This window comes from Epinephelus moara, chromosome 20 (genome assembly GCF_006386435.1).
Source record: "Epinephelus moara isolate mb chromosome 20, YSFRI_EMoa_1.0, whole genome shotgun sequence".
Lineage (NCBI taxonomy): Eukaryota > Metazoa > Chordata > Actinopteri > Perciformes > Serranidae > Epinephelus > Epinephelus moara.
The window spans coordinates 17,456,037-17,528,125 of record NC_065525.1 but is presented as its reverse complement, the minus strand read 5'-3'; the positions used below and the strand labels follow the sequence as shown (position 1 = coordinate 17,528,125).

General features: G+C 41.3%; 3 protein-coding genes across 6 annotated transcripts in view; 2 read left to right on the top strand and 1 right to left on the bottom strand.

Moving 5' to 3' along the window:
• The window catches only part of th (tyrosine hydroxylase), an 8,354-nt gene extending 3,460 nt beyond the window's left edge, over positions 1-4,894 (bottom strand). The window contains exons 1-8 of the mRNA XM_050073146.1: positions 4,727-4,894; positions 4,063-4,266; positions 3,016-3,190; positions 2,823-2,911; positions 2,636-2,703; positions 2,482-2,532; positions 1,685-1,830; positions 1,389-1,524 (exon numbers count right to left, since the gene is read on the bottom strand). Coding sequence (XP_049929103.1) covers positions 1,389-1,524; positions 1,685-1,830; positions 2,482-2,532; positions 2,636-2,703; positions 2,823-2,911; positions 3,016-3,190; positions 4,063-4,266; positions 4,727-4,810 — 953 coding nt within the window. The 5' untranslated portion in view covers positions 4,811-4,894. The remainder of the gene's footprint in view (positions 1-1,388; positions 1,525-1,684; positions 1,831-2,481; positions 2,533-2,635; positions 2,704-2,822; positions 2,912-3,015; positions 3,191-4,062; positions 4,267-4,726) is intronic.
• A 22,526-nt stretch (positions 4,895-27,420) lies between these two features.
• On the top strand, positions 27,421-39,899 carry nap1l4a (nucleosome assembly protein 1-like 4a). 4 transcript variants are annotated; one of them, XM_050073103.1, is made up of 15 exons: positions 27,421-27,520; positions 28,529-28,566; positions 28,909-28,981; positions 30,405-30,549; positions 31,120-31,206; positions 31,858-31,992; positions 32,080-32,151; positions 32,241-32,380; positions 32,621-32,766; positions 34,869-34,888; positions 35,011-35,130; positions 35,313-35,348; positions 35,524-35,577; positions 37,692-37,726; positions 38,117-39,899. In XM_050073103.1, exons 2-14 carry the CDS (start codon positions 28,551-28,553, stop codon positions 37,695-37,697), a joined length of 1,050 nt encoding a protein of 349 aa, XP_049929060.1. In that variant the 5' UTR covers positions 27,421-27,520; positions 28,529-28,550; the 3' UTR covers positions 37,698-37,726; positions 38,117-39,899. The 4 variants fall into 4 exon arrangements, with proteins under 4 accessions (XP_049929060.1, XP_049929056.1, XP_049929058.1 ...); XM_050073099.1 differs by lacking the exon at positions 37,692-37,726; XM_050073101.1 differs by lacking the exon at positions 37,692-37,726 and having other exon boundaries at positions 27,463-27,541.
• An 18,910-nt stretch (positions 39,900-58,809) lies between these two features.
• Positions 58,810-59,864, top strand: phlda2 (pleckstrin homology-like domain, family A, member 2). Its single transcript, XM_050074136.1, has 2 exons — positions 58,810-59,394; positions 59,509-59,864. Exon 1 carries the CDS (start codon positions 58,937-58,939, stop codon positions 59,351-59,353), a length of 417 nt encoding a protein of 138 aa, XP_049930093.1. The 5' UTR covers positions 58,810-58,936; the 3' UTR covers positions 59,354-59,394; positions 59,509-59,864.
• Positions 59,865-72,089: the final 12,225 nt, after the last annotated feature.

Sequence of the window (72,089 nt, the reverse complement as noted above, 5' to 3'; positions counted from 1 at the left end):
AGGAGAGAGAGGGTAAGACAGATTCGACTGGGAACCATGTTTGATCCAAATTTGAAAAACCCTACACAGATAAATTTAACTAAATACAGACTTTGAGTTCCCAAACTGGCAATTCATTCTGGTCGCATTACAAAACAGTGGTTTCAGAGTGAAAAACAATTCTGTGCCCAGTGTGACACAAGGGAAGTGAAGACAAGACGTTTGTTGCAGACTGAAAAACAAACTTTAATTTGTCCCATACATCCAGCATTTGCTTTTATTCCTCAATAAGTGACCTTATATAAACTGAAAACAATTTTTTCCAGTTTAATTCATATTTATTTTTCTCACTTTTACACATTGAAACAGAGGGTTTTTCTCTTTCATTTTTTTTCAGAATCAAAGAGTAGTGTTAACTTGATGTACATGTCTTATTACTGACTCAATTTATTCTGTGTTTTGGATTTTTGCTTTTCCCCCCAGTGAATTCATTGCACACTGTAAAAAATAATCCACTGGTTCAACCTTAAAAAATATATTTTTTTTAGATAGTCTCAACTCTGGCATTATTGTGAAAATCCCATGAGTCTTTTATTATTTGATAAACTCAATTAATGTGGTACAACCAACATGATTTGCTTTGATGTCAAAAAACTTAATTTAGTTGAACCAACTAAATATTTATGTAAAGGTTGTGTTGGTATTTAGTGGTCAAACTGTTTTATTTAAGATGTTGTAACTTTTTTTTATAATTCTATCCTCCTGGAAAATGTCAAAATGTTTCTGATTTTGACCACCGTCTTAAAATAAGTTGTCATCTGACTAAAACACTTATGCTGGAAAATGTTGTTACCTCCGCCAAGGAGGTTATGTTTTCGCTGGCGTTGGTCTTTTTTTTTCTGTTTGTTTGTTTGTTTGTCTGCAAAATAACTCAAAAAGTTCTGAACGGATTTTGCTGAAATTTTCATCAAGGTTGATAATGGCACAAGGAACAGGTGATAAAATGTTGGTGGTGATCGGTTGAAGCGAAGTGGATAAAATAACAAAATGGCGGGAAATCCGAGCTGCTTGGCGGAGGTCTGCGCTCTCCGAGTGCTTTTTTAGTTATTTTAAGTATCATCTTTTAACCTCAATAATCATTTTTTATTTGTTTGCTTTCTTTCCTTTTTTTTCTATCAAAATGACATTGCAGTATAGTTTCATTAAGCTGAATTACACGTAAGAGTCAGAGTGAAGGACAGACTAATAAGGAACAAACACCAGTGACTGAAGGATGGGAGGCTTATGGAGATTTAGTCACCATTATTGCTGAGACATTGATATCACATACATTTTGATGGCAGTAGCCTGAAATATGTGATGGGATTTAACATTGTGAGCAAAGCGAGAGGAGTCACAGTCGTACTCACGGCTCTGGGGAGTGCATAGGGGAGGAGGCGTGTCGGATGTACTGGGTGCACTGGAACACCCGGAATGCCAAACTGGTCAGGAAATCTCTGGCTGAGAGCAGACCTGCCACTGGACGCAGCAGGAACCCTGTACGCTCTGTGTGCGTATGTGTGTGTGTGTGTGTGTGTGTGTGTGTGTGTGTTTGTGTGGGTTCAAGAGGTGGGAGATAAAGAGACACAAGGAGAGAATCAAACCCTCGGTTGATGGAGAGTGTGTTCACCAAACATTTGTTCATTGTCTCTTATCCCGTCATTACCTTTGAGGAAGTGTGACACGTCTTCCAGCTGGGGAATGTTGTCTGGACTGTACCCACAATGCCTTTCCAGCAGATGGAAGGCCTCGAGGTATTCACTGCAGGCATGGGTGCTGTACAAGTCCCTCAGAGTTGAGTAGACTTCTCTCCTAATTACAGATTACAATAATTACAATACAGTAGCAGTTACATAATAATTGAGATTTTCAAACAAAAGCATAAAACAGTATAAAGACCCTGTCAAAGGTCATCTTAAACATAAACTTGGGACTGTTCATTTATACCTTGTTCTGCACTGTGATTTTTATTCTCTTGTTTTGTTTACATGCAGCTTATCTATATTTTCTATAAATGTCTTTTGACTCTTTTGTAAAGCACTGAGTCATACATCTTTGGAGATTACTTTTCTTTTGGCCAAAACTGTCCAAGCAAAATTAATGATACAAGTGAAATCCCACCAACTTGTAAACTATTCCTGTCAAATCATTTGTTTCCCCTTCTCTGATAAATTTTGTGCTCAGACGAGCTCAAGCCGGCACATCTAGAACTGCCTCCATCTGTAACTAATTCACGCAAAATACCCATCAGAGACAAATCGTGTCCGACTGTCTCAGAAAGGAGATGAAGCTGCCTCAGTGGGTGGTGAACGGACACAACGATGCTTTGATATTCAAACAGCAGGAAGGTCAAACTGCTCGTTTGAAAAACAAGCGATGATTTGTATTCAGTGTAAACTTTGATTTCATGCTTGGTGGTGTAGATTTTCACATTAAGTGCATTTTAAACGAGCGTGCCCTTACCACGTGCCAATCTCCTCCTCCGTGTACTCCACTCTGGGAATCGACTGCCCACTGAGGACAAACAGAGATGCATCAGGAATAATCAAGTATCATTTTTTTGTCTCTTTTTGTTATGGATGTCTGTGAAGCATTTAGGACAAGGACTGTATCTCACTGTCTGTATCTGAAGGCGATGTCTCCAATCATCTTCCTCCTCTGTCTGTAAACAGGGTCTGTGTAGCCCTGTTCAAATCAAATATATCAAACTCTGATCACATTTTCTGTGTAATGACATATTGGTCCAACAACATAACCGGCCTAACAATAACAATTCTCATCATACTGGAAAAGTGGTTACTCACAGGATGGTCCTGGTCCAAGTCTGGATCAAATTTTGTGACCAGATGATGACATCTGTCTAAATCTGCTATTTTCTTTGGGAACCAATGAACTAGAAGAGAGAAAACAGATGGCCACATTAAGTTCACTACTGTTTTTTTTTTTTTATTACCTCTCAAATTTTGTCTTATAAAAGCAGAAAACAGGGGGTGTTACATTTGACTTCTTTGGTGGTTTTAACATCCTCTGCGTTCCTCTTGAGGGAGCTGATAAGAGTACCGACGTCTGAGAGATGCACCTCACAGCGAACAAAGTACTCCAGGCCTTCCAGGTTGTCCTTGAGCTTCCGGCATGGTCGGGTCTCCAAATGATGAATCTTAGCTTCAAATGTCTGAAATACAGTCAACACAGTGAAATGTGACTCCCGCAGCTGTGCTGGATTACATTCAAAGTATGACAAGGGTGGGATGCAGTTTTGGCCATAGTATCTGAGACAAGCACACCCATATAAAATGTGGAACAGTCTCTAAAATGAAATGTGTCTGGAGGTCCTTCTAACATGGTTTTTAGCTGAATGACAAGGACAAATGTGCATAATCTTGTATAATATCAGGCTAAACATTGCAAGATTGTTTTAACTCTACATTAACAGTAGTACTTAAATATCTATGAAATGGAGAGGAGTTGAAAATGACATCAGTTTGGCTATGCTTCCTCGTCACCACCCCCCAAGAGAGGTTTTTTTTAATTTTAAAAAGACCATATTGCCATCCAAGCTAAATCTGACTGAGCCTTAGAGATCATTTTGTCCAACAGATGATCAGATATCAGTGTTCAGTAAATACGATGCACTTGCCTATAGTATATCTCTCAGTAAATGACACAGCATATAGGATATAATATGCCTTAAAGCATGTTTATCCTCCGAAACCTGTTTAGGTAACACTTTCTAGTAAGGGATCCTTTGAAAAAGAAGAGACTAAGAGACTAATTATCTAATGGAAAAAAAGGCTGCAGGCAATTTGTGCCAAAATCCACTCAACTTAACATTTATTAGTACAGAATTGGTGGCTTTCAGAGAGCGAGAAAGTCATGAGCATATTAATATATAAATATACGTTTATGACCGCATTCTTTCCAAGTGGACAGAAAATACAAAAACAGGTTTTTAGAAATTATCTCATTCTTTACAACTTTTCATTTTTCAACTGGACATTTTCTCCCCAATTTTTGCATCTCAAATACACTTTTTTTGTAACATACCTCAAACACTTTGAGTGTCCGCGACAGTGCAGGCGACTTGGAGCTTCTTAAAGTGAAGAAGAGGTTGAGCAGTGCTTTCCCATTGTCCTCCTCAAACACTATCTGCTCACTGGCCTCTGCAGCCTCTGCCGCTGCAGCGGCGGCTTCCCTCTCCTTGCGCGCGTCCTCGATCAAGCTTTGCCGCCTGCCGAGGAATCTTGGAGACTGTTTCAAAAGAGAAACCAAAGTGTGTGCTGCACATGTTTTTGATTTAACTATCAGAGCAGACACATCATAACAGCGGGGAAACTGTTGCTTTCTCACCTGTTGGATATCTCTTTGGGTATTTGATGGGAGCGTCTTACATCTCCAAATGCGCATTAGAACAGCAATGCAGTCAAGGTAAACCTATGACACAGCTAAATCTGAGTAGCTGTCACAGCACACATTTTAGCTGTTGTTAGCTGTTAACTGCTATATGTTTTTCGCTATGTAAATATAGTGCGCATCAGGCACCGCAGCTGCGTAATGGCCACCTCGCCACCGCTCTGCGCGCAATCCAACAGATTTTTTATGACCTTTTGGTTAGAATTTCGACATATCACTAGTAACACAGTTATAAATTGCTGATTATAACGAAATCTTTTTTTTTAATGGCTGGTTTGAACGTGTCTGTATGCCTTACCGTGATGGAGTCGGACCTCTCCAACTCGGATGCTGCTCTGCGGATGCTCTTTGTGGAGGACGTGGAGCTGCTTGAAAGGGGCATCTTCAGGCGCAGAAGTCTTCTGTGTTGTCTTTGTATGCGTGTTGAAGTGTGACTGAAGTGACAGAGACCTCTCAAGCTGTGCTGTGCGCCGGGAGCTTTTCCTTTTTTTTTTTCTCCCACACAGGTTCCCTCTTTTTATGGGGTAATTTGTTTGCAGTTTCTGACGTCAAACACGCTAATCCCGCTGTAATCAATCAATGCGCAGAGGCCACATCCCAACTTGGAGCCTATATACAGTAAATATGACCTTTTGTGAAGCCTACCCACGCGTACACACACACACACACACACACACACACACACAGAATTTAAGTTGAAACAGGGAAGATTCTTCTCATGTTTCACACATTTTCAGTGATCTTCAAAAATGCAATCTGCAACATTTTGAATTAATACATTTAGGAACATTTCAATACTAGTCATGATTTATATAAACATGCACAAGTTCTTGATATTGTTTAGTGTCTTTCCAACACAATAAATATATGGAATTATATTTTTAAAAGTTTCTGTCGTAATACAAATTTAGGCCTATTTGATTAACAGTTGTGTGGTTAAAAGCACCAGCTGAATACACTTGTCATCTTTAAAGAATAATCAAAGCTTTTACCTCAGGGTTTTACATAAAGGTTAGACAAGAGAAAAGTCAACTGTGGAAAATTAAGTCACTTTATCAGCTCAATCCAATCTGCACAGCTCTGCACAAATTAGATTTGACTGTGGGAACACACACACACACACACACACACACACACATACAACAAGGAAAGAGAGAACAACACGTTGTTTTCCTGTTTAGGCCACTCTGTCTGTTTCTCTACCTCAGCAACAACCACATCAAGTGAATTTGTAGCGCTTTTGGCTGAGGACTTTGGTGGTTAACATGATTGTGAAGTGATGTACGGTGCCCACCAGCGAGCAGAGATAAAAGGATTATCTGTGGATCTCTGGCCACATGCTGCCACAGCAGCAACCTTGCATGGGTGCAGAGAAGGCAAATGGGCCCCAGTGTGACTCTTCCCCCAGCCTGAACACACAGGCTGGAAATGCTAAAGAGCACTGATGTAGCCCCGGGCACAGACAACGGCGGTTCCGTCCTTTATTAGGGGCCGACAGAGTAAGTATGAAGAGAGGAAGATAAAGCAAACAGACAATGAGATAGAAACCACCTTTCCACCTTGTTTAAGCCTGTTTTCTGCATGGAAACAGAGTAAATTGGTGTATCTTTAGAAATAAAGCCATGTTGTGTGTTTTTTCTCTTTATCTTGGCCTTTTATGAAAGTGGTGTGACATAAAAGACTGAACAACAGGCAGAAACCTGACATTTATTCAGAGACAGAAACAATTATCAGTTTTATAGTTGCCTCAATCCATGTCTCTCAAGCAATTATTATATATTATATTATTTCAAAGCACTCAGAAAACCTAAAAAACGACTCCTCTGGTTGATGTAAAGGATAAGAAAATTCAGATGACTTGTTGCTTAATAAGACACAAATAACTGAGATGTCAAAACAGCCAGAAACACAGACTATACAAAATGACATAAATTTGTTAAAAAATTGAGTATCTGTACTAAGTGAGTCCAAGAAAAAAAAGAATACACATAAAAAACAATTGTATTCCAAACCACAAGAGACTTACTGATTGTGCTGCAGCACAGGTTTATTCAACTTCAACCAGATTTTGTGTGTCTGAGGAAGGACAGCAGAGCTACAGGCTGAATCACGATCAAGATAAACTGACTCTTCCTCCTCCCTCCAAATGTCTGCTTTCCTGTGTCAGCTCAGTTTATCAAAACCATATAGCCTGTTACTGGTTAGTGGAAATCACCCGGAGAGAAAGCTTCCCAGATCTTCCCTGCCACTTTTTATGCGAAAAAAGGCTGAGATATACAATATGTAGAATTTCAAACCCTTATGATAAAAGGCAGAGGTGTAGTCTGGTGCTGTGCAAGTTAATAAAACATGCCGAATGATTATTAAAAGGAAAGCTTTCTAAAGTTTATGAGACACCTGTCAAGCTGCAGATCACTAGTTGAAACCAACAAAAAACAAAACTGGTTGTTTTTTTTAGCCAGTCATTGCTGTGTTTCCAGTGGCTTTTTAGGCTCCAAACATGGATATATTGTTGCAACCTGGCAACGGGGCTAGTGCCACATTTGTTTTTTACCAAGACATTGCTGTGTTTCCTGCCGGGATTGTGACCCCAAAACTGGGATTTTAAACCAAAACACAATCACCACAGCGTTAATGAAGCATAAAGTTTTAACATATCCACTGCACAATAACATAAATCTAAGAGTCAGTGGTTACATATGGTGCCAACATTGGTTTCTGGTGATTGGGTTGATGTTTTTTGACTGTTAGGATGGTCACTGTGTCAGATTAGGCGATAATAGCGTCATATATTGTTGTCGTGACGCTGCAGAGAGAGATGACAGACTACACATTGGCTCCTGACCAATCACAGCATCTTTCACAACCTGCATGATGTCATGGGAAAGGAGGCGCTAGGGACTGACTTCCAGGAGCAAGGATGTAACCGAATGATGGGGAGTGTACCCTATGATACTGTCTGCACTTGTATTTGGAAAAGACTTGATGGTGAAAGAAGAAATGCCTTTGACTTTTCTTTTGTTTCATAGTTCCACCTAGCAGCACCAACAACATCATTCCTCTTTCACTTCACCATGTTTACAGGCCTATTTACAGCCCTCCTATTGGTCAGTGATGCAGATTGTCATGCTTGGTATTTGGTATGTCTTTGGTAATAAAATTGGTCCTATTTTCAAATGCCAAAGTTTGGGTACCCCTGGTCAAAATTGTGTTTATTGTGAGTAGTTAAGTAAGTAGAATATGAACTGATTTCCAAAAGGCATGAAGTTAAAGATGACACATTTCTTAAGTATTTTAGGCAAGATTAGCTTTTAATTTCAATCTTTTACACTTTCAAAGTAACAGAAAAGGAAAAGGCATGAAGCAAAAGTTTGGGCACCCTGCATGGTCAGTACTCAGTAGCGCCCTCCTAGTATCACAGCTTCTAAACGCTTTTTGTATCCAGCTAAGAGTCTTTCGGTTCGTGTTTTGGGGGTTTTCACCCACTCTTCCTGCAAAAGGCTTCTGGCTCTGTGAGATTCTTGGGCTGTCTTCCATGCACTGCAGTTTGAGGTCTATCCACAGATTTATAATGATGTTTAGATCGGGGGACTGTGAGGGCCATGGCAAGACCTTCAGCTCGCTCCTCTTGCGGTAGTCCATTGTGGATTTAGAGGTGTGTTTAGGATAACTGTCCTGATATGAAACCATCCTTTCTTCATCCTCAACTTTTGTACAGATGCTGTGATGTTTGCCTCCAGAATTTGCTGGAATTTAGTTGAATCCGTTCTTCCCTCTACCTGTGAAATGTTCCCCGTGCCACTGGTTGTAACACAAGCCCAAAGCATGATTGATCCACCCTTCGTGTTTAACAGTTGGAAAGGTGTCACTTAATGAAGTTCTGCATCCTTTTTTCTCCAAACTTAACTTTGCTCATTGCGTCCAGTAAGTTCTATTTTATCTTTATGACTCAATATGACTTCCAAAAAGCATCAGGCTTGTTTAGATGTTCCTTTGCAAACTTCTGATGCTGAATTTTGTGGTGAGGACACAGGACAGATTTTCTTCTGATGACTCTTCCATGAAGGTCATATTTGTACAGGTGTCACTGCACAGTAGAACAGTGCATCACCACTCCAGAGTCTGCTAAATCTTCTTGCAGGTCTTTTGAAGTCACATGGGGGTTTTGATTTGCCTTTATAACAATCCTACGAGCAGCTCTCTTGGAAAGTTTTCTTGGTCTTCCAGACCTCAACTTGACCTCCACAGTTCCTGTTAACTGCCATTTCTTAATTACATTACAAACTGAGGAAAAAACAGCAACCTGAAAAGGCTTTGCTATCTTCTTTTAGTCTTCTCCTGCTTTGAGGGCTTCAGTTATTTTAGTTTTCAGAGTGCCAAGCAGCTGTTTAGAAGAGCCCATGGCTGCTGATTGACTGGACAAGGTTTCAGGAGTCAAGATATAAAGCTTTATAAAGCTTTGAAATTTGCATCATCTGGCCTTTCCTCAAGATGACCCGGGGTGCCCAGACTTTTGCATGCCACTGTATCGGTGATATATTTACAGGATGTTGGCTCCTTCTCCAGCATTGAGTTAGCTCAATGGCCTGTCATGTCACACTAAATAGAGGTAAACAGGAAAAGAAAAAGTTAAATTCTTTTGCCCTAATTTCACATTTAAACTTTATATCATTGTGAATTAAAGATAAAGTCAATTTTTTTAGGGGCCATACCGAGAATCCTTTCTGGATGTGAATTACCTTCATCAGCAATCTGATTTTAGGGTTTAGCCCATTGTGACATGCACCCTCTCCCACTCCACTCTTGTGGTGTAGTGTACAGTAGCTTGGCTACAGAGGGCTTGTGAAGTCTGCCCTGGCCATATGCAGTCAGGCTGACTCATCGTCACCACCGAATCGACCCCCATCATTGCCCATACGAGGTATCGAGGCAACCTTTTGTTAAAAATGTTGCACTTGAAGAGGCGATATCTCTCTGCCATTCATCCCTCTGTGTTTATCCAATTCCATCTTCTTTTCTGCAAGTGTCGGACGTGTCCACAAATGACACCAGGATGATAATTATAACAATTATGTATTGATTCAGCGGCGGCATTGTGAGTGCCAGCTTTTCCCTGCATAATTGTGGGACTTTAGAAGGGCTAATTGCAGCCAACGCGACCAGCTGGGCTATTATTCATCATCCTCCACATTTCTTTTTTCTCTCCCTCTGCTGAACAATGCTGGTCACCTTTGTGGGGGTCATTAGACTCATCCAGTTGATGAAGAGAAGAGGAAACAGAAAATAAATGTCCTATTAATCGCAATAATGTTGGGTAAACAGCCTCAAAATGAGCATATCAGCTTATAGTGCTTGGTGCGTGATAAGTATATCCTCATGAACTTGTGTGTGTGTGTGCATGTCTGTTACACATGCAAAAGATTAATGCTATAGAAATGGATACAGCGGTGATGCTTGACCCATCCGTATGATGTTTGATTAAGGGTGATTGATTGTCTCTTGTGATTAAGATCAAATCAAACTGTGCTCTTAGATTTGTATCTCAGCCAACACACATGTGCATCTGGAGTAAGACTGATACATTTCTTGTTCGCTCTGCAGGTCAGAATTATGGCTGTTGGTTTATTTGCACTGTTTGAAAATAATGTATCTATGATGAAAGCTCAATCAAATGGAAACAAAATGTCACATATGTTGAATTCATTTTCATTCTCATATAACATATTTTAAGACATTTTTTTAACATTATGACACATTAATATTCATGTTTACATACAAGCAGTCTTCTTCCTTGATGCTTTCATGCATCTCTTCTTGCATTACAGCACCTGTTGACCAGTGGAATAGTGTGAAGCCATTGGCAAGAATGTGTATTGTGTAGCCCTTGCATGAAGATGAACCTTTATTTGTTGTACTTTAGTTCAATCAGGACCGGTTTAGTCAAAGAAAACTTTATTTCCATTTGTAGTATTATATTTAGCGATATGGCTCTGTTCTGGGGGCCTCTCTGCTTTTCCTAGGCCTACACAGAAAGCCTAAGGCGGAGAGAGAGCGCACCTGTCTGCCCTTCCACACACCTATTTGGAAAGCCTTAAGGCAGAGAGAGCACACCTATCTGCCCTTCCATGCGCAAACAAGGAAAGCCTTAAGGCAGAGAGACCAACCTCCCTGCCCTTCCATGTGCCTACATGGAAAACCTAAGGCAGACAGAGCAGCAGCAGAGACCCCCAAGGAACAGAACAGAGCAAGTATCAGTGACAAACAGAAATGACACAGCATGAAAAGGAGGAGCTGGGGTGGAGGCAGGTTGCAAAGCAGCTTGCAGAGATAGTAGCAACAGTAGGCAGGCAAAATCAGTTTAAATAGGGCACCTGAATGAGATTTGCCAATTGGTTGCATAGAAAGGAATCATGTGATCTATCAGCTGACTCCCTTCCATCAGTCAGGTGCTCCATCAGTTGATTGGGCTGTTTGAGATCAGCTGATGTAGCTGGGATGTGAGCTGAGCTTGACATCTTGTCCTGCCTGAACGAACACTATGCTCAATTAAATGAAAAATACAGACAATTGAACATCAGTGACTTTAGAGATTTTAGACATGTTAGACAACTATCTCACATAGTCTTCGCTCTCTACTGGACTCAATGGGTAGTACTCTCCTCCAGTCACGAGTACACATTCGCCCACTGATATTTGCATAAATATCAGGGTATCAGGGCATTCCCACCAGAATACATGTGGAGCCCACAGTATATATGAGGCATAAGACAGTGTCACACATTCCTTTTCTATTAAGAGATGATGATTTGCATCCTGATCGGCTTGCTGATCAGTAGTGTGGCTGGGTTGCTGTTATGTAGCAACAGGATGTTGATTCATCGGGCTCCACCCACTGTACCAATAGAGTCTAGTAAAGGAATGGCCTGTGTTAGATAGAACAAAGGTTACAACATTGTAACCCCAGTTCTATAAGCACAGGCGAAACCCCTCTACTTAGGGGCCCTGATACGCCTCCGCCTTTCGCAGAAAAGGGGGTTGGATGCTGGGGCCATCATGCGGCTCCTATTTATACTGTAGACTCCTCGTATTAATAGGCACGTCCTGTTTGGCTCAGCTAATAGAACAAGGGTTACAATATCGTAACCTTTATTCTTCAAGCCATCATCAACACATCCACAAAGAAGGGAATATCTTTTGGAAGAATGGTTTTCATTCTTCCAGTAGAGTTTAAGAACAGCATTGAAGCTGTTTGAAGGTTTGTAGTGTCCCCACACCTTACTGAGGCCATTTATGTTGGTTATTCTTTTAATTTACCACCCATCTGTTGCTGTTTCAGTGTTTGTAAAACCAAAAATATGCAGTATTTATGGCTCCAAGTTCATAATGTGTTCAAATGTGAACTCCATTTTGTATAATTACAAGTATGAGTGGTCCTCGCTAGAAAAATTTTATTCAGTGATGAAGACTTGAATCTTAAAGTGCTCAAACACAGTATGACATGATTGTTTTAGGTGTTTTATTCCATGTTCTCTCTCCCTCTCTCTCTTTTTGACAGAGCATCTGAGCATCTGTGACTGGCGATGACTGTGATTGTTTTTGCATGTGTCAAAATACAGCTGCCGAGTGGAATGACTAATCACACAGAGTGCTCCTCCAATGCTTCTGTCTACATGTGTAATTTGACAGCGGTGGCATAAAGTGTTCCTGGGGTGGGCGAGTGATTGAGGGACTGATGCTCAATGGTCCGTGCTGACTGCCGTCATCACGCCACTGCCACGGTGGCCGGTAACAGTGGCTGTAACACGACGGCAACACATTACCAACATTACCAGCGGGCTGCTGCGACCCCATCCTGCTTCAGACTGTAAACAATGGGACCCAAAATAGAGTCATTCATACTTTAAATCAGTTTTTTAATCGCTCAGGCATGGGTGTACGTATACAGAGAGGTGCAAACATTGGCACAATTTGCAAATGTAATTTAACGTGATCCCATTTTGACTGAACGGGGAAAGTTGATTAAAGATTTCTAAATCGAGCACTAAACTGATCATCTTCTCCTCTTGAGAGAAACAAATCACTCCATGTCAAGTGCTTCCCATTTAGGAAAGGAACAGTGGGTTATGATGATAAAGAAACATGGGTGTTTAGGAAAAAGACAGTTGTGACATCAAATGGAAAAGGGATGATGAATCTAAATTTTCCACCAGTTAAAGGAAAGCAGAGGCTTTAACTTTTTAGGCAACTGATTGATGCTTCCCTGCTGTATATATTAATTGCTACAGGCTGTATGTGTTGCTCCTCTCTCTTGCTCTTTGTTTCTCCAGCAGCCTGTGCTTTTCTAACTGTCATATCTGATTGTGGACCGGATACATCCACATATCCACTGTGTGTGTGTGTCATGTCGGATTTGCCCAGCAGGATAAAAAATTCACATCAGGAGTTATAAGTCATTCAACAATGATTTCCATCAATCACTATAAGTAGTATGAGAACTAACTGGTCACAAATAGCATAAATACGTTTATTTCTGGCTTACGGGTTACAGGGAATGATAGGAAAAAAATTCAGATTTGATGTCAGGATCTATTCAAAAATGAAACTATTCATATCTTTGCTTTGACAACACCCACTACCCCCATACACATACACACATGCTGTACACACTTTATTTGTTAAACAGACTTTCCGGAAAGATGCCACACAACCAGTGAAGCATCTCTTACAACTCAACACTTCTGACCTGCTGGAGACTCTAGAGACATAAACCTGCTCGTATACGAGTAGTCTAAGCAACATGTTTAAGTCTTATCCAACCATTTTCCCTGTGCCGGGGTCACAGAGGCAGCTTAATGACTTTGTGACATCGCCCATTCCCCCTCCAGCAGTGGCACACAGCTCTGTGGCTGAAGAGACTTCTAATTAGATTTACCTTTGCTTAATGGGCCCCTGTCATCCAGCAGCCTGGAGGGCCAAGCTACTGCAGCTCATGACGAAAATCAAGCAGCTTGAACCACAGATAAACCTCGCCTGTAGTGTTGCTACTGCTTGTTCTGCCATATAACTGCATATCTGCTTGTTTAAAACACTTACACGTGGTCAGAAACTGACAACTGTTCGTAATGATAATGTTTACATGATTACACAGAGCGAGTATGTCTGGTGTTGGCTGCTCAGGATTAAACAGACCACATCCAAAAGACCCATTTGTCCGTTTTTCACCTTATCATGTGAGCTGAAAAGGACAAAAAATGGTCGTGCCTAATATGTTGTAGCGCTACAAAATATTGTCTTCATGCCAACACTAAATGAGAGGCCCTTCAATGGGGTAACAACATGCATTGCTGTCAAAACTGTCATCAAAATCTGCACATAAAGCATTTACATAGGCTGCAAAATTAGTGCAGACAGATGTGGTCGATGTGGTTGGGCTATCTGGAGACTGTCCTCCCGCCAAAAACAGCTCCATAGGTTGTTTGTACAAGCATGACTCATATTTCCGTTCATTGTTAAATGATGTGTTTAATGGTCGTAGTAATTATGACTGGAGCAAAGAAGGAACTCAGACAAAGTAGTATAAAGAGTGACATAGTCCGTGTAGGGAGGAAGTCAAACAAACATAGGATTTTGATGCAGGAGACAGCTGTTCTTTTGCCGTGTGAAACCAAACATCAGCTTTGAGTTATTTCAAGTCAACATGTGAGTTATCTACTTAACTTTCAAAATGTAATTTACATCATGCGCCTAACATCGTTAACTTACGCCATAACAAATGTCCTTATTTTAACCCAAACCATGATCTTTTCCTCAACCAAATCAATTAGCTTTGCTGCCTAAACCTAACTGCGACTGTTAATGGTCCTTTATGTCATTTTTGTGTTGATCTCCTTTTGTTTGTAGGGATGTTAATTTAGGACACACTCCTGTGGGTCGTATTTGAGGGCAGGGACAAAAAAAAATCATAGAGGTTGAATGGGCTGAAGTACTTGTTAGTGATTTTTAGCTGAAAGCGTGGAGTGACATACAAGAAAGAGTTTTACGCTTCTACACACAAACTAATCTTAACTTAAAGTCTGCTTACTTGTTTTTTTTCTGCGTATTATTTTTGATAATAGTCTTTAGTGTTTTTAATTTTTGCTTAAATTGTTGATATTCTCAGTTTAAGAATGGAGTTTGCAGATTTGAAGACAGTGTGATGCAGGTGGAAGCGTTGAATAAACCTGAACCTTGTGTTGAGATTACTTTGTCAAATATGTCCAAGGTCCAAGAATGAAGATTACGATGAACATTTTTACACTTGTTTCTTAACCCTGTTCTGACCTAATCAATCAACACAAAGTCCAGCAGTAGCTGAAAATGTACAGCTGACTTTAACAGGAAAAAAGCTTTTCATCCAAAGCCTTTTCGCATGAAGGCCACAAATTGGTTTGGAAGCATAAATTCAACCGTCTCCTAACGGAGGCACTAGAAGCAGATCTCAGCCTGCCCACATGACAAAATGTTTGGTAGTGTCCATCTAATGCAACTCTATGAAAGCAACATGAAAGCATGTGCCAGTCATGATGCAGAACTTGTAGTGATCCTTCAGCAATGGTAAATGAGGCCCATTAAATGGACTGTTTTCTCTGACATTTTATGTTTTGCAGTATAAAGCCCCCAAAAGTCCAAAATATTATGTTTCTTATATTGTGGAAAGCAAAAGAATACATTAAAGTGCATTCAAGTTCGGGACGGTCACAGAGTACTTCTAAATAAAAGAACCCTGATAAGTTTCAGGTTTCTATTAAACAGATAGATTTGTCACTTTTGTACTGTCCTATGTGAAATTGTTGCTCTGTGCTCAGGATATAGTTACTCTAATATGACTGTTTTCTTGGCACATCCATCTGAGGATATGCATCTTCCTGGACTGCACAGCTGTTCACAGATGAAGTCTTTGTCACAATGTAATGTAACTCTGTGTTGTCCCTCCTATGGCTATTGGGCTTTAACACATGCAGCATATAATTGCTACTGTTAACAGTCCTGTGTTATTGTGCTAAATCAGCAAGAATTTCATTATATGACACTCAAAGGTGAAAATAAAACTTGATTAAGTCTCCATTTTTAGGTGACTGAAACAGGTGAGCTGCTGGGTAGAAAAGTGTTTGAAATGATAGCAACACTGATAACAGCTTGTGTTCCCAATACTAGATCTTGTCAGGACTTCAGGCCTTGTTAAAACAGTGACCAACCGCTGGTGCATAAATTTAGCAGGGAGGAAATTTAAAGCACATACAATTGTATGACTCCTACTGTGTTGTTACAGTACAACATACATGTTTTCCTACAAAAAGTAATGCACCTGAATTTGTACCTATCCCACGTATTTTGAAGGCCTGCAGTCATGTGACTTACTGAAAGGAGTAAATGAGGAAGCAGTGTGGAGCGGTCTGTGGATGGGTCACAAAAACTAGGACTTTCCCCCTGGAGCTTTCCCCAAGAGATGCCCGTTTGGAACCTGGTAAACTTTGAGTCATTTTAAGGTACGTCCTCACCATGTTTCTTTTCCTATACCTAACCACAGTACCTTTAATTGCCTAAACCTAACCTCTGTAACTTTACATTAATTACATAACTGCAAGGACGTAGCGCCATTCGTGAGGTGTTTATTCATAAGATATGAATTGTTGTATGAGAATACATTGTATAGTTAGGTATGGACCACGGCTGACCCCACCCATTAAGGCATATATGCAGCTGCTAATAGTTTTCCAGACCAGTGATCCAAACTAACTACTGATTTACAGTTTTGGTTCCTGTTAAAATGTTTATATTTTACATGCTAACAGAATTTTTCCCTTTTTTTAGCCAATGTACATTTTATTCAAACAGTGCTTCTTTTGTCTTTCATTCTCTTTTGATCAGTGTACCAGACTTTGCACAATATTATTAGATATTTGTAATAAAAGTATGTTCCTCACCATATGTTTGCCTTTTTGGTCATATCATATCCTTTCAACATTCGGGCATCTTACACGTGAAGACAGGTGCAATTGAGCCTTTTCTAATAAGACTATAACACTAAAATATGCATCAAAGAATAACCAGATCAAGCAGAAGGCCCCAAGAAGGACTGTTCACAGGGTTGGGGGGTAATAGACAAATATTGTATTTACTGTGGTATATCTGAAGATAGTGTTGCTGCTGCTAGGTCTTTAGGCTTAACATGCTTTTTGTACATTTTGTGTACTTAAACTAATATTTTCAACACACAAGTTGATTCAGTGTCACAGGAAGTGGCAACACTTTACAATGAAGGGGGCCCCAAAACCAAATCTTACTCAAGGCCCCTTAAAAGTTTGGGGCCAGCCCTGGTATGGACACAAAACCTAATGGAACCAATTAAAAAAAACAAAAAAACAGTACATCTGCACACTAATTCTGTTGTTAGTGAAAGTGATGGAAGTATGTGTGTCCTTGACAGAAAATCCTTAACTGTCAGAATCTGAATAAACACTGCTTTGTTGTCAAAATGATGCTAAAATTGTTGGAAAAAAACAGGCACTAGTCAATTACATTTTGTCAACACTCAGACTTTCATTGTGTGTGTCTGTGCGTGTGATAGTAGGTGATATGTTTATATATTTTTTGTGGCTTAAAAGGTTTATCTGTCTTTGCAGAATCACAATGATGGAGACCGCAGAGGACAACAAACAGAAAAAAACAAACAAACAAGATGTCATGATTGAAATTGCTTATCGGTGCAGATGAAAGTAAATTGCACTCAAATCGCGTAAAGCGTGAGCAGAGAACTCAGCCTGCCATAAGCTGGATCGATGGCTCTGCCGCATTTGCTACGCATGCAGGGCCTTCTGACGCAACCACCTCAGAGGAGATGTAGTAGTTCCGCTTTCCATTTTTCAGCCCTTACCCCCCACCCAAGACCTCCTCCTGTGAATAATGACCGCAGCTGTGTCAGTGTGGCTGCTAGCTGTGTGTGCGCATGTTTGTGTGTCTTATTTTGATGGCTTTTTACAGTCAGTGTGTATGTGTGTGTCTGTCTGATTATGGTGCACAGATAGGCCATTACCCATGCGTTAGGAGGAGAGGGGCTTAATGGACGACAGAGGATGCAGGGGCAGGATGGCTCGTAAATGCTGCCCTGTCCTCCCGGTCATATCAATACTGCCATCTGGGAGTTTGGCCACTTCATTCACAAAACCAATACCCCAGTGGGATGAGATGGGCCAACGTAGACACTATTGCTCCGTGTTCAATCAGCGGAAAAAGACCACGGCTCTCATGACATCCACTTTCAGGTGGATGTCAATTCTTTTCTTCTCTTTCTGTGTGTGGGCAAGTGAGACGAGTGAGAACAATGGCAAAAAAGAAAGACAGAGAACAATAGATTGGGTCATTGACTAGACCACCTCGACATCCAGACCACTATTATTGCAGACCATTACCAAAACAGGCAGCAAAATGTGTACTTTTTTCAAAGGTAAAAAAAATATTGATTAGAGAGCTTTAAAATGATAAACAGATAATTCTCCAGATCTGTCTGCACCGTACATTTCCACATTCAACAGATCAATGCTGAGGAATTGACTGATCAATGTATGAAAATGTGAAGACAATTACATAGAAAGGTTAAATTTTGCTCACATATTTCCATTCATAGTCACGGGGGCTGAGGCCCATCAACAGTATGTTCATATTTGCAACCTATGTTTACTTTTCCACAGTTCGTTGAGCATGTTGGTGGTTTTTATTATAATAAATAGCATACTTTTTTGATTCGGATTTGATGATTTTGGTGTGTTTTTGGGCCCAATATGTTAATAAACTAGGTTAAAGTGAAAAAATAATTGTCAGATCATATAGGTGCAGCTGTGCTGAAAAAAAAAAATCAAAAGTATTAAAATAGGTTCAGACTACTTGAATCCACAAGCTTTTCAGCAAGAAAAAAACTCAACAAGGACATTTCCAAGACATATGGGTGATATATACACAGAGAAGATTATATTAGAGTAAATGTTAAGGAGCAGGAGCACGAAACAACTTGCATACATCCTGTTTGATCACTGGGTGTGTACTGTAACTGTGGCGTAGTTACTAAACTGGAAGAAGAGAATGAGAAAGACATATGAAAGAAGGATAAAGTGAGACAGAGCAGACAGTCTGTACTACTCTTTGTTACAGATAACATGCATTTGACCCATACAGGTTTGTGTCAGGGAGAAGGCACATTTGCCTTTGGGCTACACTTATTATTACATCAAGCCAGCGGAGTCACAGAAGCTCTGACCTCTGTTGGGATGTTTTCTCTGATTCTTTCAGTTTCCATGCATCTGCTATTCAAGACATTTCACTTTTTAACATCCATTCTTTATTGCTCCTTCACTGGCCTGTTATCAGTTATGTAAGTGTGACAAGACTTCATGTCACATCGTCTGCACGGGCAGCGCAAACACGTGCACTATCACATATAAAATGTGTGTACACAAAGCTGGGCGCGGGCCAACCAGTGGAGATGCACCAGGGTACATAAGATTTGAAAAGCCAGGTGTGTGTTTCTGCCCACAAAAAGACTGAGAGGGGGTGTCATCAGAGAGTTGGGGACTCACTGATGGGCTGAAGCTGTAAAGTACAGCTCTGTGTGAGAGCTGCAGGTGTTACTATTGTCTTAATAATATCACAGTCACTTCAACGTCTCACAAAAGTATCAAAGGCTTTAAATGACTGCATTTAAAATCATTCTTGTTCTTTGATTAATTAGCAACAGCTCAAAGAGCCACATTACACTGAGGTAACAGTGCATACTGAACGACTCTGGACATTTAACCATCGTTTCTATTTAAAAACATTCACCCTACATTTACAAAATTAGCGATTACTGTACACTTGTTTCTATATCCGTGGCTCGCCCTAAATGCTACACAATCACATTTGATTTCTTCTGCGTGTACAGACCCTGCTGGTAAATGTCACACTGTGACAGGCACAAAGCCTGGTCACCACAATCGTACCCTGAGGGGCCCCGGTTCTGTCACTTCCTCTCAAGTGAGTAGACTACGCAGTTGTTGATAGCAAACAGAAAGAAGGCTGGATTTTAGTGGTTTTATGTCTGTAACCTAATGTTTCTATTTCTGCAAAAAGCACATTTCCGGAAGAGAAAAAAAGTCACGGCGGATCAGTGGGGTGACCAGATGATCACTACAGATTTAGTCTGTGACGTGTACGTGCACCATATTTCTAAATATATTGCTTGAAAAAGATTTGCTAATTTGAGATGATATTTCTTATGACTAGAGACAGAAATTGACTCAAAGCTAGTACCACCTCCCACCTTCAAACCTCTCTGTCACACATGGTTCCAATCAAAACACTGATGTTATCTGACAAAACAGGTAGCTGATAGCTCTTGTACTACTGCCTCGTTTATGCAAGGACTAACGACCAGCACTGGTTGATTTTTTGACTTTTCTCAAATATGGCTACTGGTTTAATGATGATTCACAGTGTTGCTTCACAGCACAGAAACATTCTTGCCCTATCCTGCTTTAAAAATAAGTAACATCTGCCATCTGCTATCTGCCATCTACAATAATCATCAGCAGCTTCACATTAACACAGCAACACTTACTCTGGACTAGAAGTAGATCCATGCTGCCACAATCATCTGTTGCTTGTTACTGAAGCAAACTAAGATGCTGTTGGGGTTATATTTGTCACTTCTTCAGGAGACAAGGAAGAATATTTTGTCAGACCTGTCAGACCATCTCCTACAGTTATGTTAATACAGAAACAGCAAGGTCAACACAGCCAAAAGCGCTTTTTTTTTTTGTTCCCTATTTTAATTTCTAAAATTCTCCAGACTTTAGACAAAACATCTTCAGGGTTTGTTAACTATGTCTGTAAGAGTATGGGTGTGGTGAAAATACTATACATGAAAAACACTGAAGTACACACACTCGCTAGAAACAAACGCGCCTCACCTGTTGACTTATACAATATGAGAGCCTCTTTCAGTGTACAGACACTGTAGAGTCATGGTCTCCCATGAAGCACGGGTATATGAAGCCCTCTTGTGGTCTAACCATAATCTTACTGACTCTCAAGTCTTTGCACAGAAGTGTCTGCAAAATGAGCAAATGAGTCATCCTAAATCTCACAATGCTTATAAGATGAACTTGTGATTGTCGTACTTAAGACTTCTGAATTCTCAGGGAGTTTTTAGATTCAGAAATAAATACTTGTATGTCCATTTTAATTTAATAAAGCCGTATTGTGTCTAAAATGTGGCTTTCACTATTTAGAATTCAGCAGATGGAGATTGCAGTGGTGTGTGCAGGGGTGTGCACGGGCTCCTGCTAGTGTTTTCTGTGTGTACATGCAGACGTGGTCAAAAACTGTCTAGACAATGGCACTTGGTTGTAAGGGTCACATTAGCCAACTAGAGGGTCACTTGGGAAGACCAAATAGGCACTTGAGCAGCACTTGGCTGACCTCTGTTGAGACATTGGGGCAGATAAGTAAGCATTTTAAATGTTCCCTCTGTTTTATGGGAGAGAGTGAGATGGCCCAAGGTTTGGCCCTCCCTTCGTTTATCTTTTCTGGTTGGCTTTGCTCTTCCTCTCCAAGGAAGTCAGAGGGTGTAGCTGAGAGCCTGTCAGTGATACAGTACACCTGAACAGGTTCTCACCCTCTTCCTCTTCCTCCTCTAAAACTGAAACATTCACCTTAAACCTCTGCTGGAAACATCCACTGACACCTACACCTGGATATTCTTGCAGATAGCTACAGCTCAATTTCGCCACCCACAACTTCTACCTGCAGCCTCTGCCAGCAATCCAAACCCCACCTCGGCCTGCAGATTCTGACAGATGCCTGAAGCCTTAACCTCCTGCTACATCCTTGTCTCCCTCTTCAAGTTCATGCAGGCCAGTCAGCAAATTCCAGGCCACACTCCACTTACGATTTCTCAAAGATACCTGCAGCCCCACCTTCCATCAGCCTCTGCCCGTTACACTTGCAAAGATTTAACAATTTATTTAGTTCACCTTTTGTCTTTTTAATTATGTATTTAGTAATAATGTGACTTTATTTTGCTCATGTAAAGTGAAAAAGTGATAAAACAGTGGCAAGGAACAAATCTAAACTGTATGTGAGGGGCATAATACCATATTTCAGCCATTTAATTGTGTATGTTTTGTATCATCTCAGGCATCAGCTGGTTGATCATTGTTGTTTCCATAGGCATGATCAAATGTCTTGTATACATAAGGTGTCAATATTTTATTACCAAGGAAAAGTCAGTGCACAGTCAGTGGCCACAAGGGAGTCACAGTGTACAGACACAGGTCTTCATCTCACCAATGCCAGTAATGCTAATAATTCAAAAATACATTCATGAAACTGTCAAATTTAAATTTTACTTTATTGGCTAAAGTTCTTAGATGTGCATCTGATTTCATACATTCTGGCATTTAGCTTCATGGGAAATAGACTGAGGCTTTGACTGTATATGGTTCAAGCTGCATTTGAATTTAATTGTTGTCTAAATATTATTTAGTATACTTCACTGAAATGATGTTTGTATGCCCACTTTTTTTTTTTAATAAACACTCACAATCTAGTTTGTTTTTCTACTGAAGATAATTAATTATTAATTATATATTAAGCAGCCTAGCATAAAATGGGAAAACTCAGATAATAATTTCTCCCAACAGAGTGTTGGATAAGGCATCATCATCATCATCATCATCATCATCATCATCATCATCATCCTATACATGCTAGTATCATATCCAAATATTTACAAATTTCACAGAAGCCTAAATTGACTTTGTTCTAAAGGGGGGCATCTTCCCCAGCTTACAAGTACAGAAGTATTATCAGCAGAATATTATTAAAGTAGGCCTATAGAAAGCAGAGGTGGCCCCAGTCAGAGCTATATGCTATTATATCTGCCACAATTATTAATACTGATGCATAAACTTGACAGCAGTAGCCTATTTTCAGGAGGATGACACTTATATTATACAGTGTAGCTTGCCGTTGTTATAAAATCAACAGTTGAGATAGTTGCGTGTGTAAAAATTGTGTGTAAAAAGTATCTTGCAAATGAAACTTTTAAATAAATGTAATGTAGAAAAGGTATAATATTTGCCTCTGAAATATGATGGAATTAAAATATAAAGCGGCACAAAATGTTACTCCCCATTACAGTGTCTCCAAACCAACTTCCTGTGAAAGTGTGTGACAGGAGTCTTTTAACCACCAGATAGAATCAGACAGAGCAGATCTTCTGGAGTTCAGTGACAACAAGCTGTACAGAAACAGCACTCAAAACATCTCTGCCACCAAAATGGATGTCTGCAGAGTTACAATGTCCCATATGGGAGATGGAGAGGGGGGAGCTGTTTTCCACTTTCTCTGCGGCCATTAATAAGGCAGATGCGTCCAACAGTCCACCTTCACCTCTTCCTCCTTTCCCTGCTGGGCTGGAATTCAACACCCGCCCTCAGCCAGTAGAAAGTCAGGGTGGAGTGTATGGTGTGTGTGTGTGTGTGTGTCCCTGGGATCACATCCTAACATGTTTGATCAGCTAGGTCCATTAATGGCTGCTCCCACCATCTTTGATGGACGTCTACATCAAAGAGACATCATGCAGCCAGGTCACCTGCACAGTCAGGCAGGTGCCTATAGCCAGGGACAAGTAAGATACTAAGTATAGGTATCAATAGGGGTAGATCAATACCTGTATCGATAATGTCAGTCATGGATGCCTTATGCCAAAGCAAATACAGAGAAAGGCAAAGCTCACTCTCCTGTCACCTCACATGTGTTCACTGTGAGGCTCTGCTGATCAATAAACTTAATAACTTGTAATTAGTCATGATTATAAATGATAATTCAAGACATGACTGTAACTTTGTTCTGGTTCAAATAGATTTCCAGTGTTTGTTGTATGTGTGTTCTATGTTACACTAAAGACTGTGTGGTTACATGAATGAAATTGACACTGTTTTTGAAATGGTTTACTGAGTGTGTGTATTATGACTGGTTAACCTTTCCTCTTTCTCCATAGCACACGCCATATCAGTGGCCTGTAGATAACGTCCCAAGCGCAGCAGCCGTTGCTTGTTGCTGCTCCTCCTCCACAGACAGCAGCAGCAGTCAGTCATCCTGCTGCCTGCTGCCTGCTGCCCTTCCTCCACACAGAGTAAGACCCTGGTTAACCACACACACACACACACACACACACACACATACACACACACAATCTGAACATCTTTATCATTTGGTTGCAGCAGGTTTAGAAGCATCGCTACAGGAGAAGCATATCCATGCATGAATAATGAGAGCTGTGCAGGACAACTGTGCATACAGTCTGAACTTTGTCCTGCAGCTCTAGTTCAAAACTCCAATAGTGTGTGTCAGGGTTTCTGGAGTCAGGCCGAGCTCTAGTATATCTTACAATTAAACTGAATTGCATGGTATAATGAGTGTGTGTGTTATGGCTGGTGAACTTTCTCTCTCTACAATTTACCTGCCGAATCAGTGGCCTGTAGATGATATCCCCACGGTAACCAACATCAGTCATCCTGGTGCTGCTCTTCCTCCACACCCAGTAAGACCCTGCTTAACCACACACACTGTGACTGTGAATCAGATCCACTTATAGCATGTTGCAGAATTTTACTTTCCTATGCTTCCCACTTCCTCTTAATGCCTTGAAGATATGATTTAGCACAAAGCCATAAATAAGGCCCTTGTTTAGTTTTGCAGATCACCTGACCTTCACATGAATACACACTCCTGATCCCTGAGATGCTCAACAGCAACCTGTGTGTTGTAGATTCTCCAGATGTAACTTTTACTCCACAGATGTTATTCAAATTTAAAGGGAGGTAAAACCCTGACACCTGGTGGTCAGATGACACCATTGCATCTTGTCTCATCACCTTTTCTCTGAGTGTTTGTGTCTCCAGGATATCAATGTGCCAATGGTGAGGCTCTGTATACACAGCTATTGGGCTTCTGATTGTATCGTCACACACACTCTGTCTTTATCTTATGTGTTTATCTGTCTCTTTATCTTTGTCTTTGTATATCTGTGTACAAATGGAGATATGTTGTACAAGGTCACAGCAGAAGATTTCAGTCCTCCTGTCTCTACTGCTCCTCCACTGAACACCTCCAATTCAAAGTACCTTTTTTTAACCAGCTCATGATCTGTGTCCATAATAAGCCAGAGTCATTGTCAAATGACAATCATCATATGTAATTTCTAGCAGCTGTTGTTTAATTTGTTTGAAGTGTCTTTTATTTGTGTACCAAAATGCCGACATGGGTTAATCAGTCTCTTTTAATGGGATTTAATTTGAAAACACAGCACAGACAGGGTAACCTCTTGTATTATTCTGTTTATGATATATTAATGTTTCTTTAAAATGCTTTTGTCCTCAGTTTTACACTAACATTATCATGCTGTTTTTTCTTGTAGAAATAGAAAGCATGAAAGCCAGCAGGAAAATGGCCAGCTATATGTGAAGAAGACTCCAAATGCTTCCATGCTCTTCATGAAGGAGCAGAGGGCAACTGTTGAGGCTAAAGGCAGAAGGTAAATGTGTTCAGTATGTTTGAGACACCACAAAAAAATAGTTCCATACGGTAAAGCTTGTAAATGTCCCTCTAATTCTAAATCTTCACATCTATACAGGAGTTGTGAAGCCTGTAGTTGTTTGTCAGTGTGTGTATGCGCTAACAGTGTGTTGTCTATCCTCAGTGGAAGTCACTGACGAAGGAGGAACAGGCCAAATATTCCGATCTGGCCACAAAAGGAAGTCTGCTCCATGCCTGGCAACACCCTGAATGGTCCAACAGAGATAACTATGTTAGTGCACTCTGCTTACACACAGCTCACACATGTTCCAATACACACTCACCACATTAGAGCTGATGAAACACTGTCACTGTTTTTTTTTATCAGCTGAGATCAGATGGAGAGTCAAATGTGTTAGTTTTTATTATTAAATGTCATTGAATTCAGTGTTAGTATTTAAATGTTTAATGCAGGTTTCAAGAGCAGCAAGTTAAGTGTTTTTATAGTTTTAGAGGACTGATCTTTTTTGTTTGTCAGTTTGCTCGTGTTGCAGCGTCTGAATCTGACCCTGAGGAGACTCAACAGTGACACCACTGCAGACAGCAATGATGAAGCCTTCTGCCTCACTGCCAGCTGTGATGGAGGATCCTCACATGCAGACAGGCGTCTCAAACACAGACAGTCATGGTGCACCTGCCAAACAAAGAGACAGGTGTGATGGAGCCACATCACCTCACCATAGCACCAGGGGGCACCATAAATAAAACTGGAGATATGTATAAAAAGAAAGGAGGAAATGGCATAAATAAACATATAAAGAGTTCAATAAATCCCCAAAAATATAATATTACGATACGTAGTACCTTTAAATGGCCTTATGTCTCATTTCTTTTGAGCCTTGATAGCTTAGCTTTGTGACTCAAATATAATCATAATAATATATAAGAGGCACCAACTGTGGCTATGAAGCACCCTTATTCTCGCTATAAGTAATAAAAGCATGTTTACCATTAAAATATACCAAACAGTAGATGTATGCTAGTGTTACATTTGTGCAAAAACTTACGTTAGATGCCTGCAGTGTATACATAAAAAAAACAGTCATAACAAATTGTGTCAGCAAAGGATTTGATGAGTATTTTCCATCAGCTGCAAGAGAGCATAAATAGGAAGTCTGCAATCTATGATTATTTTCTCTGAAACAACATCAATGAACTGATCTGATGTCAAACTGACATTTGAAAGTGTTGCTGACCTGAAAGGGATTCTAGATGAGAACATGAACATTAGTCTCCACCTGCAGATTCCTGTAGACGGCTGAAGTTAAAACCTCCACCTCATTTGTGCGTTCATATATTTATTCACACGTGTGTATGGTCTGTGTTATCTCTGCACTATGGCAGTCAGAGGGAGATGGACATAATAGAAACCGCGAAATGAGTTTCTGTTTAAATTATAGAGACGAACTAGGAAGTCACATTGAGATTATATCTCTTCTAAAAGTGAGACTCAACCAAGAAAGGGTCAAATAACAGCATCAAACAGGACAATCACATCAATTCACAGTGACAATAGGTATGTCAGTATAGACCTACATAATACAGTGCAGCAATATTTAGTCTAGACTTTGTTAGTTAAGTGAAGCAGCTGCAGCTAGCCGTGACCACTTCCTTTATTTTAAGTTTCAAATCATTTAAAGAGATAAAGGTTTCGAGTTAGAGCTTGACCTGCAGATCATTCAGGACAGGGTTGGAAATTAACTTTGTTGTCCACCTGCCACTGTGGCTGGTGGATTTCAAAATCTACCATACCATTGTTTGGTTGGCTGGTGAGGAATCTAGCAGCCACTTGTGTATTTTACCAGCATATAGATGGCAACTGCTGTTAATTTCCAACCTTGCTCCAGGACCAGGGACCACAGTAGAACAGCAGCCTCTGTGCTTGTAAAAGGTGCTTTAAACCTAAGTATATGGTGCGATCATTTGCAAAGATAAAAACCTCTGGCTCAGATAGGTTGGAAATGTTCCTGAGATCTTATAGACAAGAGTGTGCCCATGCTGTAACCTATGCCAAGGAAAGTATGACCATGCTATCATGCTGTATAAGATACAAAGATGGGTCCTGTTTCAGTGCAGTGAGTGTGAATGTTGTAAAATGAAGTTGTAAATGACTCACATTACTGAGATATATTCAACAACAGTGACTTTCTCCTGTGTGGATGTTTTACGAGACTGCTGCAGGGGCTTTAAGGATCCAGTTAGATTTGATTTGTGTACACACTGACTGTTTACACTTCATTTGCCTGCTAATTTAAGAGCACAGATAATTGAGTGATGATTAAGATTTTCGCAGCGCAGCACTTGAATGCAGCACCATGCCCTCCTTCACCAGCTGTCCAATAAGAACCCAGGATGCTGCAGCGCGTGTGTTGCTCGCGCGTGGGGGTTGAAGCGGAGACGCGTGAGCGAAGCGACCAGCTAGAATTCCGCTCAGCTAGAGGTAATACTGCTAAAACTGCCAGTAAGCACAGACCGTTAATTAATACGAGTATTAGGTACCATGTTAGAATATTGATCAGTAACGTTACGAGTTATCTGACTAATGTGACAGGCTGCTGCTGAACTGTCCTCGAGACACTTTGCTCTGACTCTGGTGCTTTGATTAACCCGCGAGCTAATGGTAGCTAGCTGATATTAGCTTGTCAGTGCGGCTAGCATCAGGCTAGTAGCTGTAACGGTACGGTCAGTTTTATGTACATAATAGAAAACCATAGCGTTGTTGCTTCGGCAACTCATCAGCTTACATTATCCTGATTGATTTTGTCAACGAATGGGGGAGAAAGATTAATGCAAACTGTTGGTCTCAGCACTTGCTTTTAGCTAAAGCATTGTTCATAGCACGTTGGCTCGTAGTTCCTTGCTAGCTAGCTAGCTAGCCTGGTTAGGCTGTCAGATCTTTGGCACCGCCCATACCAAGTAAGGTTAGTTATGTGTATGTGCTTGTTTGTAAGCCGATGTAAGGGTGTAGATTCATTTGATATGGTTGTATCAGTTGTTCTCTGTGACTGTCAGACGCAGCCGGTAGTCATTTTGCTTATTGTGAGTGGAGAGATGCTAACTTTGGTTGTCATAGCCTATCCCAGCTTCCATTAGCATGTCAATGCGTCATCGGCCTGCGCTTGCTCAACACCAGTGTTGCTGTTGATCAGCCGAAGTTAGCTCAGCTGGTCTGTCTGTCTGTCTGTCTGTCGCCCTGATTTCCTGGCAGACGATTGTTTAAGTTTGAACCTCTCATACATACTGATGATGTTGTGTCCATGTGATGATGAAAAATGTCTCACATGCAGAAGAATTATTAAATGTCAGGTGCAAACTGTGCTAGCCGGTAAAATACAGTCGGCGTTTTTTTTCCTGTTCACTCTGTTGCTGGTTCTGTCAGTAGTTAGTCAATCACTGTCCGTGACTCATGATGAATATATGTCTAATACAATTGGTCTGTTTTTATTAGAGGAAGGACTTGCCACACGGTAATGGACGCCAATAAAGGTAAAGACAAACGTGTTTGAATATAACCTACCACACAATTAGAATGAAATATTCAGTGTGAGAAAAGTTGGTCAGTTTGTTTTGACAAATGGGTTCACATAAGCACATGTAGTTTCATGTCTGTACATGTAATCCATCACAAAATTGAGTTCAGTCAACAACTGTAACACAGTCTAAACAAAAGAAATCTAAGCAAGTTTGCACGTTATTTGCTTTTGTGCTACTGTGGTATATTGTGTAATATTTTTAAGTGAATTGTGAAAAAACCCTTATGAATGTAAAGAAGGCCACAACCCTCATTCTCATCATTTTGAAAAGCAATGTTCTTTGTTGGTTTGGCAGGTAAAGGGGAACAAGGGATGCAAAATCCAGCTGGGCAGGCGGACAGACCTCCCAACTATCACTTCTTGGAAAGGTCAGTGCAGCTGCTTTATACAGTGTTTGTGTCATGTGAGATAGAAGGAAAAATGGGAAGATTCTCATGGTTACAACATGCTGTTGTTCACATCACTCGCAAAATGGCAACTGCTTTTGCTTCTCATCCAATATGGCGATGTAACTGTTTTTATAGACCTTACCTTATCCTATATGAAAATTATCTAAAACAGTAATTGCAAGCATAAAGTATTCATGTTTGTATGTACCTTGGACACTTTGATATTATTTACTGCCTGTGCCAATAGATCAGCTATTTGAAAATGCCAAAGATTTTGTCACAATTGCTAGTTGCATATTAATGCAACTGGCATTTACAGTAACCTCCGTATGACTTAAACACGGTGTTGTTTTAACCAAGGTGATATTGTGGCGAGGTGTACTGATGATCTGATTGTTAATGTAAACATGAAGGATTGTGACCTTGATGTAAGCAGACAGGATAGTTTTTGTGTGAACTTATTTGAAATACTTAATACTTGCAGTAAGTATATGGTTGTAAAATCATGTTTAGTTATCACATTAAAGATCTGCTGTTGTGCATAACATCAGACAAAACTCGTCAAGCTTGTAAAACAAAACTTGTTTTTCAGAAAAGTGACTTATTACTTTCTCCGATCAGCAGAGAAAGTTGATGAATGAGTTATTAAATTATTGTTTGTAATGGACACAGTGTCACACTACCACACCCACACACAAACAAAATCATCTTCTGAGCTCATAAAACCACCTTGAGACCTTTGGTTTCCCAGCCTTTAGGCTGAGGACTCACCAGCTTAACGGGTTAAAGATTATGTAAGAATTAGTTCAGGGTAACCGTTTGGGTTGGGCCAGTGTAAAAAGCTTTAAACCGGTTTGATAATGAGCCACACACTGGACTAGTATACCAAATTTATTTAGCTGACCAGAAACTTTCAGCTCTCTGGCACTCTCCCTACGGCCAGCTGCCAGAGTATTTTTGTTTTTTGCAGTGAAATAAAGTATAGTGAAAACAATTCCTCATTTCAACTTCATCAATCAGACGTTCCTTATCCATTGTGGCGCTTTCAAAGAAAGTGACAGGAATAACTAGAAACAAGGCATGAGGCAAAAGTTCAGCTCACAACAGCAGCACTGTGTCGCCTGCGGTTAGTAAGGACACCTCTTTTGTAGGCTTTGAATACAAAATGTTGCCATACTGTTGCAGTTTTTGTTTTCTTGATGGACTAGCTTTGCCATGTCTCCTCATCACCGCAAAAAACAGATCAGCACAGATTGCTTATTTAGACGTCTATGAAATTTGCCAGAACATGTTGTAGCCCAACTCTAGTAACAGTTTTACTTCTAAAACATGGATCATAATATTACGTTTGCCATAAATTATTATAACCCATACCAGTGTTCATGTTTCTCTTTTCTCATAGCATGCTCCCTAAGGTAGTGAAGAGGCGAGTGCATGCCTTGAAACGGCTACAGGTGCAGTGTGCCAACATAGAGGCTAAATTCTACGAGGAAGTCCATGAGCTAGAGAGGAAGTATGCTGCCCTCTATCAGCCACTGTTTGACAAGGTACACAAGATAACGTTTTTTTATAACAGCACTTTAATTTTATTTAATTTAACTGTAACTGCTAATGTATAGAATTTTCTGTAATCTTTTTGTGTGCAAAAAGAACAAAGAGTTGGGGGGGGCGGACAAATAAGGTCTCTTATTTGTTAAGAGACGAAATATGTAAGAATCATCTGTGTTGTTCCTGCACTAATGGGTGGTGACGTGTGTGTCTCTGGCCTGATCTGAGGTCAGTGAGGATGCATCCTTGGTGCTAAATTGAAAACTACTACAACGAGTAGTCTACTGTTCTTTTGTCAGTCAAGGCTATTTCCAGAGCTAGTGACAACGACTCAGCCATTCTTAGTCGCTCTGAAGACTGGCAGCTGTAATCCTACTGCACCTGTTTATCGTGTATGTGTGTGTGTGTGTGTGTGCGTGTGTCTCTGGTGTTGATTTCACTGTGCTAGCTGAAAATAATTCAGCCTTATGGAATGAATGCTTGTTCATATACAGATATTTCACGCTAATATTCCTAAATCCCTCTCTAAAACGATTAACTTTGTGTGTGTGTGTGTGTGTGTGTCACAGAGACGAGAAATTGTCACAGGAACAGTGGAACCCACAGACGAAGACTGTGAGTGGCATAGTGACAGAGAGGAAGAGGAGGAGCTAGCTGTAAGTACAGATTTTATTTGTTTGTTAAGAGTCTAATCACCCTGCCAAATCCTATTTCTTCTGGTTTTCCACAGCAAAGAAAGAGATTTTTCATGCAGCCGCACACGCTGCTTGAATCTAATGATTGATATAAAGTGTCTGCTGAAATTGTCTCCCTTAGAGTAACAATATGGATTTATATAAGGTTATCATATAACACTAATGGCATTACAGAGTAAAATAGCAGTACTTTAATTGTAACAGACTGATGAGACCATTGTAAAGTATGTTTGCACTTGCTGTCAGACTGTGTTTGATTTTGCAGAAAATCATTACTTAATTAAAACAAAAAGTGTTTTCAGCAGAAAGCTTTTCTCTCCTAAATTAAGGGATGATTGCAAGTCTACAGGGAAAATCTTTTTCAGCATCTATCTCCCCTTCAGTAAACAAACACATTTGGACAAATAGGCTAATGGAGTTGTGTTCATCAGGAAACAACAGGACTGTGCGGAAATGTGGTTGAAGTGAGAATCGCAAGTACTCACAAACTGATGACTGTGTTTTTGCTGTAATCTTGTTTGTATCGGATTTCTTTGTACACACAAGATCTGTGTCTTGTAAAATGAGACTTGTCGAAAGCTTGACAAGCTAAATTGCTTGGGTTGCCCGTAGGAGGAGGTAAAGGAAAAAGCTGCTATTGAGGATGCAAAGAAAGAGGAAGCCACACCTGAGGAAGACCCAAAAGGCATCCCTGAGTTCTGGCTCACCATATTCAAGAGTGTGGACATGCTCAGTGACATGCTACAGGTACGTTTAAATGACTGATTTCTCACTTGTGCCTTACAGATATAGCAGCATCATTTGTCTCTTATCTGACTGTTTATGTACCACCAGGAACATGATGAGCCCATCCTAAAGCACCTGAAAGATATTCAAGTCAAATTTTCTGAGCCAGGACAACCAATGGTCAGTATCATCATGTTATTATCATGAAATGGTATCACACAATCTAAACAGAGTTAAAATGCTGAGTGGCGTCTTGGTGTTTCTTCCAGAGTTTCACATTAGAGTTCCACTTTGAGCCCAATGGCTACTTCAACAACGCAGTCCTCACTAAAGTCTACAAGATGAAGTCAGAGCCTGATGCCTCAGACCCTTTCTCATTCGAGGGGCCAGAGATCATTGACTGTGAAGGGTGAGAGAGAGCAAATGCAAAAGTGCTTGTTAAACTATGGCTTTGACACATATGATGTTGAATGTGTGGTTTGTAAAACATTTCTGTTCACTCTTTCTATATTAATCTCTCTTGACTTTACATCCCACATATCCACCTCCTCTTGGCACTTCTTCCAACTTTTACCTTTTTTGCATCCTTGCTTTCTGCCGCCTCTCACTTTTTTTTTTTTTTTTTTTTGTGCACATTTCCTCTCTCTAGCTGTCAGATAGACTGGCACAAGGGGAAGGATGTGACTGTGAAAACTATTAAGAAGAAGCAGAAGCATAAAGGCCGTGGCACTGTCCGCACTGTTACCAAACAGGTCCCCAACGACTCTTTCTTCAACTTCTTTAACCCCGTCAAAGGTGAGAGCACACACAGAAATAGATGTGGTCGGTTTCTCTGGGAGTCTTAATGTAATATTCACAGCAAACAACATCAGTAACAATTACTTTTTAAAAGCTTTGCTCTGTTAGCTGTGTTTACATGTTGTACACAGACTCCTTGAACAAGCCCTGAATCACTGAAAGCTCACACAAACACACAGGCACACGTGCAGACATGTGGCAACATGTCAGCATGCAAGTAATGTGGTTTTATTACTGGCCACTGCATTAAGCTGAATACAACAGCAGGTGGCAGCAGACTCCTGAAATGTGTCAGACGAGGAGTCGCTCTGCTGTGTGTGTGTGTGTAGGAGGAACAGTCAGCATGTCTGTTGCTCACTGATGTTGGACCTTGTACGTGACGTTGTGCTCACTAGACCGTCAGACTTTTACATCAACTTTGGCTTTGCCATTATTTTCCAGCTAAATCAGTTGAGGAGCTTTTGTGGCGCTAAACAGTCAGTAAATGACTGACTCAGAATTTGAGGCAAAGCTGTGAGAGCACTGAAACTATTATTATAAACTATTAATTATTTTTTGTTTGATTACTTTTGTTTAGTTGCATGAATAATATAGAGTAGGGCTGTCCAATACATGACTAGATGGGTCCATGTCATTGGTCCGACAGCCCATTGGTTCAACATCCCATTAGTCCGACTGTCCGCGGTGCTGAACGGCTCACGGCGGGCGTATGGTGCGCCGCGACCGGCTTGAGATGGAGCAGGCTCACGGCTTATCTGTTTGTCACTTTCTTTTTCATTTTAACTCATACCATGATCTTTTCCTGACCCTAACCAAGTGGTTTTTGTGCCTAAACCTAACCAGGCCTTCACCACAGGGCATCATGATGATTTCGGAACGGACTTCGGAACAATGAGTTTAATATGGTCGGAACAATGGGATGTCGAACCAATGGGCAGTTCCCGACTAGATAACACCTTAGATTTTGGATATCGTGATATTGTACGTGTTGTGTTTTCCAGCTGTTTAATTATTTGCCTCAACCATGTAGTCATTGTATTCACATCATTGTAAATGTTTTGTGAAAGCACCAGTAGTCAAACCTACAATATTGATATTGAGGTAACAGTTTTGTGATATTTGATTTTCTCCATATTGCCCAGCCCTAATATAGTGACACATCCTGTAAGTCAGGTGTCTTGAGATGAGTCACTCTCTCTCAAAGGATCAGTAATAGGCAGAATACACCTTTATTTAATTACTGTAACGTTTTTCCTGTGCTGTCAGCCGAGTTGTCAGACATGCCCGGACTCATTCTGACTTTGAGAAGTTGACCCGATCACTCATTGGCTGAGTAAATGTTTGCCTTACTGCTTCAGTCATAACTTCAGCATATGACTGGTGGCTATAAATAGCTCTTCTTCAAGTGTGTTCAGGTGCGCAGTTCTCAGGTTGGGATGTCCATTAGTGAGGAAGCCGTCACTCACTTATCATGTGAACACGCACAGAGGGCACATGTGACTTGACCACTGTGCGGTTTATGTATGTGACCAAGACTGATTCAATTATTTGATTGGATTGGATTAGAGAGTAGATCCCTCTGGACAGAGTTTTAAATTTATGCTGTTGATTGTACAGCAGTGGACCCCAGTGTTACACAACATGATGAATATCTGATGCTCATATTGTGGAGTGTGCACAGGACCTTGTTAGTGTAACAAAGCTGCTTCCTGTGATACAGTATTGTTGAAAGAAGAGGAAGGATGGGGTGATGTCACCTTTAGTCAGTTAATCTCCAGGGTGGGGGAGCACAGCTGTTTGCTAATGGCATGTGACTTTCTGTGGATGATGTGACCTCACGTTGTGAAGTCATTGATAATAAGCATGGGTATTGCCTTAGATGGGCTTTCAGACGTTGGTTTAATCACAAGCAAAACAGCCAAAGTTGCCCCATTGAGAGCTGTCATAAAACAAAAGTAACGTCTGCCTGTGACTGTTGACTTAACTTTTCATTTTAAAATGAATCAGCATTCATCACATCTTTAATTCCTTTTTGTGGTCATTGTAAAGCAGCGTGTTGAGGTGCTTATTGCTCAAATTATGTGTCCTTTCCCTTACAGCTTCACCAGACGGAGAAATGGTGAGTAAAATGTAGTTTATTCCTCATAAAATCACCACCCATTTTATTTCTCCCTCCATTATCATCAATATATCGGATTTGTGGCTGTGTTAAAATGGGTTCTGTGTGTTCATGTTTTATAGGATGAAGACTCTGAGTTCACCCTAGCCACAGACTTTGAGATTGGTCATTTCTTCCGTGAGAGAATAGTTCCCAGAGCAGTGCTGTACTTCACTGGAGAGGCCCTGGAAGATGACGAGAGCGTGAGTGATTTTCCTCAAACAAACTGTTTCACTTCAGCACAGAAAAAAGCCACAAGATAGGATGTTTGGAAACTAAAAAAAGCCTTTCAAGGGCCTAACATCTAAATTTGTCGTCACTGTTTTACCACGTGTGTGTGTGTGTGTGTGTGTTTTCACTTGGGTTTTTTTTTTCTTTTCTACAGTTTGAAGAGGAGGAGCTGGAAGAGGGAGAAGATGAGGTTAGTTATACCACTTTCAGTGTGAATTTGATCTGATATATGAGGCATATGGGCATCACTGTTCACACAAGACTTGGGTCTGCGACTGTGCCACCATACACATCACTTCTAAATTACATAAGCATAATAGCAGTCCTGGTTTATATCTTATAATCATTCTGTCTTTGTGTCTCAGGAGCAAGAGGAGGAGGGTGATGATGACGATGATGAGGGAGACTTTGACCCCAAGGTCAGTATGAATTCTTTACTTTTTCTGATTTTATTATTTATTATGTTCGTGCTCAACATGTGTGCATTATGTTCTAATGTTTATCAACATGAGTTTATTGTGTCAGTGATGATGGTGCTAATCAGGTAGCTCAGTGAGCTGGGCATTTGACCAAGTCCCCTGGAACAGCACAGTACTCTTCAGCAGTGTTGTGGTCAGAGAAGGCTTCTTGAAAACTACTTGGACAATTCCCTTAACATGGCATTCATAATAAGTACTCTTTGATGTGTCACAAGTGTAAGCCATTAAGTCCTTTATGTATTTCAAAGCCACTTGACATAACCACGTGGGCCAGATCTTGAGATGGCCAGAACCAGAGACATCTATGTTACAATGGCACAGTCAAAGGAAGTGATAAAACAATATCTGACATAGTTTGAACAAAGTTTTCCAGTTTTTAATACTACCTCTTGTCCAGTGCTTCATGCTTATTAACTGCAGAAATATATGGGAGGTTTTGTGTCTCATGTGTTTGCCCTCTCTATTTTAATGATACTATTTATGGTTGGTTTAGTTAAAACAAAGTCAACACATAATCAGTACATCTCTGTTATAGATGTAAAAAATAACGTTTAATTATTTGGTTCAGAGAGCGCACTGAAAATCTGCACAGAACACTGCCTGTAATTATCTCGACGGAGTTCTAGGGCCACTCAACACTGACACTGTGTGTACACACAAAGGCAGAGACCTGCATACACATTTTTTTTGGTCAGATTTATAAAGCTATGTGTATCAGCCATTGTGGCACTGGATGCACATGCACAAGCTTCATTTCCACACCCCCAGATTGCCATAAATGGATGTAGGAACACCCTTAAACAATCATTGAGTCATAGATACTTGTGCTCCTCCACCACAGATTAGACCTGTCAAAGAGAAATATGGTAAAGAAAGTGCATTTTCACCGACTGTGTCTCATCCGCTAAGTTTTCCAACAGTACGAGAGCAGCTGTCATTAGACAGGTCTGTGGATATTTGTTGCGTCTGTACTGCTAATTCATCACATCTCTGCACACCATAATCGCACCGTAAAATCTCGATCACCATTATTATTAAACATCAGTAGGATCATCAATATTTGATTTATAGCACTTATATTGAAACTGACTAACGCGGAGGTGAATGTAAATAAAAATGATTAAAAGAGTGACTCGAACAATTTAAAAGTAGCTTCATTAATGTGCCAATTATTGACATTTTACAGAACACCATGCAGCCTACGAAATAATAACATAAAAAGGGATATTGGCAAATCAATTAAAAACACTGTTATCCGTCTCCAGCTATCGGCTTAAACTATGTGTACGGCGTGCATGGTGCGCACATTCTTCTTTTATAAATACCAGTTTATGGTGCAGTTTTTGTGCGTATACATCATTTATGCATCTGGCCCCAGGAGTACCTTTCATCTTCAGGATATCTTCAAGTGATTTGTTCTCAAAAGCAGCTGTACCTAATAGGACAGTTGCACAGTGTGCTGTGTTGAGCTGAAACTACAGAGTACATTTAACCTGCAGTTTTAAGTCTATTCACTGGAGACCCATGACAATGGGAATGTGAGTACTGCTGAAAGTTATTTTATTGCATCTACAATTTCCACCACCGGCTCAGGCACACAATACATCCTGCATATGGCAGACGTTATAAGAAGGGTTTTCTTTTTCTGCACTTACTCTCTCTGACCACTGGCTACAAATTGTTATGTAACGACGGCCGGTGAAAGAGCCATTTATTTTGTGGTTTAGTTGGACCGTGATAACTCTGCTCCATTATGAACTATTCCAGTCTGATAGTGAGTAAGTGCACAATGTGGCCTGTAAGCAGTTTTATCAGGAGTGACCAACAATGCTGCTTTGTCTGTGTATGAGGGTTTTTTTTTTACTAGCTTGCTGTGTTGAGTTTTTCCTCTTGTGGAACCTGCTTTCAGCTCATCAGTTATTCATTTTGCCTCAGGAATCCAGTGCGCTCATTCACCAAATGTTTCACAGCGCTCACTATGTCATTTCTGAATGCGACGATTAAACTTGTGCATATTGTTGTCTCTCCCTTCCCTGGACTCCCCTCCATTGCAGGCATAATCAATCATTCTCATCCCATGCATTTCTAGGTAAGGGAGAAATAAGGATGGTGTCCAACGCACATTATACTCTGTCTAGTCCACTGGCTTTTGTCTTTTTATTCTGGCTGCCTCTCTCTCTTTCACCACATCCTTGATTCCTCCAGTAGGTGTTTAAGACCTTGAACTCACATCTTGGGTAGACACAGCTTCTGTTCACCTGTCCTGTCTCTGCTTTTTCCATTTTTTCCTTTTTTCCTACTGTAGTCCCATCCCAGGTTTCTAACATCGTAGCCTTTGCTGTACCAAACCAGGTGTTTTCATTCTCTAGCATCTGCTTTCTTGTCAGTCTCTTCTAGTTGCTAGTTAATGCCCAGCGGCTTCAGTTACTGTGTGTCTTCTTGTTTTATAATCTGGTTTGTCTGTGTCTGCTCCCCACAGAAAGAACAGCCCCAGCCTGCCGAATGCAAACAGCAGTAACCGTGGTGATCAGGGGAGGTGGAGACCTGCTGTCCGTCAAATCAGTTCTCAGCCAATCAGCAAGTCCTCCTACTCTTGCAGGCTCCGCCCTTTTATGAACTTTCATCTGAACGCAATAGAACGCAAACCAAACTGCGTTTTTACTATGTGCATGACTTCTTTTTCTTTTGTCTTGCGCCCATCTCACCCCTTTTTATTTGGCTTCACTCAGACGCAAAGCGGGAGGTGACTTGACTAATTAAACTACCATGGCATCGCATAGAGACAGTCTCTTCTTTGGTAAGGTGGAGTAGGTTACTACTGCCAAGAACCTCAGAACATCATCACAAGGAAAAAAAGATAGGAAAGGAACGGATCCCCAACTTTAGTTTTCACGGAAATAAATCAGTTACTCAGGGTTTTTTAATGCCAACAAGAGAAGTGCTAGTTTACCAGGAAACTGTTGAACAAGTCTGACTTAATCTTTCACTGGGGTCGCTGAAGCGTTTTTTCTTTTGTTAATGGTGTTTTTTAAGAGACATACAGTGTATCATTTTGAATTTAATTTACTTTTTTAAATGTTCATTGTCATGTCATTGGACTATTTATTCTGGTGTCATGCAGCTGTATGAAGTGGTGCATTTTGGGAACTCTTAAGGCCCAGCCACAGTTAAAGGCTCATTCTCATTGGCTCAAATCTTATTTGGGCTTAGCAGGTCAACAAAACGTGAATACTGCCAAGTCATGTAGTTTTTTTTTTTTTTTTATTATTATTATTATTATATTATTATTGAAATGAATTTCAAACATTGACGAATGGCGTTCTGCATTAATACTGCTCACTTCTGCCCAGTCTAATGGGCTTAACAAGCATTTAAACTGAGCACTTGAGTGGACGCGTAACACTATTTAACATCATGTGACAGGCATTAGTTATACCTCAACACTGTCATACATATATAAAGCTCTTCCCTGTTACCCCATCACCCCTGAAATGCTCTTTTGAACTTGAACAAGGATAATAAAAGTTCAACAAAACATTTCAAAAGTAGATTTTTTTTTCCACATAGGTTGATCTCAGCTTGTTGGATTTTCCCCAGCCCAAACATTATATCCAGTCTGGTGAATATTTCCCTCAAAGACGACACATTTAAGCAGACATAGTGGCTGACCCACAACCTTTTTATGGTTGTTATCACGTCTGGTATGTATCTAGTTCTTATTTAAAGTCAGTGATGGGACAGGGTGCAGGATGTTTGGATCACATGTAAATTCTGTTGCCAAGAAGCCAAAATGAAAGACAAAACACACCGTCCTCTTTTATTCAATTGTTTGCCAATTGTTATTAACACAGTGTAATCTAATCCAGCGTTTAAAGTTGTTTAAGAATATATAAATATTTCTGTTATTGTCTGATTCAGTAGAATGTCTGTGGAAAACAAATAGAAGAGGTTGCCAATGTATTTTATACACTGCACTTGTTTTTTCGGCCGTTCGGTCGGACACCGTTGCCTGGTGACTGGTCGGCGATGGCGGTTGCAGTGAAAATATGACCCACCCCTTCTCTCTTTTTAAAAAGAACGATTGTAGATCTCGGACAGATCTCTCAGAGCCACGGTTGACATCTTCAAATCGACCACATTGGACCGTGTGCTAGCAATGGCCTTAACTGGTTCTTATTCACAATTTGTTACTTGCGCAATATTTCTTTTCAATTTGTACAGAGTTAGTTAAAATATTCTATTAAAGTTGTGCGACATGGAAATGTGTTTTTGTGTGTCCTCTGTCCTTTATGTCCAGTAGGCTGTGTATGTGTTTTCAAGATATTTGGATGTATGAGTAAAGTTGGACAGTTGTTTCCAAACCTCTTGATTTGCAACTGCCTGTCACAGGTTACTTATGTCTAAAGTGATAATATAGGCCTTTTTCACAACAGACATTTTGACCTGTCATTTTAGTGAACAGGTATTAATTATTACATTAACAATTTCTCAGTTCTGCTCATGTGCCCCATTAAGCGGGACTGTGGCCCAGAGGTAGAGCAGGCCGTCTGCCAATCGGAACATTGTCAACATGTCAAAGTATCCTTGGGCAAGACACTGAACCCCAAATTACTCCTGATAGCTGTTCAATTGGTGTGTGAGTGCGAGTGAATGCTTTCCAAGCAGGTGGCACCGTGTATGATATCCTTGGCCACCGATGTGTGAATGGGTGAATGTGATGTAGTGTAAAAGCACTTGAAGTGGTCAGAAGACAAGAAAGATGCTATACAAGTGCAGTCCATTTACATTTTCAGGCTCCTGAAACTGAAGCAGCTAATCCTGAACTTACACCAAACGATTTTTCATGCAATATCACTGTTGCAGACAAGTGTCAATGCCAAACTATAATCATGGGTTTTACCTCAGTGGGTTTGCACTCTCATGATCTTGATGTTTGGTGTATGGTGGTCATAAAACATAGACTGGACTGTCTTAAAGGTCCAGTGTGAAGGATTTAGGGGCATCTATTGGCAGAAATTGCATATATTATTCATAACTATGTTTTCATCAGCATATAATTACCTGAAAATAAAAATTGTGTTTTCATTACTTAAGAATGAGCCGTTTATATCTACGTAGGGAGCAGGGCCTCTTCATGGAGTTCGCAATGTTGATGAACAGGAGCCCAGAATGGACAAACCAAACACTGGCTCTAGATAGGGCCATTTGCATTTTCACCTCAGTCACCGTTGTTCAATAGAAGTTTAAGTTATGCAACCTCACTGCTAGATGCCATTAAATCTTACACACTGGACCTTTAAGTTGGTGTTTTTCTCACCTCAACGTTCCAACAAAATCAAGCATGTTTAATATTATTGTGAGTTTCTTGTCTTGGCTCATGCAAATACTGAAGTTTTATTACATGAACACTGTCATCGACTGACAGTGGCGCTCTACAACACCAAACAAGAAGCAGCAAAACCAGGCAGACAGTAAACACGGAGGGGACTCTGGGAAAATGCAAGAATCTAAACAAGTCTCTTGGACTGTGGAAAGGAAGGAGAAACTGGTGGTGTTGTGGAGTGAACAAGAGTGTTTTTTATTTGGTATGTATCTGATCCGTCAATCAGCACGTCAGTGAGAAAAAGGACATTTTGAAATGATTGGCTCTCATTCCCACTGTCTTCTCCCACTAAGATAGCACAACTAACGAACAGGAAGCTCATGGCGACAAAATCCAAAATGTAAAGTTAGTACGCATACAGTTTATGGCGCCTTTTATCGACTGTTTCTACAGTTAGGTGTTTGTGCGGATGTGGGGAATTGTTTAAATGTCATATTTCTCAAAGGGAGTTTGGCTTAATATTTTCCACCAGGAGCAGGATGGGAAATAATCTCAAAAGGAATATTTGTATTCTTGCTAATTATATTCTTCAGGAAATCTGAAAGTATGTGACCATCATTAATTTTATTATTTACACCTGCTCTTTACCTACTGCAACAGGTCATACCTTCAGTGAAAATAGGCCTATTGATCAAGACACTTAAATGCCAGTGGAGCTGCTCAGTCGTCCCCAGTAACATACTGGTCTTACTGGCCAGCTCAGCCTCTCACTTGCTGTTGTGATGCGATAAGTGTCCCTGGGTGAATGCACATGCTGTTGACAGCACAATGTGACCGGACTCTGAATAGCCACACACATCGACTTCACTATTAGGCATCAGCTGATGATTTGCAAATGATTAGCAGGAGCTGATAGCGAAGCATGAAGTCACGTCCGCAGCGTGATGCCCTCAGAGTGCAGGCACTGACCCTTTTCCTCCTCACCAACACCATGGTGACGCTGTGACAGCATGGTGGTATCCAGGCTGGAGGAATTTGCTTACGGTCTGCCCAACATCAGGCAAGGCACCCAGAATGTCTGGAATTCAGTCTTGGAGATAGAGAAAGCATGTACGCTCCTCTGAGAGACCCTTGTAATGCATTGTGGGAGATAATAGCTGAGTGCTCTGAAGTTTCTGGAGGAGGATGGCGACACTGTGTCCTATAGCAACCCAAGTTTTCCGCCAAGTGCTGAAAGACGGGCACTGTCACATCCTGTCACTTCATCCAGCAACACTTAGAGCTGTGTGTTTATACTTCGATCTGCATGGGAACAGACGTGACAACATGTGACGGTGTGAGAAAACAGAGGTTCACGACGAGGGCTAGGTCACTGTCAACACTGAGCCCTTAATGGTTTTTTGATAAAATGTTTAAGGGGTTTTGATGTTTTGGAGGGAATGAGTAGGCAGCAGTGACCTCTGACCCTTCAGTCCTACACAACAGACAAACAACGAACTGAAATATCTCTCTTTCTGTAATTTTGGGGATTTTGCTCTACAGACTTGTGAACAAGACACTATTCATGCTGAGGCTGCTGTGCAGGGGGGGAGGATTGCCTCACTGTAACAAGGAGGCCAATTGTGTCTGGAAACTCATTTCTGTGCTTTCTCCAGCACAGATTTGCTCTGTTTGCTTCCATTAGAGAGTAGTGCAGTAATACACATTGCACTGCTGAAGTGATAAATGGAAACACGTATCAGATAATTTAAGGAATACAAGAAACGAAATATTGTAACCAAGGAATCATTAATATAGTTTCAATTCCAAAATTACTGCTAGTGATAATAAAATGTGTCTTACTCCCTTGTAGCTACATTAGAATATCGTCTGCACCCTGCAGTGTTGGAAGGTGACACCCTGAGATCCAGAGAATGAGAAGGATCAGCTGGACATTCACAAGACAAGTGTCAGGTCAGCTCATTTGGTCCTGTCATGGAAAACCTGGACAAGTCATGGAATTTTGTTGTGTATAATTACACAACAAAATTCTACACAGCGCTACAGTAATCTTCCATGGATAACCTTCCACGTAATTGTAACATAACAGCGAATTTATTTTCTGGAGCTGCTGACATACCTCTGATATGTGTCAATGCATCACATATGTTTCTTATGACACATTCACACTGGCACTATTTAATCCGCTTTAAATCAACCCTGGTACGCTTCCACGGATAGTTCGGTTCGTATGGAGTAGTGTGAACGCTCATTCAAACCCTGGTGCGGACCAAACGAGCACTTGAAAACTGGGGGTCTGGGTTCACTTGCAAGTGAACCCTGGTGCGGTTCGCTTACAGTGGGAAATGCAAATGGACTATCTAGTGAACCAAAGAGAGGAAGTGAACCAAAGAGAGGAAGTGACATAAAGCGCAGTGCATTTTGGTTAAGAAAAAAAACAAAGCCAACAGCGTGAACCGGGAGAAGCAGAGGTAAAAAAAGAAAAAGTTGGAAAATGTCTCGTGGGCAGACGTGGAGTAGTGAAGAGGTGCAGACTGCATAAATTTGGTGTAGCTCCATTGTTTTTGTGGTGACCAAGCCGGCTGAAGGAGATGAATATCCGTTTTCGGTCCTGGCCAATTTTCTTCTTCCTCATGCTTTTTTTTTTCCTGGTCAGTGGTTGTTTCGGGCAATACCACCCCCAAACGAGCAGCTGTTGTAACTGCGTGACATTGTCCAGGCATTTTGGTCCGCTTTAAAAAGTGCAGTGTGAAAGTGAACCGAACAAAATGAAGGTGTGAAATTTTTCGGCATTCCCCGCCCAATCGAACCGAGTCCCCCGGATTATCCTGGTGTGAATGTGCCCTTAATTTTTCCCCTGCATTCTGTCTCTGTCTCCATGTATGCCACCCAGATAGCACACATACATCTGGCTGACGTCGGCCCGATGTATCAGGTTTAGATCGTTAAGACGTAGCAGGGAGATCGTTTGCTCATTGCCAAGACGTCGCTGAGACGTCGGCCTTTAATCGAAAATGACCACCACGCAACGTTCAAACGATCAATAAAAAGGCTGTGCTCAGTGGGCGCTCCTTCATTAATATTCATATGCTTCGTTAACTACGACCTTTATTCATTTAGGTCGGACCTTTCAAACTACAACTATTTAACCATTCAATGTGAGAAATCAATGCTAACATTCAAAAATAGCTGACTGTTACCCTATTTCGTGTGTAAGTGTGCACAATGAAGAGACAAAAGTCAATTTGAGAAACTTTATTTTCAGATTTCCACAAACAATATCTGATGGCCAGTCCGCTTTTCCTGGCAGCCTGCAAGACACAGAAAAGACGACGAGCACGTAACTTCAAGAAACAAATCCCAACTTCACCACTGTATTTTTTTTTTTTAGCATTTCAGCTTTCTTTTAGCCAGATTGAAGGCTTTGGGTCCGTCACTCTGCTTAATTTAGTGTTGAAACTGTTAAATAACGGGATCCGGTGTTAACTCCGTTAACTGTTAACAGCAGCTCAACAATCAGTCCTTCATCTCGTAAAAACAGTGGTTTCAAAACTGCGCTATAACCTGTAGCCAAAACAGTGGTTTCAAAACTGCGCTATAACCTGTAGCCACCGGGTCAGTTTGCTTTGCAGAGGAGGAAGATATCCACCCATGCGGCCGACGCTTGTCAGACGTTATAAATTCAGGGCCGATGTGTCATCTTCAGGCCGACGTCGGCCAGATGTATGTGTGCTATCTGGGCAGTTAGCTGGAGTTATGCTTGAACAGAGTTTGAATCTGACTTGTCTGTATAACACCAGGCAAGTGGGGCAAGAAAAATAATGTGACAATGTGTCACAGTGTGTGACATGATGCCAATGCTCCACCAGTACTTTTAGATTGTACTACATTTTTGACATTTGGCAAGACAGGAAGCCTAGGATGCTCAGTTGTCACTCAGATTGCCAGTGTGCACTTTGATTTTGTTTTAACTGCTCTGAAAGTAGAGTGTGCTATACATTGTGAATGGTCATGGAAAATTTATTGTGGGTCCTTTAAAAGTTATGGTTTTTGAAATGTGTCCATAAAAAAACACGTGGGAACCCTGTCCTGCTGAAAGACGTGAGAATGAAGAGAGGAACAACAGTTGAGCTCTGTCTTCTGTGCTCTTTGACCTTCTCTGCTCACCACTCCTCAACTGTTTGATGTTTGCCAAGTGTGTGCATGCGTGTATAGATGGACAGAGAGGATGTATCAACATTACAAATAGGAGAAATCAGTTTGGTGGACTCAAAGGAGAGATGATCTCTGAGCTTTGCTCATGACCAGAGCAGCAGAACAAAGCAAAGCATTCACACTGCGGGGATTATCCCTAAATGACGCCTTCTGCCATCGTCTCATCTTCATCCAGCCGAAGTGTTAAGGGTGCAGTCTTCTTCTGACCTTCCTCCCAGCTGCAGCTGCGCCCACTGTCCAGCTCTTGGCCCCAAGGTGCTTTTGGCAGAGCCTGTACGTGTACGTGAGCTTGTACGAGCTTGTCTGTGTGGGGTCTTTTGTGTCGTCTCCCTCCCGGTCGGAAGTGGTGCGAGCCAGATTGAGTTCCAGAGAAAGAAGGGAATAGAGAGGTGCTTTATGCTGCTGATGCCGGGGTGGTGCTCAGAGCTGAATGAGTCGAATTAAAGAGCCCATTACATCTTAGATCTGATAATGTTGCTGATGGCATCGACACAAGAACTCACAGCTTTGCACACATTTCGATCATTCTTTCAAGTTAGTGCATGAAATACAAAACTGTAGTTATTGTCTGCTTACTTTCTTTTTCTTTAGCCACACTGGCAGTATGACTATGGACTACAATGTCAGCAGGTCGCTCCACCACGGTCCAGACTGAAATATCTCGACAGCTAATGGAAAAATTGCCATCAAATGCAGACATTCGTGGGTACCAGAGGCCAAATAGCAGTGCTTTTGGTGATCCCTGACTTTTTCCCTCACCACCTCCACAGGTTGACATTTTGAGTGTCTCAACAATTTAATTGATTTCCATGAAATTTGGTACAGACCTCCGTGGTCAGGATGAGCTGTGAAGACTTTGGTGATCCCTTTTCATCTAGTACCATCATTGGGTCAAAATTTTAATTTGTCCAATACTTTTGCTTACGACCAGACATTCCCATCAGCCTCAGCTGTACTTTGTGTTTACTGCTAATTACAAACAAGAGATTATGAACATGGTAAAAAGCTAAACACCAGCATGTTAGCATTATTATTGTGAGCATGTTAGCAACTTTAACGTTAACATTAGCATTGAGTTCACAGCAACACTGTTCCTGTAGTGCAGCCTCACAGAGCTGCTAGCATGGCTGTAGACTCTTATTTAAAGGAATATTTCACCCACAAAATTATTGTTTTTATATCAGTTACTCACCCAGTGTTACGTTAAATTTGGGAAGAAAACTTTTCTTGCACACCTCCACAGTGAACAAAGAATCCAAAAACGGAGAATATTCTTGATGAACTGAAGTAAACAGGGGCCACGTTTAACAATAGCTAAAGCAATGGTTCCCAACTGGTCCAGCCACAGGGTCCACATTTCTCCTTACTCATTAGTTCAGGGTCCACACAGTTTAATACAGTCAGTGTCATACTTGTGTTTAGCCATGCTGTTGAGGTAGTTTGTTGTAAGCTATTCGTCATTCATTCATTCTACAGCAGGAAACGGTACTTCACAATAAAAGCTCTGTGTCGGATATTCACTGTACGGTAAAATACAGTGTGTGTTTTTTTTTTTTTTTTTTTTTACAAATTCTCACACAGGTCGTGCAGTCAGTTATCCAGTCGTATACTCAGTACTCCCCACGTGAATTTCGCTAAAACCATGCTATTGCCCTTGTATTCCACTGAGCAGATTTAAAATGCATGCACTTACCCGGACATGCTACTCCTGCTTTGCTTTAAATAATAAAGTTTTAGCAACAAGGCACTTGTTTGGGAAGTACTGTGCATACCACAGGAAAAATTACACTTGGATTATACTGCATGGGCTGTGTGAAAGTTTGTAGAAGGATATTTTGGTGTAGTTTTGCTGTTGGTAAACGCAATACCCGTTTACTTCATTCATTCATTCATTCATTCATCTTCTAACCGCTTCATCCTCTTGAGGGTCGCGGGGGGGCTGGAGCCTATCCCAGCTGACATCGGGCGAGAGGCAGGGTACACCCTGGACAGGTCGCCAGTCTATCACAGGGCTGACACATAGAGACAAACAACCATTCACATCTACGGACAATTTAGAGTTATCAGTTAACCTAGTCCCCAATCTGTATGTCTTTGGACAGTGGGAGGAAGCCAGAGTGCCCGGAGAGAACCCACGCTGACACAGGGAGAACATGCAAACTCCGCACAGAAGGGCTCCCACACCCGGGATCAAACCGGCAAGCCTCTTGCTGTGAGGCGACAGTGCTAACCACCACACCACCGTGCCGCCCACCTGTTTACTTCAATTCATCAAAATTTTTCTCCATTTTTGGATTCTTCATTCACAATGGAGGCATGCAAAAAAAAAAAACATTTTCTTCATCAGTTCAACGTAACACGAGGTGAGTAATAAATAAATAAATGGTCATCCTGTCCGACCCACTCACTCAGGACTCCACTGAAGTTTTTTGCGGTGATGGTGAGCCGATAATTTCCTGTTGAAGGGAACAATGCCTTTAAAACAATACAAAGTGAAGGCAAAACTTGAGGGAAAACATGTTGTAAAGTACTAAATCAAATGAACTGGCAGTAAACATGCAAAGGAAAGAGTTCAGCTGTCACTGTAACCTCTCCTGACAGCACCTGCTGTACATAAACAAAAGCTGCCACACACTGCAGAGGCTTCATTGGAAACACTGTTTAGGAAGGACAGGAAGGGCAGTGTCCTTGGGGAGCGCGGTGAACAATCTCCTCCAGGAGTGAGACCAAACAAGGATGTGACTAACACCTCAGCGTGGGTTTCAAAACATCTTTCCCTTCGTCTCCAGCCAAAACCATTTCAAATCCCTCTGATCATCTGCTTCTGCCCTGCTTAATGTTGCATGTGGGCGTCAGGTGATGGAAATATGGAGGAATTTTGACAGCAATTGGCCGAAACACAATCCATGTACTCTTTTGGGTTTATTTATTTATTTATTTGACTTAAACCTTTTGGGCTGGAGCATGTTACCTGACTGGCATGTCTTTGAATGACTGGGAGAGGAAGCAGTGTGGCAGTGTGGGGGAAAATGTGTAAACTTTTTGTAAAAATGACAAAGGAGTATAATCAAACCTGATCCGACCTCTGCGTCACTACTTCACATTTAAGGAAACATTAGACGCAGCTGTGGGAGAAAGGGAAACACTGAAAAGTACACCAAATGTACCAGAGTTATCAGAAATTCCTCCACAATCAGTTCCACAGAGTGACTTTTCAACCAAGCACACTTTGTTCCTCCATGTTTATCCTTATGTGCTTAACACGAATGACTATAAACAATGGTCAATATATCCTTGCTAATCTTATTTGCTTTGCTGCATTATCACCGGTTACCTTTGTGCCTGGTATGTGTGGGAAAGCAAGCTCCACGCCCAATCACAGCACAGCGACAGGGCAGCACACCTCTGTCTGGATTTATGAATGAACAGTGAATGAGCAGGGAACAAGGTGTGGCATGTTTAACCTGAATCACGCTCCTTGACTTCTTAGCACGAATAATGCTGTCAGTCAGACCTGGACTACACGAACAGGAGTAAGGTTACAAAAAAAATCAAATCAGGGCCAAGGCTGTTTTGCATAAAGTGTGTAAACTGAACGTGCTGCGCCATGCTCTGCTTTATTTTAAGGTGAACACTGATGGCCATGACAGAATTTAACAAGATAAATGTTTTCTTTTGTAATTAACGAGACATTCCTGGTGGTAATTCAAGGTAATCACTGACACAATCTTGGTTTTGATTAATGACCTCCAGTCAGATTCAGACCTGTTGAATCAGTGCTAAAGAAATGCGCTATCGCTTAGAAGAATTTCTCAACAAATTCATCATGTTTTTACTGTCTCTCTTGGCTTTACGTGGATTATCCAACAATGAGGCATTGTCTTGGTGCTCTACTTCAAGTCAACTTTGTTTCTGCGCGACATGATGGAAGGGCTGTTGTTAAAGCGAACCTTTTAGTCGTGGAGACAGACAGCACAGGCCTTTAAAAGGCTAAACTATCAAGCTTAGAGGTCCAGTCCGTGGCCCTGCTCCCACCACAGATTACTTCTGGTTCAATGGAAAGACTCTAGGTTTATCATATAAGCTGCAGTGAAGCAATGCAGACAGCAAAGTGAATGCAGCATTCCTGGCAGGAGGAAGGATCGCAGACCTGCATACCTGCCATTCCTCGCAGAGTCAAATTAGCAAGAATGAGGGGCTGGACTCTCCGAGAGGACACGCGAGATCATATCTGTCACCGGAGTTTCTTCACATGGCTCATTCAGTGTGTGTGAAGGAAGTGTGGTTATCTCAGGCTGCATGGCTCACACACCTTTGTGTGAAAACCATGCATCATGAGTAAATTAGAGTGTTTAATTTGCAATGACATTTATGAGATAGTTTCATCTGACCAAACAGCATTCTGTAAATACATAAGGCCAGTGACGGAATATGACTAAATACATTTACTGTAAGTACCGTAGTGCAATTACATGCATTTAAGTACACCATGTGCTCTGTCTTTACTTTCTTTACATGTTCCTGACAGCTGCAGTATCTTTTTATTTTGCAGTTTGCTATTCATCTTATAATGCTGATGCATTTTTATTTATTAAACTAGAGTTGTTCCAAAACCAATACCAGTACCCGAAATGCCTCTAGTACTGCCTAAAATGCTGGATCAGGTTTCAGAGAGTTTTATAAGAAATTATTTAGAGACTTTGGGGTAGTTTCACACCTGGATAAAAAGGCAGTTTCAAATAAATCAATTCTTAACTGCTCTAAAACAGTGGCCTACATAGCGATTTTTGCCGTGCAGCCACTGGTAACTACTGTTTTAGAGCATTCATTCATTCATTTGCGTAACTGTTTATCCTGTTAGGGGGTCGCAGGGGAGCTGGAGCCTATCCCAGCTGACAGTGGGCGAAGGGTGGGCTACACCCTGGACAGGTCGCCAGACTGTCACAGGGCTGACACATAGAGACAGACAACCATTCACGCTCACATTCACACCTACAGCCAGTTTAGAGTCACCAATTAACCTGCATGTCTTTGGATTGTAGGAGGAAGCCGGAGTACCCAGAGAAAACCCACGCTGACACAGGGAGAACATGCAGTCTCTGCACAGAGGGGCTCCCCCCACCCAAGGGTTCAAACCACCCACCCAGGGCCGGCTTAAGACATAGGCGATATAGGCGGTCGCCTAGGGTGCCACATTATCTGGTGGGCGCTGGGAAAAAAATGAAAATAAAATAATAATAATAAAAATTCGCCAGTGGGCGCCCATCCTATTTTTTCCGGAGGTAACAAATTAACAAATACATAAAAAAAGATAGAAAGAGAGAAAGCAAGCAAGCAAGAAAGAAAGAAATACACTTTGCAGCCCTGTTCCTCAAAATGTTTCATCTGCCCTGCCCCTGCACCTGTACTGTGCGCACTGAGAGTGGGGTCTGTGTCAAAATCTGGTCAAGATAGGCGGATATTTATGTTTTACCTGCATTTCATAATAATGAAAAGGTCCAAGCCTTCAGCTGCGGGAGGAGGAGGAGGAAAAGAAAGTCCAATATAGAGGTATATCGTCTGTCTTATGTTATCTTTAAAATGCGGTTCTCTGTGTAACGTTGTTAGATGTTTCATTTGTTGCAGCTAGCTAGCTAAGTAGCAATAAAGCTAATGCTACATAATAATGCTAAGATAGCTGTTGGACTCAGATAATGTTACAGATTGAAGGATATGAGACTGAATGGCAAGTCAATAGCTAGCTATCTGGACAACTGCTCCTTCTTGTGCTGAAATTTCGCTGACAAATATCAGTGATAATGGCTAACACAAACTTATCCACAAAAACAGATTTCTGCACTGGCTTGCACCAAAGATGTGAGCGCCACTTGGCATCGTAGCACATTGTAGTAAGCTCGATTGATATTGAAATATATCAATGAATTAGGTCTACGCTGGATTACTGGGTTGCAAATTGGCTAATAGCCTATTAGCAATTAGGCTAAATAAAAAATGCTGTTTTACTACTATTAGTGAGTTCTGTGACATTTTATGATTTACACCTACCCCAGCAGCACTTTTTGTCTTGAAACCATTGTGGTCCCTGATGTTTGTGTCCCCAGTACCGGTGGGGTAATGTGGTTTGGGAGGGCACCAAATCTCAATCTCGCCTAGGGCACCAAAATGGCTAGGGCCGGCCCTGCACCCACCCCAGGTTCAAACGAGGAACCCTCTTGCTGTGAGGCAACAATGCTAAACACTGCACCACTGTGCCATCCTGTGTTAGAGCAGCAAAGAAGAACTAAACTGTAATGTTTGGCAATTGCAAAATGTTAAACTAGTTCATACAAGGAAATTCTATGGTGTTCATTTTCTGCATATTTGTTTGTGTTTTACAAAGGCTTTAACCTGAGGCTCTTGTTGGCCATCTTTAAACTGCCATCACACAGTAAGTGACCAGTACCTCATAAGACAGTCATGTCTGTTTTCATTGTTCTCCAACGGTTCCTCCTGCAGCATTGTGTTTGACTGCGCGCTGCCCTCATCAGCCATTTGTTCTTTTTCCCACGCTGCTGAATGCCAGCATGGCCACAGACACACACACACAGGGCTTATCAGAACAATGCCTCAAATAGCTCCGGAGTCTCATCACAAGGGCATGTCACCAAAGAGCAGAAGAGGATGTGTGTGTGTGTGTGTGTGTGTGTGTGTGTGTGTGTGTGTGTGTGTGTGTGTGTGTGTGAGTGTGAGAGGCAAGCCAAAGTCATAAACGTGTCACAGTATGCAGCTGTTACCTGCGGGCTCTGCTGTACTTGTCAGCGGCTCATCACAGCCAGCCCATCCATACTGCTCCCCATTGTTAGGTTGACTATGTATAGTTCTCTGTCTGACGGAGGCTTCACAAGGTGCGTAAACATAACGTGCATGCACACAAAACATTCATGCAGCATTCATTTACCTGAACCGCTGTGCAGGAAGAAGCAAAACATGACATAGCCAGGTGAAGAAAATGCACGTTTCACCTCTTTTTTTTACTGACTGACTATTTTATCTATGTGTAATATTTGTTATAATTGAAAAAAAGAGAATGTGTTCTTTTTCAAAATACTTTCAGAGGTTTTATTTATCCCCTATGAAACCATAAGCACTACAATCAATAACTACCAATCTCTTGAGAATATTCACCTCTTTTTTTTACAACAATCCTCCAAAATCCAACATTTTTTTAAATAAATGGATAGCATATTTATTTTAAACACTTCACCATCCTCTAACGTAAGTACCATTTAGTTAAATGTGAGGCTATGCTAATATTTGTGCACAGGATACAGTCATGTACTGTGTGTTTAGTGTGACTGCTGGGTGTGACAGTTATTAGTCCACACCTTTATTTACAGTTTATCACCAACCTGCATTACAGCTGTCCTGGCCAAGTCTTTCTTTCATAAGATATTTTGAATGTTTATTCTGCCAATTCAAAGGTTAAAGCCGCTACAATTAATAGCTATTAACAATGGATCACATAATTACTTGTACTAATGAATTCACAGATAATTATCACAAGACTCTTAAGTTCCTCTGAGCGCTACAGAGAATTAAACATGTTTTGTTTTTCTGGTGTTTTGGTCTTATTGGTTTAGGCCCTGTTTAGACAACAACGGTTTCTCTCAAAACGGAAAAGTCTGTCCTTTGCGTTTTAAACAACTTCTGCGTTTATATGTCGACGTTATTGAAACGAGCCCCGTTCGCACAGAGCTGCAAAATTTACTGGAAACGCTGTAGTATGCACGCCAGGCCAATGGGTGGCAGTGTAAATTTGCAAAGCAACACCACGGCATGACGCCATGCGACTGCGCTGAAGCGCCTTCCTCTACAATGCGGTGATTACAAACCAAAACAAAGAAGACACAATGGCGAAAGCATGCACAGATAACTTTGTCTGGATGGACAATGAGGTGGAGTTGCCACAGTAACAGATCTACACTTCACTTCAACAGGGTGAGCAGCACAAACAGAGCTCGGCATTGTTGTTGTGACGGTCGGCATGCCTAGTGACTGGAACCATAATGCGCATGTGCGAAAAGTCTCCGTTTTCAGAGGAACTGCATATTACACGTTTACATGACAACGGAGACGCTGCCGTTTCCAAAAAGTTGCCCTCTGGAACCCGTTTTCAAATCGCTGCATTTTCAGGCACCCAAAACGCCGCTGTCATGTCAACGATCAGCCAAAATGCAACTAAAGTTTACCGTTTTCAGTTGAAATCGTTGTCGTATAAACAGGGCCTTAGATTTGGAAAAAAAAAGGTTAAAATGTGGTTATATTGTCACCTTCTCAAGAATTTATTCTGTAGTCTCAATTGTGGTATTTCTTGGTCTTTGGTCATGGACTTTCCACACTGATGTATGACGTGCAAAGTATCCTCGGTGCGTTGGTCGTGGACGTTCTGGGACGCCTTGTCAACTTCTGCCTGTTACATGTAATGTCTGTTTTCAAAATATACTTAAGTTTCCATAGGAAATGTAGTTTTCATACAGTCTCTTTCAAAATAAATGAAATAAATGAAACTACATCAGTACAAAATCGCAAGTTGACAATTTTCTTCAACAATAAACACACGTAGTTATGTTTTGTTAACACATGCACACTGTTGGGTTTAAGCAACAAAAGCACTCGGTTGGGTTCAGGAAAAAAGAAAAAGGTTTGGCTTTACAATCATACGGGTGAAAGTTGATGGTTGTTGGACCCATCCACCACCACCATCTAACAATGATGGCCCCTGGCCGCATATTATGCTGACGTGAAAGGACAGCTTTTTTTGTTAGTGGAAGTCAGTGGATGCCAGAAGTAACTGACCAAGCACCTGTATATGACGACTTCGGAGTGAGACTGGGTTTGGAGGAAGCACAAGCTCTCTGCCCATGATTAAAATGTTGGTACAGCTGATTTTAACCAGTTTGCAGTGATTCCTTTAATTTAATTCAAAGAAGATGTGTAATTTCAATTCCTTTGGGGATAACTCCCAGTAAAGCATCCAATGGCTCTCGGGGGATCTGCTATGTATAAGGGGTGACTGAAAAGTTTTGAGCCTAACCTAGAAAATGGGTAGCTAGGCAAGCCAAATGATATTTGTATAATACCACCTTTCCTTGTTACCATTTAACATGTTTCAAACTGTTTTTTTTGTTTGCAGATTCTTGAAGTGAATAGTGATCAGTGATTCGTTAAATATGCAGATATTGGATCAAATATCTTAATCTCAAAGGGATGTCGCCATCTGAAATCCACCAAGATAGGCTCAATACTTTACATGACAGTGCTCCTTCATATGCCACAGTCAAATGCTGGGTACAAGAATTCAAGTGTGGCAGGGAGAGTGTTGAAGATGGGTCTTAGGGTCCCAACCTGCAGAGTCCTTTTCCACTGGGATGTATTGCTCTTGAGGGGGACTATGTTGAAAAATAAAAGCACTGAAAAACCTGTATCTTGTTTTGTTTCCTTGGGGTTCAAAACTTTGCAGTCACCCCTCGTAAATCTCATCCTAGTATCACTCCAATATACATGACCAAAAAGTATAGACAAAATTTGAATCCATTTCCCCGCAACTCCTCCAGCAGTTGTTGGAAGATGATGACCCAATCTTTGCTCTTATGTGTGATGTTTTGAAATTACACGTTATTAATTTCCATTTAAATTCTCTCCAACGATTAGAGCAGCTTACCAAGTGAGACTCGGAAATGAAAAACTGGCCGATAATGAATCATCAAATCCTTAAAAAAGTACACTCTGTACTACAATTTGTAGTGACTTGTTCTCAATGACTGTAATAAAGTCCTCCAGTCCTGTTTTATGTTACCTCCCGAAATCTTGTAGACTATCATTATAAATAGATTAATCTCCAACACATAGGCCTACTGACTTATTTTCAGCCTAAACAAGTTAATTCCTGCACGGTTCAATGAGTTGCCCTCTTTGTATTTTAGGTGTTTTGTGTGCTGTGACTCACAGTAAACACTCAGCAACTTCATGCCCCGACACGACTGCAGAACTCTAGGCCCTTCTGGTCCTTCCACCTGCTGTCTTGTCACACCCATGTGCCCTTGGCTGCAAAACTCCATCACACTGAAGTAAACAAATAAAAAAAACGACAGACTCTTGTGCTCAGCAACTCACATTTATCTGTTCATTTTCAAAACTTCTCCTCAGTTGTTGCAGATGACACATTATCTTACTTCCTCTCTCTCTGTGTCTCTGGAGGTTTTGTTTTGTCTTTGTGGAGACAGGGAGAACCGGAGGGTGCTGATTTGAACCCGAGGTTGTCACAACACACCTCGTGAGATCCATCACACTGTGTGACTCGCTCCAGGAAGACTTGTACTTTCACACAATCCGGAAAAACAAGGAAAACAGTGACACATTAGGGTTTTACTGCTGTTGGAGTTATGTGAGGAGCTTATTAAAGGGGATGTGATGTTGGCCAGATAACTGAGGATGTGCTGACAGAATATGGATCATGTTACCCATCACTGCTTCTTCAGACATAGTTTAGTTTTCCAGTTTCTATATTTTCTCTCTTCTTCCGTCATTTTTCCGAGTCTTTTCTTAGAAACACTCACTAACATTAACATTCCTGTCCCCTATAATTTATTATCCTCCAACCCTCTTCACAGGGAAAATAAATTATGGTCCTTACACACACAGATAGACACAACATAGTCATCCTCACGTGCTCACACTCACACCTGGCCCTCCTTTGGCAAGCAAAGTCCTCCAGAGGAAGGCGCCCCACCACATGCTGAGTCACCGCCTGGGCATGTCTGCGAGTCTCCACCGCAAACAAAACCTATATATGCCCACATGTAACACACACATACTGCAAGGCAACAAAGACAAAAGCTGCTGAAACAAAGGGGTTGGTAAAGAGGCGGCGGTGTACCTCTTCACTCAACAGAAGCCGGCATGTTGCTTGACTCAGTACACACATGTGGTTTCCTTTTCTTTGAGATCAGAGGATTAAAGTGGCCGCCACATCCCCCTTCCAGTGTCAGTGCTTATGCAGGCGCTGTTTGGAGTGATTCACCATGGTTACGCCTATGGTGCAGTCAGATGTCTGTATGAGCATAGTGGTGTTGATGTGTGAGGTCGTATGGGTGGTTTTCTTTAACTCACAGTGGCACAAAATGGTTTGAGTCCCCACAGGGTCACACAGATATTTACATATTTACTGGAAAAGTCTGGAGAAGTGCAGTGTGTGTGTGTGTGTGTGTGTGTTGAGTCCGCAGTGACATTTCACATCCGGAGGGAAACTGGAGGGGAGATGTTTCCAAAACGTCTGAGAGAGGAGACTGATAGTGAGGCAGACAGGAGAGCCTGAAGTGTGTGCTGGGTGCACGTTCGCCACTGTGCACACGAACGATGCACCCTGGCTGATGCATCTGAACTAGACACTGGGGTCAGGGTTGTGTTGTGTGGGTGAAGATGAGTCGATGACATCTGGCTTCTTACCACCTCCTCCTGCTGATTCACACAGGCTGCGGATGTATGATACCAGTAAAGATGTGGGTTTTTTGGGTATTGATCCTGTTGACACTAGCATCAATACTCTAAACAAAGAGCTGGTAACAGTATCCTCAATACTTTGAGGACCGATCCCTCCTACACAGGTCCCAGGAATTCAGCGATACACATAAAGTCTGCTACTATCAAGCCCCTTTCCCACTAGACAAATAACCCACTAACACCCTCTAACATCTGGCTTTTCCATTTATTGGGATAGGTTTCAATCGGCACTCACTCCCAAGACAAATGGCTCCGCAGTGGTCACGGGTATTTATCGGCTCCAGCTCTGACCATCTTATTGCTGTGATGGAAATACACCCAGCCCCTTTGCCAGCATGATGCAATGATGGGCTGCCACACAATACCGTCCATCTCAAGCCAAGTAGCATTCGAACATCTTCCAGAGCTCAGTCAGCTCCAAGTTTGAGAGAGATGAAAAAAAAAAAAAGTAACTCCTGTAACATTTGATTTGAACATTTTCATGTCAGACATGACATATTTTAGCAGGTTTTCCTGTGTTTAAAAAAACCCACAAACACATGCTAATTTTGGTGGAAAAAGGGAATCAGTCTGACGTGAACGTGACTGAGGCATTCAGGTGACAGACAGAGTGACACTGCGGTCAGTTGTGAGTGAAGGGGCTCAGTATGGGAGTGACAGATGTGATCTATATGCAGCGATATCAAAGGGCATATTACTCGTTCGGTAGCTTTCATTTTTGGCAGCTGTCACCTCAGGTTGCATCAAAGTCACGTGACTGTGAAATCAGAAAATAACTGCAACTTTTCATCCCTAAAACATACAGGAATTTAGTGGAATCTGCTCGTCTTTTGTCATTAACTTAATGTAAATATGTTTTTGTTGTATGAATTCAAAGTTAATTCAACTCAGTATTTTTAGTTTTATTCTCAGACCACGTCAGAACTTGAGTTTACCTGACTTTAAGACTTTAGAGGTGGAGGTTATGAGTTGAATGAGAGTTCACTAAACATATTTTAATTTAAGATTTTAATAAAACAGGGTCAACATATTATTAGAGTTCCTAAAATGTGCTGTTTGATAGTTCAAACCATCCAAAAAGAAACCATAAGAAACCTCATTTTCATCGTAATAATGATGAAAACAGGGCGAATCACAATGAACTTAAGTACCCAGTTCAGTCTGTCATACTCTGATCATTTAATACAATCACTGGGAGCAGCCTTACATGGAGTTTTAGCACTAACTCAAAAAGAGTAGCCTCAGTTTTAAGGGTCTGTGTGTCTAAACAATAAGTTTAGTTCTTTTAACTCACATTTTTAAGGCAGTGGGTAAATGTTAAAGCAGCTTAAACTGCATGGGAAAACACTTTCTGCTTGCTTTGTCTGTTTTGGTCTCTGTAACTACTGAGGAACTGCATAACAACCTGTGCTTTCTAAATCTTGTAACCCATTCTCTCTCTTTGCAGCTGCTGACACATCTGATGAATTCTGCGCTCACTGAATGGAAACTGTGCTCGTGGGCTGTTTGGGTGCATTTCAGCAGCTTGACATCCACAGACAGGAATAGCAGAGTTTATGTAAAACACCACTGAGGTGAAACAAGTTTAGTCGGATGTATTTCCTTTTGTAAAGAGTCACCGGAGAGCAGGGTGGCACAGCAGCACCTACATGGAACAGTGTGGGTTTATTAAGGGAATGAATTACCAGGCTGTCATGGAAAAAGTCTGGATCATAAACTTTAACAGGGTATTCAAAATCCCCCTGAAACGAGTGTTGATATTAAAGGCTTACAGGTCCGGAGTGGCTTTTACGCATGTGCTCAGCTCACTGCGCGCACATCTGGTAATTAACCATATTAGACTGAATCACTCGGCGCAGAGTGGGCAAACATTTAGACTAATCTCTGCAGTAGGATGTGGATTAGTAATTAACATGTTGGGGGTGTAATTAGGTCCACGTTAGGACTTCCTCTGCCCTCTTCCCCCCGCCTGCGCCACAGCTTCCGCCCACACACATAGCCTTGAATTACTCCACTGGCAACTGTTGATGCATTCCCAAGTCATCTGACGTCAAGTGGGAAGGGCTCAGGCCAGAGTCGACTATAAAAAGTCCTCTGCTACCTTGGTTCATTCACAACGCAACTCTGGATTACTATTACCGTAGTAGAGAAGCTCCTTCCTCGGGCTCCTCGGACGACACAGCAGAGGAAGCAGTGGGTTCACGAACCTGCCCGGCATAAACAATGAAAATGTCAGCGGCGGAGATCAGCCAGATTCTCAAGGAGGGAGAGCTGGAGAAGAGGAGCGACAACCTGCTCCAGTTCTGGAAGAGGAAGACGTGCGTCCTGACCACGGACAGCCTCAACATTTACGCCGACACGCAGAAGCGCTCCAAGGGCAAGGAGCTCAAGCTGCAGTCCATCAAGAAGGTGGACTGCGTGGAGCGCACCGGCAAGTTCGTCTATTTCACCATCGTCACCACAGACAATAAGGAGATCGATTTCCGGTGTTCTGGAGAGGAGAACTGCTGGAACGCAGTGATCACCATGGCCCTGATCGATTACCAGAACAGAAAGGCCATCCAGGACTTTAAAACGCGGCAGGACAATGAGAGCGCGTCTCCCGGACAGCAGGAGAGGCGCATGGCGAGGGCGCCCTGAGCCGCTGTAAGGGACTCCGGCAGTGAACCACTCCTAATATGGTGAGGGACACACCATGACATATTGCTGACATGTTATATGAAACAGAATAAACATTGACTGTGGCTGAGCGCCGCGAGGGAACCTTAAAACTAATGACTATTGTCTCCTTATAGTGTCAAAGTGGACCATAGAGAAATAATACGCGGACCAAAAGGAAGACAAGGTCATCCGGTCCGGAGATGAAGGATTGTTCGGGGCTGAGCTCTCGGAGAGAGTTGGGACAACTCATCTAAAGTGACAGACGAAGAGATTTCCAGCAGCTCTACACACACAGGACTGAATCCTTGAATTGTCAAAACTATTTCAAGTCTGCTCTCCTGGGAGGAATGTCTCCTAAAACCATGATGTTAATTTATTTGTTTCCAGGATATGGTGTTACTGGCAAACAGCTTGTGTTGTTTAAATTATTCACTATTTCAACTGTGTGTTGAGTGTGTATTTATTTGAATAAATATTCATGCATTTGTAACTTGAAGCTCTCCTCTACTTTTATTTTTCATGTCTCAGCTAGAAGCCTTTCTCCTTGGTGTCAAGGTCTGTCAGTATCTCATTACAGCATTATAGAGTCAGTAACAGTATATTTGACACTCGGGGACACTTTTCACCAGCAGCATTTCTTTGTAAATGCCAGACATGCATCAGTAAAAAGGGAGTGGAGGACAGGAAAGTCCCTTTCCTCTCTGCTGTCAGGTGGAATGTGACTCTTGATTGTCACTGGGAGGGTTTCAGGCTTGAGTCATAACTGATAAGCAGATGTAGTCATCAGCACAGGACACTTAAAACACTCACGGCGCCTTTGAACACAGCTTAACTGCCTCTGAGGTGTGGTGGGACCATAGGTCACCGCTGTTGGGATGGAAATGTTATAAGAGTTACATTTAAAAAATTATAATTTAATGTGTTTTATTGGTGTTTGTGACTAAGCTTCACAAAGGCTGACATTGATTTTAGTTGGTACTCAAGCGGCTCTTCAAAAAGATGCAAACTCCTCAGCAGCCTCCTTATCAGGCGCCTCTGTTCTTTACAAGGCAGAGAAAACACACGGGAGGTCCACTTTACCGCCCTGTCATCATGACACAAAGGCTGTTTGAATGGGCTTAATGTGACACCAGGTACACACCTATTTAATTACTGTTATAAACCCAGTGAGCACAGCTTTAGTCAGAGGACCTTACAAGGCCAAAAGAAGAAGGATAATAAAATACAGGCTGTAAAGCTCACATGAAACAAGTAGTCATTCTGAATTGGCTGTATAGCTATATTATTGGCTGGGTGTGGGCTCAGCATATTTAACATGTATGTGTTGGAATTTCTGATTTATCTTATATGGCACAAATAATAAACTTTAAACTTTTTGGTTATTATGTAGATAACCCATGAAGAAGACAGAACACTAAATATTTCATTTAGCCACCATGAAAGTCATGACTGATACAAGGTCAATGAAAAATGTAAAAAGCAAACTTTATTTCTATAGTTTTTCAAAACAAGTCTTACAGGATACTTCACGGGTGTACAATCAGACACAACACAATATGGTAATATTTACAAGAATGTATGGGAATGGGAATAAAATATGCAGCTGATCTGATACTCAGAGGGAGTTTGAGCCACAGCGTTGGAGCTAAACAGTGAAATATTAAAGGGACAGTTCACCCCAAAATTAAAAAATTACATATTTTCCCTCTTACCTGTAGAACAATTTATCAGTCTAGATTGTTTTGGTGTGAGTTGCAGAGTGTTGGAGATATTGACGCTGCCTTCTCTCAAATATAATGGAACTAGATGGTGCCCAAAGCGTCAAAAAATACATTTGAAAAAACTCATCAGCAATGTCTCTTTGTGGAAATCATGACCCAGTTACTCAAGATAATCCACAGACTTTTTTGTGAGCAGTTTCATGTAGAAACTATTTCTTTTAACCAAACTACAACCACCAACTGTATTACAGCGCAGAAGGAAGTGTGCATTTGCTCATGGACCACAGCCTTGAGCTCTTGACAGAGCAAGATGTAAACATTAATGGTGACCTCCTTGACTGAGTTGTAATGTTAGCTAGCTCAGCGATGCGAGGTGAGCTAGCAGTAGATGCACTGATAGATTCACTGATAGGGCTACAGGTAAGAGGACATATATGTAGTTTTGATTTTGGTGTAAACTATCCCTTTTACTAACAATGCTTTTCCTTAACACTGTGCGGACATTAAAAAAAAGACGTGCCCTCTCTGCCCTCAGCCCTCCACCGAACAAATACCTCCGGTTGTGGATCTTGTGGAGTGGAAGTGTGTTATGAGCACAAATGCCCAGAGGTCAGAGGTGGCTGAAAGTCGAATCTCTGGCCCGCAGTAATGAAGTGTATAGTGGAGTCACACTTCCCCCCGTCCCATCCCGTCCTTGCGTGTAGCTTTGAAGTAGGATCACACTACAATGAACGCATCAAAGGGTTAGACTGATCTGAGGAGTATTACCGGAGCGGACGGGCCTCCTTTCTAAAAATACCATGTCACAAATTGGCACCACTTTAATCTCACACACACACATACATACATCCCTTTGGCCCCTGAGCCAAGGGCCACACGGGGTTTTTTGTCACCAGTGCATGCTATTCTTTCCTGAACAATCTGATACAGAAAAGTCCTTCTAGTTTAAAGGGACAGTTCGCCCTGTCAGATCAAAAATACATACATTTTCTCTCACCTGTAGTGCTATTTATCAGTGCTGCCGAATGTTGGTGATATCGACCGTAGAGGTGTCTACTTTCTCCTCAAGTACTGCTTCAACTACATTGCTGTTGAGTTTTTCAAATGTACTTTTTGGCGCTTTGAGCACCACAAGATGAGTGCCATCTAGTTCCGTTATATTGGAGAGAAGGCAGACATCTCCACAGCCGATGTCTCCAACGCTCTGCAACTCACACCAAAACAATCTAGTCTGAGGTATTTTTAATTCTGGGGTGAGCTGTCCCTTTATGCATTTGACTCTCAGCAGTATTTTCAAAGGCTGATAAAAGATAATGTAAAGATAATCCACTGTACATCGCTTGTGTTTTTTACCTCCTTGCTCCTCTGGACAAACACATTCACAACACCAACCAGAGGGACTCACACACTGATTCCTCCTCTCTGATCTCAGCCTGTATAAACATCCTCTGACGCAGCACTGGCACACACTCAGGCCATACTTGCAGCCTTGGCGTCATCGCTCCATAGACTGTCATTATGTGGACGGAGCATAGCTGCTCAACAATGAATGCATTGTTACATTCTTGAGGAAAAGGCACATGCAATAAGTAGAGACGATGAGAGGTAAGTGTTCGCAGGGCCATGACCTACAAAACACATCTTCAATTAATCTTTTTTCAAACCGAGCGGGACAGAAGGTCTGATTCAGAGGCATTTATCGTAAACACGAGACGTAGTGCTGACAGGCTGAGGCAGTGTGTATGGAGCAACAGCTGAGCGGGGTGTAGTGAGGTGAAGGTCGGTGGCCAGAAGAAACTTGTCTTACTCCCACACAAACAGCAATAACTCCACAGTATGTCAAGACATTCTGTATTGATATGCACATATAAATCTTTTATACTGTCCTCTTCAGGAGACGTTTGCCTCAACATGAAAGAATGACTCAGTCCGTCAGAGCGCCATGCTGTACGGAGACCACAGCGTTGCCAGGAAGGAAAATTTGAGAACGTGTAATGGGGATTTAATGCTTTTTTTGTAAAGCAAATAGTAGGTTATGTTTGGAAAAGTCAGAGTGAATGTATGAGATTGAGCAGACATGTTTTTTGTCTTGTTGTGTGAGCTATTCCTTTCCTCCACACGCAGGGCCCTCGCTACAACTGAGGACACTGTGGTCATGTCCTCAGTATCATGCCTGAGAATTTAGGAGTTTGGGTGTAGTTTAAAAAGGTTTTAAAGGTCAATATCTTTAAGACTTAATATCATTACATTTGATTGTTTGTTTTTAGACATAAAAATATTAAGTAAAAATTAAAGGTATACTGTACAGGCATTGTTGGTTGATGTTTGTAAGCACAGTATTCAGATAATTTAATGGAAAAAATTGATGCTTAGTAAGCTAACTTAGTAAGCTAAGTGCTGGCACATACATATCCTACAGAAAACAGGCCATCACCATGTCACTCTTCATCCTCATCAGTGTTGGGCAGTAACATGCTACTATTAACTCATTACAGTATGAATAATAATACAATAATATAATTTCAGTAATAATATTACAGTTACTCTGAAACCAAACAACTTTTTACATTGTTACTTTTGTTATCACATCACTACTGACTTGAAATACAACAGTCACATCAGCGGACTCATTTTAGTAATCATTGCGCTGCGCTGGCACGCCACAAAGGAGTAGTTGGAAACACTTACCTTAGCTGCTGGAAATATTTCCATCACTTTGATTTTGTCGGGAGGAAAGATGACAAGAACACTGTTGCTGCTGGTTGGACTAAAACTCTTTCCACTGCAAAAAACATGTCCCCAAATCTCCAGACTGAAACATCTCGACTACTACGATTGACAACACAACAGTGTGAAGCTCCAGGAAATACACCCTACCAAAGGTGAGCCCTTCTTGGCTGCAGAGGTCAGCTGTAGCCCTACACTGGCTTAACAACCAAAACTGGATTTTAATCATGGACAGCTGCAGGCTACAAAGACGTAATGAAGTTAGTGGCTGGATATTTTGTGGATGAAATGTTGCTCCATGAGTGACTCTACATCTTTCAGGCAGAACCTTGGGAAAATACTGTTAACAGGCAACAGGAAATCCTCAGGTATCCCCAGCAATTACCCTGACATTCACACAGGGGCACACATCAGAATTTTGGGGAGATACACAGTTACCAATTTTATGGGTGTAACAGATTGCGAATTAGTGTTGGCCCAACACTGATCCTCATCCTCTCCTTCAGTGCCCGAAAACAAAAGTAAAAGAGAAAGCCAACCCTAGATTCACTTTTGTTTTGGAACAAGCTTTGTCCCCTTTTTCATCTTGCTGTATGTCTCTTTTAACAATGTGTCCATAATGCACACTGTTCCCAGGAGTGTCCTGAACACAGCAAAAAAAGAAGAAAGCAAGAAACTACAGGCAGAGGGAAAGATTTCTGCAGATAAAGACACCACTTCACACTTTTAGTGGGTCATAACAAATGATGACTGAGAAGGATTACTTTTGTCAATACACAACTCAATCTCGAGAAAAAAATGTTGCATTGTACATTTCTGTCAACCACGGATATGTTACCTTTGTACATTATTTTGTGGCAGATACTTTGAAACTGTATATTTGTCAACAACACTGTCATGAAGGTGTGGTTAGGTTTAGGCACAAAAACACAAAACAGCACCCAGGTTCGATGCCAAAAACACCACCTGGAAACACCACAATGTGTCAGTAAAAAACACGCAGGTTTGGTGCCACATACACCGGTGAAAATGCAGCAAACTGGTGCTGTTGTTTGCTGGTTGGTTTCAAACAGTGGTCTGCAGTTTGGCAGCAGTCTCACCAAGGTGACGCATGCACCACCCCCTCCACCTCCTGATGACAAAGTCAGCTTATATATTGTCTTTTTTTTAGATATGCTGACATAATACATATGAAACGTGGTGCTTTGCAGAAACATACAGGGCCAACATTTTCTTCTGGCAACTGAGCTGTTATACTTTTTTTTCCGATGTAAATCCTGCAGTGTATTCCTTTAAAAACAATAAAGCGATATCTGCTGCCAGATTTGTCTCCTGGTAATGTGGAGGAGGTTTTGTAACAGGATTTACTTTGGGAACAATATGCTGGCCGTCTTTACTCTTCTACAGTGTTGTTATTGCGTGACTGAAAATTACAGCTGTAAATCACATGATGACACGTGCTAACTAAAACCTTGAAGAGGATTTTAAAATGCAGTTGAAAACTTTGGAAAAGCTAAAGTGGCCACTCAAACATAAAATGTTTAATGAAACGTGATTAATTCACTGAAAAGCAAAAGGATGAAAGAGGCACCTTTCTGTGGGTTGAAAAAAAGAAACGCTTTTAATTTCTTTGAACTCTAAATATAGACAGGTCTTGAATCAGACTGTAATCATGAGTCTACTTTCACATAAAATCCCACCTTGTGTGGCCTGAGGCTTCCACAGAGCTTGTCTGGGCATTTCAAATTACACTTCAGGTTCGGTTGAACGGCGTGATGACACGTTAACACCACCTCACTTCACAGCATAACTTACGGGTTTGCTCAGGTATGCGTCACACCACAACACACCTCCTCATTCATAATGAGGGTATCATTTTGCTTCCCGTAAGCCGCTATCAAGTAGGAACTTCTATCTTTGCTTCACTTCAACGTGTTGTGTCATTTCCTCGCTCGCTCTTCCCGTCAGAGTCCAATCTGACGCCAGCAGGACACAACGCTGCTGCTTCATGTAAATAAAAAACGCCTAAAACCCAAACAGCAGAGACGACCAGGATATTAGGCAAGGCCTCGGGAGATGGTGTGATTACAAACAGCCTCCAACATCTGTGTCGTACATGACCTATTAATTATCTAACTTACTGTTCTTTTTCTCTGATTGCCTTGAAACGGTGCAAAAAGCTGGCAGCATTGTACTTGCTCTTTACTTTTTTAAACCACAGGAATGGGATTATCTCAGAGAAGTGCTATTCACTGGCTCGTTTTACCGGAAAGAAACTCTTTAGGTATTTCTCCCTGTGACGCATGACTCAGGTGAGAGCATACCTGAGTGCATACCATAACACAAAGACTGTTACGCACCCTCAGGCCACAGTTGAGGTAAGTCGCCAGGTTTCTATAGTAAACTGAACTTCGTCAGAATCAAAACTGGGTCATAAAAATTAATCTGAGTACTTGACCAAAATCCAGCTCCCCATGTTTCTGTGCTGTTTCCCATTTATCACTCCTCCATCCAAGTAAAGGTCATCTGATTCCCAGATCTGGTTTTGCGGACAAATTGGACGAACCCCCCTCCTCATCTTATCCACAAAGGCGTCATTCTCCTAATCGTCTGTAGCCACGACAACAGTGTTTGTTTTTAATGGGACATCCATTTCTGCTTGCTGAGTCACTGGGAAAGAACTCCCCAGATTCGCATCTTCAGCCCTTGTATCTGCCCACTCTCTGGCTGTGACTGTCGCAAACCTGTAACTCAGAAGCTAGAGCGCGGTGTACACTTTTAACGACTCATAAACCTCTTGTCAGGATTCATGGGACCAAAACATCAGCAGAGTGGTGACTCGTCATTTGTGAGATATTCCCCTGATGCAACCTAATAGCTTTCTATGTCCAGACCACATCCGCTTCCCCATAAATATAGAAACGCACTCTACATCAACAAGCAAACTCAACATGTGCGAGAGTAAGGCGATATTTCCCCAAATACGATACAGTCTCTTTCTTTGAAGGCTGTTTTTTTTTCCAATAAAAATCTTACAAATGTGGCACCTCTCATATCTTAGACATGTGTGTACTGGATATACACAACCTCACACACACATGCTGTATATACACACAAAGTGTTGGCAGGGCTGCACTGCTGAGCAGGGATCATGTTGCTTAAGACCCAGCTGTCCGGAGAGGAGCCTCAGACAGAGCGAGGAGACGCTGTCAGGAATGTCTACAAGGCAGTGAGGGGGCGGACGGCTGAGGAGGAGAGAGCTCCACCTGCCCCATGTGGCCTGAGGAAGAAGGTAAAGATAAGAACCAGATAGAACAGGCCTCAAAATTCTGACATGGACGTAAGTAAAAACAGGGATTGGACGTGAAAGTGAGGACATTAAAGTGCTGACCTTGTAAATGGATGAAATGAAAATGTTCCAACGCAGAGTCATATTAAAGTGGAAACAGACATCTTATCAACTCCTCCCCTCCCTAGTGTTTCCAAGTGATATTACTGTTGGCGCCGTTGTGCAGAGACAATCAGATTGCTTGCCATTCCACTCATAGTGTCCACCATTTCCGCTACGGGGGATAGCAGCTATAAAAACGTACACTGATACTCTTTTGTAACTGGGAATTGTTACCAGGGGAAACAAAAGCGCTATCCTCTCCCTGTTTTGTTAGCAGTGTTTAACATACTTCCTTTGCCTGAGCCGTCATTTTCATGCAAGATAGATAGTTCCCATTGCATAGTGAAAACGAGGCCTCTAGGGTATCAATCTGAGCACCAGTGGTGTCATTATTCTAAGGCCATTGTATTGTGCAATTAATATTTACTTCATAACGATAAAGAAAAAATTTGTCAATTTAAACTCTAATAGACAGCATTCAGAGACCTAACAAATATATGGAAGACAATTTCTGCCCATTTTCTTTCTCTTTTGAGAAACTCTCTCAAAATAATGACTTGTTTCTCATCATTTTTACATATTTAGTCAATATTTTAAGAAAGTGACTCATTGGTTCGACCCACGGGATCTTTGTTGTTCATCATGTTGGTGGAAACGTGCTTCTGTAAAAAGATTATAAAAGATTAAAGGAGTACTTCACCAATAAAATAACCACTTGTATATCAGTTAGTCGTCTTGTGTTACCTTCAATTTGTGAAGAAAAGGTTTTCCTCGCGTGCCTCCATGGAAAACAGCAAACATATTGATTTATTGATTGATTGAAGACCATGTTTAACAAAAGCAAAACTATATCAAAACATCCGTTTACAAACTCTAACACATCTCGTGCATTATAATCCAATCCAAGTCTCACTTATGGAGTCTAAAGGCCAAAACACACCAGTGGAAAACGCTGCACGTCAAAAAATATGCCTCTATTATCTTGCGATGCATGTTGATCCTCCTGGACACTTTACACTAATGTCTTGTTTCCAGCCTCGCAGCCCCTGGATTTAAATGCATTTTAACTCCACTCGCTCTCTGCTTATTCACAACAGCTCCCGTAGCAGCTCTTTTTCTCTGCTCCTATGGCAGCTTGACTCCTCTCCTCGCCATTGATATATATAAAGAGAATTCTGTAGCTGTTGCTGTGTCCCGTGTGTATTGAGGAATGGATGAGGAAAGACTTCTTGTTGCGGTCGAAAAATATTCTGAGCTAAACGACCCACACTCCTGTTGTAATAAAGAATCAGAATCAGACTCAGAATCAGAAATACTTTATTGATCCCTGGGGGGAAATTGTTGGCGTTACAGGTGCTCCTTACAAAAGTAGAAAGATATATTGTATAGGGCAATTCGAAGTGAAAATATAAGAAAATCTAACAAGATTATTTACAAAATATAGTAACCTAAATCAAATATACACAGATACAGTGGCATTAAAATAGATAATAACAGAATATATACAGTAAAGGTAAAATTAGGTTATTGCACAAGTTAAATTATTGCACATGTTGACAGTGGGTAAAATAGTCTAAGGGCCACTCAGAGGGAGGAGTTGTACAGTTTGATGGCCACAGGCAGGAATGATTTCCTGTGGCGCTCAGTGGTACATCTTGGTGGTATGAGTCTCCCACTGAAAGTACTCTTGTGCCTGACCAGCACATGGTGGAGTGGGTGTGAGACATTGTCTAAGATAGTTCGTAGCTTAGACAGCATCCTCCTCTCTGACACAACCATCAGAGAGTCACACTCCTTTCCCACGACATCACTGGCCTTGCGGATCAGTTTGTTGAGTCTGTTGGCGTCCGCCACCCTCAGCCTGATCAGTAGTTCAGGTGAGAAGTTTATTTATGGGCTGTCCACACATGATTTTATGCTAATGGTAATGCTAATGCTAAGCTAAAGGTGGAGGTAGTGCAGATCTCTCAGCAAAAGTAGGGATAACTATGCATGGTCGTCTGTTGATGAGCTGCAGCACAACGCATCAAGTGTGTGCTAGGGGCAGAACTTGACACGTGTCATGCCACAGCGGCACCGATATGTTTTCAGCTTAATGCTCAGTACCTCCTGAACACATGCATTCTCACTAAAACCTTACCATTTAAAACTGAACAAAAAGTAAAACTTGGCTATGCTCTCTCAAATGCAAGACTCCAGAACTACTTTTTTTTTCTGTTTTGCGAAACAGCATGTGTTTGGAAATGTACTGAACATACAATCAATAAGACCTGACTCATACTGCAGTTGTGAGAGAGTTTGTGAACAGATGTTTTGATATAGCTTTGCTGTTAAATGTGGTCCCCAATCAATCAATAAATCAATATGTTCACCATTTTCCTTCCCTAAAACATCAGCTTTGAATGATATATTTAGAAAAGTAGCTTTAATGTCAGTTTTATCATATCTTTCACCTTCCTCTTGTAGCATCTATTCACAGAGATACTGTGCTCTTGGTTTTATCTACCCAAGTTTTAAGATATGCATTAAAACAAAAACACGTTAACTGTGAGTAACTCTGCATTACTTCAAATGTTGCTTCTGAAATTGAATGTAATTTTTCAATGCTGTGAGCAAAACAGATGAAATTCCATTCACATCCATTATGTTGGGGTGGAGGAAGAAACAGAGACAATACTCTCAAAACCTGGACAAATAAGACCCAAAGTGTCTGTGTGGCTGGAATCCACCGGATAACGATCCTTTAAGCTGTCAGAAACAGAGAGACGTAGATCACGGCGGATGATGGGACTGGGAGCAGTGGAGCAACACAGCTGGAGTACAGGAGTCAGATCACAGTCGGCTCTGTAACTGGGCTCCTGAGGGGAGGTTCGGTTACCAGCACCTGCCTGAGTGGGTGTGTGAAGGGATGACCACGAACAGATTACAATAACATTACATTTCCCAGCCTGGAAGTCTATAAGACATCATTTAGAGCTTAAAATCCTCAACATTTTTTTGATCATCTCTGCAGACAGTGTGGGGAGAAAAGTTGAACCCATATCACTGATTTATCATATATAACATCTTTGATACAATCAGTAGGACCTACAGTAGCTCATTCATGTTTGACACACACTGGTGTCGCCTGAGGTGACGTGCTTTACTTTTTAACAGCGTGTGTTTGGAATAAACAGAGCAAACTCAATGAAGAAAAGAGAAAAGTCATGAAATCTGAGAACAAAATGCTGGTTTCACTCTGACAGCATGTGATTTCTTCAAGGTACCACTAAATAGCTCCCTAGCTTGTCACTCACATGAGTTACAGTAAGTTACATCATTTTGTTGGTGCAGCGAAAAAGGCCCCAACGTGATCAACTTCACCTGCCATGAAACCGAAGGTGAAACGAATGGCTGTAATAACCTGTAATGATGACCCCGGGTCCAGAGCTGTTATCAGGGTGAGAGGAAATGAGTTCACCGAAGATATTACACAAGAGGGAAGCCGGTGAAAGAGAAAGAAAGATTAATGAGCACATAAAGGGCGAGAGGGAAAATTCCACAGCAGACAATATTACAAGTAACAGAAGAAGAGTTTGTGAAGAGGGAGAGAAAAAAATGAATGCAGGAATTCCCCTGCGACACACCAAAGCCAACAACACACCGGGCACAATCTAATCAACTGCTAATGCAACACGGATGCTGCGCCCTGAACAAACAGGCGGCTAGATTATTTCAATCTATCTTTCACCCCGTCTGTACTTTTAGGAAATGGTTTGACATGTGCAAAGAACAACACACATTATAAAGAAAGATAAACTACAATGACATTTTTTCCATTTAGACTATTTAGAAATTAATATATATGTGACAGTTCCTTTGTGGCTGGTTTGTCAGGTTTGGCATGTTTTATACAAAACAGTAAGAGGTAGAGGAGCACTAAATCACTATTTACTATGGAAGAAATCACAAACGTCAAATATAACTGCAAGCGGCGATTCTGAAGTTCAAGCCAACATGGACTTTAGAAGCTGAAAGCTGCGAAGAATCAAGACCTCTGACACCTGCATTAAAGATAACTAACAGGTTTTATGACAATCATCAAAATCATTCTTTTACAGCCAAATTTCTGCTGGGTCACGCCCCTCTTCTGCAACATCGTGGCCCCTGTTGGTCAGTTGGGAAAGCATTTTGCAGTCATGCTTTAATGGCTTAATCAAATTATCCACTTAGTTTGGTGCTATTTGGACAAATTTTAATGGAGCGACGCCTGTGAGCTAGTTCAGCCAGTCAGCTTGAGCTGCACTGATTCATACACACGCCATTCGTCACTCTCCATATTTCGTCTATGAAACACACCCTCCCAATTTGGCGGTCTATTTCAGCTGCAAAATCTTCACTCCCCGATATCTCCTGTAAACATATCTGCATGGAGCGATGAGGCTGGAGTCTGGACGCCAAACTCTAACGATTTTCTGCTGTTGAAAAAAACATTTAAAATGTGAGTTGTCTGACTGAAATTGATTTTGGTGGCGCCCCCTATTGAGTGATTTCAAAATAATTTCACACACGTGATTCTACATTGTTGTGAAACATGTCCTGCAAATTCTGTAAGGACTGGACAAAGAATTTAGGGGGCACTACTTATGCTGACATATCCTGCAAGTTTCATGATGACTGGTGCACTGTTTGTGGAGTTAGGGTCTATTAATGTGCTGAGCCCCCTCTTCAAACATAATGAGATATCAACAAGCTTAGTGCAATGTCTGTTAAAGGGAAATTTTGGTTTATTTCAACCTGTCTCCTATCGTCCTAAATTTGTTTCAAGTGACTAGTGACATAAAAATAATAGTTAGCATGTTAGCCGTTAGCCTAGATACAGCCGGGGCGCATAGTA

What these genes read in the sequence shown, in the direction of transcription:
- nap1l4a (XM_050073099.1), top strand. An exon ending in AGGAAGAGGAGGAGCTAGCT is followed by an intron (nt 31,207 to 31,857) that starts GTAAGTACAGAT and finishes GGTTGCCCGTAG; the next exon opens with GAGGAGGTAAAGGAAAAAGC. An exon ending in GAGATCATTGACTGTGAAGG is followed by an intron (nt 32,381 to 32,620) that starts GTGAGAGAGAGC and finishes TCCTCTCTCTAG; the next exon opens with CTGTCAGATAGACTGGCACA.
- phlda2 (XM_050074136.1), top strand. Translation starts at nt 58,937, where the DNA reads ATGAAAATGTCAGCGGCGGAGATCAGCCAGATTCTCAAGGAGGGAGAG.